The sequence below is a fragment of the Bufo bufo genome, chromosome 8 (assembly GCF_905171765.1).
Source record: "Bufo bufo chromosome 8, aBufBuf1.1, whole genome shotgun sequence".
In the NCBI taxonomy this organism is placed as follows: domain Eukaryota; kingdom Metazoa; phylum Chordata; class Amphibia; order Anura; family Bufonidae; genus Bufo; species Bufo bufo.
Window position 1 is genome coordinate 193,826,140 of NC_053396.1, and position 72,089 is coordinate 193,898,228.

At 44.6% G+C, this 72,089-nt stretch overlaps 1 protein-coding gene across 2 annotated transcripts; it reads left to right on the forward strand.

Moving 5' to 3' along the window:
• The first annotated feature begins 8,790 nt into the window (after nucleotides 1–8,790).
• On the forward strand, nucleotides 8,791–38,128 carry SAMD4B (sterile alpha motif domain containing 4B). Of its 2 annotated transcripts, none has more exons than XM_040442835.1 (13): nucleotides 8,791–8,881; nucleotides 12,474–12,809; nucleotides 23,194–23,649; nucleotides 23,746–23,985; nucleotides 24,103–24,212; nucleotides 30,309–30,395; nucleotides 31,026–31,323; nucleotides 31,405–31,490; nucleotides 33,247–33,371; nucleotides 34,739–34,937; nucleotides 35,018–35,141; nucleotides 36,612–36,695; nucleotides 37,028–38,128. In XM_040442835.1, exons 2-13 carry the CDS (start codon nucleotides 12,614–12,616, stop codon nucleotides 37,054–37,056), a joined length of 2,034 nt encoding a protein of 677 aa, XP_040298769.1. In that variant the 5' UTR covers nucleotides 8,791–8,881; nucleotides 12,474–12,613; the 3' UTR covers nucleotides 37,057–38,128. The 2 variants fall into 2 exon arrangements, with proteins under 2 accessions (XP_040298769.1, XP_040298770.1); XM_040442836.1 differs by having other exon boundaries at nucleotides 33,247–33,347.
• The last annotated feature ends 33,961 nt before the right edge of the window (nucleotides 38,129–72,089 follow it).

Genomic DNA, 72,089 nt, shown 5'->3' on the forward strand with positions numbered 1-72,089 from the left:
TCAGAATGCATGGGGATAAAACTGATCAGTTCTTTTCCGGTATAGAGCCCCTGTGACGGCACTCTATGCCGGAAAAGAAAAACACTAGTGTGAAAGTACGCTAGTGACTAAAAATGTATCTAAGGGTACTTTCACACTAGCGTTTTTCTTTTCCGGCGCTGAGTTCCGTCCTAGGGGCTCAAATCCGGAAAATAACTGATCAGTTTTATCCTAATGCATTCTGAATGGAGAGTCCGTCCTCCAGGATGCATCAGGATGTCTTCAGTTCAGTCTTTTTGACTGATCAGGCTTTTCAGAAAACCGTAGCATGCTGTATTTTTACCTCCGGACAAAAATCCTGAACACTTTGACTGAACGCCGAATCTGGTCTTTTTCCTATTGACTTGCATTAACGCCGGATCCGGCGCTGTGTGTTCCGTCAAACCGGATCCGGCTTTTGCATGTTAAACCCGAAAAATGTGAAAAAAAGGTTAAAGTCCATAAATCGCGGATCCGTTTTTTCCAATGCTTTTTTTAATTGTGATCAAAATCCTGATCAGGATTCAAATGTAATCTGTTTTCACACGTTTTTCCGGATCCGGCGGGCAGTTCCGGTGTCGGAATTGAATTCCGGATTTAAACAACGCTAGTGTGAAAGTAGCCTAAGACATACCTGTATCACAGGGATAATAAACACAGTGATATCACAGTACAGGGATAATATACACAGTGATGTCACAGTACAGAGATAATAAACACTGTGATGTCACAGTACAAGAATAATAAACACAGTGATGTCACAGTACAGGAATAATAAACAGTGATGTCACAGTACAGAGATAATAAACACAGTGATGTCACAGTACAGGGATAATAAACACAGTGATATCACAGTACAGGGATAATAAACACAGTGATGTCACAGTACAGATATAGTAGACACAGTGATGTCACAGTACAGAGATAATAAACACAGTGATGTCACAGTACAGACATAATGAACACAGTGATGTCACAGTACAGGGATAATAAACACAGTGATGTCACAGTACGGGGATAATAAACACAGTGATGTCACAGTACAGGGATAATAAACACAGTGATGTCACAGTACAGAGATAATAAACACAGTGATGTCACAGTACAGGGATAATAAACACAGTGATGTCACAGTACAGGGATAATAATCACAGTGATGTCACAGTACAGAGACAATAAACACAGTGATGTCACAGTACAGGGATAATAAACACAGTGATGTCACAGTACAGAGATAATAAACACAGTGATGTCACAGTACAGGGATAATAATCACAGTGATGTCACAGTACAGAGATAATAAACACAGTGATGTCACAGTACAGGGATAATAAACACAGTGATGTCACAGTACAGGGATAATAATCACAGTGATGTCACAGTACAGAGACAATAAACACAGTGATGTCACAGTACAGGGATAATAAACACAGTGATGTCACAGTACAGGAATAATAAACACAGTGATGTCACAGTACAGGGATAATAAACACAGTGATGTCACAGTACAGGGATAATAAACACAGTGATGTCACAGTACAGAGATAATAAACACAATGATGTCACAGTACAGATATAGTAGACACAGTGATGTCACAGTACAGGGATAATAAACACAGTGATGTCACAGTACAGAGATAATAAACACAGTGATGTCACAGTACAGAGATAATAAACACAGTGATGTCACAGTACAGAGATAATGAACACAGTGATGTCACAGTACAGAGATAATAAACACAGTGATGTCACAGTACAGAGATAATGAACACAGTGATGTCACAGTACAGGGATACTAAACATAGTGATGTCACAGTACAGAGATAATAAACACTGTGATGTCACAGTACAGGGATAATAAACACAGTGATGTCACAGTACAGGAATAATAAACACAGTGATGTCACAGTACAGGGATAATAAACACAGTGATGTCACAGTACAGAGATAATAAACACAGTGATGTCACAGTACAGGGATAATAAACACAGTGATGTCACAGTATAGAGATAATAAACACAGTGATGTCACAGTACAGGGATAATAAACACAGTGATGTCACAGTACAGAGATAATAAACACAGTGATGTCACAGTACAGGGATAATAAACACAGTGATGTCACAGTACAGGGATAATAATCACAGTGATGTCACAGTACAGGGATAATAATCACAGTGATGTCACAGTACAGGGATAATAAACACAGTGATGTCACAGTACAGAGATAATAAACACAGTGATGTCACAGTACAGGGATAATAAACACAGTGATGTCACACTACAGGGATAATAAACACAGTGATGTCACAGTACAGGGATAATAAACACAGTGATGTCACAATACAGGGATAATAAACATAGTGATGTCACAGTACAGAGGTAATAAACACAGTGATGTCACAGTATAGGGATAATAAACACAGTGATGTCACAGGACAGGGATAATAAACACAGTGATGTCACAGTACAGGGATAATAAACACAGTGATGTCACAGTACAGAGATAATAAACACAGTGATGTCACAGTACAGGGATAATAAACACAGTGATGTCACAGTACAGAGATAATAAACACAGTGATGTCACAGTACAGGGAAAATAAACACAGTGATGTCACAGTACAGATATAATAGACACAGTGATGTCACAGTACAGGGAAAATAAACACAGTGATGTCACAGTACAGGGATAATAAACACAGTGATGTCACAGTGCAGGGATAATAAACACAGTGATGTCACAGTACAGAGATAATAAACACAGTGATGTCACAGTACAGAGGTAATAAACACAGTGATGTCACAGTACAGGGATAATAAACACAGTGATGTCACAGTACAGAGGTAATAAACACAGTGATGTCACAGTACAGGGATAATAAACACAGTGATGTCACAGAACAGGGATAATAAACACAGTGATGTCACAGTACAGAGATAATAAACACAGTGATGTCACAGTACAGAGATAATAAACACAGTGATGTCACAGTACAGGGATAATAAACACAGTGATGTCACAGTACAGGGATAATAAACACAGTGATGTCACAGTACAGGGATAATAAACAAAGTGATGTCACAGTACAGGGATAATAAACACAGTGATGTCACAGTACAGAGATAATAAACACAGTGATGTCACAGTACAGGGATAATAAACACAGTGATGTCACAGTACAGGGATAATAAACACAGTGATGTCACAGTACAGAGACAATAAACACAGTGATGTCACAGTACAGGGATAATAAACACAGTGATGTCACAGTACAGAGGTAATAAACACAGTGATGTCACAGTACAGGGATAATAAACACAGTGATGTCACAGTACAGGGATAATAAACAAAGTGATGTCACAGTACAGGGATAATAAACACAGTGATGTCACAGTACAGAGACAATAAACACAGTGATGTCACAGTACAGAGACAATAAACACAGTGATGTCACAGTACAGGGATAATAAACACAGTGATGTCACAGTACAGAGGTAATAAACACAGTGATGTCACAGTACAGGGATAATAAACACAGTGATGTCACAGTACAGAGATAATAAACACAGTGATGTCACAGTACAGGGATAATAAACACAGTGATGTCACAGTACAGAGATAATAAACACAGTGATGTCACAGTACAGAGATAATAAACACAGTGATGTCACAGTACAGGGATAATAAACACAGTGATGTCACAGTACAGAGATAATATACACAGTGATGTCACAGTACAGGGAAAATAAACACAGTGATGTCACAGTACAGAGATAATAAACACAGTGATGTCACAGTGCAGGGATAATAAACACAGTGATGTCACAGTACAGAGATAATAAACACAGTGATGTCACAGTACAGAGATAATAAACACAGTGATGTCACAGTACAGAGGTAATAAACACAGTGATGTCACAGTACAGGGATAATAAACACAGTCATGTCACAGTATAGAGATAATAAACACAGTGATGTCACAGTACAGAGATAATGAACACAGTGATGTCACAGTACAGAGGTAATAAACACAGTGATGTCACAGTACAGAGATAATATACACAGTGATGTCACAGAACAGGGATAATAAACACAGTGATGTCACAGTACAGAGATAATAAACACAGTGATGTCACAGTACAGGAATAATAATCACAGTGATGTCACAGTACAGGGATAATATACACAGTGATGTCACAGTACAGAGATAATATACACAGTGATGTCACAGAACAGGAATAATAATCACAGTGGTGACACAGTACAGGGAAAATAAACACAGTGATGTCACAGTACAAGGATAATAAACACAGTGATGTCACAGTACAGAGATAATAAACACAGTGATGTCACAGTACAGGGATAATAAACACAGTGATGTCACAGTACAGGGATAATAAACACAGCGATGTCACAGTACAGAGATAATAAACACAGTGATGTCACAGTACAGGGATAATAAACACAGTGATGTCACAGTACAGGGATAATAAACACAGCGATGTCACAGTACAGGGATAATAAACACAGTGATGTCACAGTACAGAGATAATAAACACAGTGATGTCACAGTACAGGGATAATAAACACAGTGATGTCACAGTACAGAGATAATAAACACAGTGATGTCACAGTACAGAGATAATAAACACAGTGATGTCACAGTACAGGGATAATAAACACAGTGATGTCACAGTACAGAGATAATAAACACAGTGATGTCACAGTACAGAGATAATAAACACAGTGATGTCACAGTACAGAGATAATAAACACAGTGATGTCACAGTACAGAGATAATAAAAACAGTGATGTCACAGTGCAGGGATAATAAACACAGTGATGTCACAGTACAGAGATAATAAACACTGTGATGTCACAGTACAGTGATAATAAACACAGCGATGTCACAGTACAGAGACAATAAACACAGTGATATCACAGTACAGGGATAATAAACACAGTGATGTCACAGTACAGAGGTAATAAACACAGTGATGTCACAGTACAGGGATAATAAACACAGTGATGTCACAGTACAGAGATAATAAACACAGTGATGTCACAGTACAGAGATAATAAACACAGTGATGTCACAGTACAGAGATAATAAACACAGTGATGTCACAGTACAGGGAAAATAAACACAGTGATGTCACAGTACAGAGATAATAAACACAGTGATGTCACAGTGCAGGGATAATAAACACAGTGATGTCACAGTACAGAGGTAATAAACACAGTGATGTCACAGTACAGGGATAATAAACACAGTGATGTCACAGTACAGGGATAATAAACACAGTGATGTCACAGTACAGAGATAATAAACACAGTGATGTCACAGTACAGGGATAATACACACAGTGATGTCACAGTACAGGGATAATACACAGTGATGTCACAGTACAGGGATAATAATCACAGTGATGTCACAGTACAGGGATAATAAACACAGTGATGTCACAGTACAGGGATAATAAAGACAGTGATGTCACAGTACAGGGATAATAAACACAGTGATGTAACAGTACAGGGATAATAAACACAGTGATGTCACAGTACAGAGATAATAAACACAGTGATGTCACAGTACAGATATAATAGACACAGTGATGTCACAGTACAGATATAATAAACACAGTGATGTCACAGTACAGGGATAATACACACAGTGATGTCACAGTACAGGGATAATACACAGTGATGTCACAGTACAGGGATAATAATCACAGTGATGTCACAGTACAGGGATAATAAACACAGTGATGTCACAGTGCAGGGATAATAAACACAGTGATGTCACAGTACAGAGATAATAAACACAGTGATGTCACAGTACAGGGATAATAAACACAGTGATGTCACAGTACAGAGATAATAAACACAGTGATGTCACAGTACAGGGATAATACACACAGTGATGTCACAGTACAGGGATAATACACAGTGATGTCACAGTACAGGGATAATAATCACAGTGATGTCACAGTACAGGGATAATAAACACAGTGATGTCACAGTACAGGGATAATAAACACAGTGATGTCACAGTACAGGGATAATACACAGTGATGTCACAGTACAGGGATAATAATCACAGTGATGTCACAGTACAGGGATAATAAACACAGTGATGTCACAGTACAGGGATAATAAACACAGTGATGTCACAGTACAGAGATAATAAAGACAGTGATGTCACAGTACAGGGATAATAAAGACAGTGATGTCACAGTACAGGGATAATAAAGACAGTGATGTCACAGTACAGAGATAATAAACACAGTGATGTCACAGTGCAGGGATAATAAACACAGTGATGTCACAGTACAGGGGTAATAAACCCAGTGATGTCACAGTACAGAGATAATAAACACAGTGATGTCACAGTACAGGGATAATAATCACAGTGATGTCACAGTACAGGGAAAATAAACACAGTGATGTCACAGTACAGAGATAATAAACACAGTGATGTCACAGTACAGAGATAATAAACACAGTGATGTCACAGTACAGAGATAATAAACACAGTGATGTCACAGTACAGGAATAATAAACACAGTGATGTCACAGTACAGGGATAATACACACAGTGATGTCACAGTATAGGGATAATAAACACAGTGATATCACAGTACAGGGATAATAAACACAGTGATGTCACAGTGCAGAGATAATAAACACAGTGATGTCACAGTACAGGGATAATAAAGACAGTGATGTCACACTACAGAGATAATAAACACAGTGATGTCACAGTACAGGGATAATAAACACAGTGATGTCACAGTACAGGGATAATAAACACAGTGATGTCACAGTACAGTGATAATAAACACAGTGATGTCACAGTACAGAGATAATAAACACAGTGATGTCACACTACAGAGATAATAAACACAGTGATGTCACACTACAGAGATAATAAACACAGTGATGTCACAGTACAGGGATAATAAACACAGTGATGTCACAGTACAGGGGTAATAAACCCGGTGATGTCACAGTACAGAGATAATAAACACAGTGATGTCACAGTACAGGGATAATAATCACAGTGATGTCACAGTACAGGGAAAATAAACACAGTGATGTCACAGTACAGAGATAATAAACACAGTGATGTCACAGTACAGAGATAATAAACACAGTGATGTCACAGTACAGGGATAATAAACACTGTGATGTCACAGTACAGGGATAATAAACACAGTGATGTCACAGAAAGCAAGCGGAATGGCTTTTAAAGCTTCCGTTTTGCTTTCTGTCTGGTCATTCCGTTAACCATGTTATAACGGAAAGCCTTAACGGAATCCCTAACACTACTGTGAACCCACCTTTAGTTGCCCAGAGCAGCCAATCAGATTCCACCTTTCATTTTCCAAAGGAGCTGTAAAAATAAAAAAGGAAGAATCTGATTGGTTGCTATGGTCAACTAAACCCGTTCTACTTTACACCAGTCTGATAAATGTAATTATGTGAATGCATTGGAGTCCATCAGAAAAGCAATCTGATGATTGTTTGTTCAAATTCCTTATGGGAACTATTAAAAAGCAAAATAAATGTTTTTAAAAATATAAAAAGAAAAAAAAATATTAAAATTCAAATATATAAGTGCGTAAAATGAATAAATAAACAATAAAAAATAAACCTCATGGGCATCGCTGTGTATGAAATCGCCCGTGCTATTAAAATATAAAAACATTCATCCCATACGGTGAACAGCGAAACAGAAAAAAAGTCTAAATGGCCGATTCGCTGTTTTTTGTCACTTCACCTCCCACAAAAGATATGAATAAAAAGTGATACGCAGCCCAAAATGATATCAGTGAAATGTATAGATCGTCCTGCAAAAAATAAGCCCTCAAACAGCTCCGTGCACAAAACTACGAAAAATGTACAGGGGTCAGAATATGGCGATGCCAAATTCATTTTTTTCAAGTTTTTTTTTTTTTTTCCAGTATTAAAACGCAAGCAAATCTCTATCAATGTGTTATCGCCATAACCGTACTAACCTGAAGAATAAAAGTAACAGGTCAGTTTTACCGTATAGGGAACGCCGTCAAAATAAAAACCATAAAACTGTGGCGGAACTGTGTGTGTGTTTGTTTTGTATAATTCCACCACATTTGGATTTTTTCCCCCCTTTTTCCCACTACACTGTCTGCAATAGAAAGTACAGAAGTATTTTTTGTTTTATTTGTTTTAAAAAACTTTAATAAAAAGAATTTTACAAGAAAGTACAGCTTGTCCTGCAAAAGACATACAGTGTTTGTCAAATGAAAAATAAAAAAGTTATGGCTTCAGTAAGGCGGGGGGCGGGGGGTGAAAAACAAAAACGTAAAAATGGCAAATGGTCCCGAATGGGTTAATGTCATGGGAGGAGAAGGTCGCACACAAGCCAGCATTGTGGTTCCCATCACTTGCATACTGGTAAGTGTCGCCGAGTGTTTGCACAGTTTGTCGCACACAGGTGTAGCACCCGCGGCCACCAATCAGACATGTCAGCCGCACGCACCGCGGGGATGACACTGATCACACACAGCTCGGTGACATTTCTCTCCCCGCAGTCACTCGCAGGCCACGCCCTCCTGCATTGTTCTTCTCCCGTCAGTCAAACTGCGTCCAGCCAATGAAAACCAAGCACTTCGGCTAGGGGCGTGTCACGTGGGAGGGGCTACCATCGAAGCCATCAATCACTTGACTCAGCCAGCCAATCCGCTGGTGCGGGTGGGTTCTGAGCCTCACTGCATGCGTAGTGACGTCGTGTCCACGCAGAGCGTAACGTGCGACGTGCTGGCGGCGGTGGTTGCCTGTGTGGCTCCCCGGGGGAGTGAGGAGGCCTGAGCTAGCGGTGAGTGAGCATTGTGACGGCTCGTACTCGGGTTATGTCCGGGTGGAACGTCTGAGGAGATTATTACGCTGCTGTGAACGCGGGTTCAGGTAGAAGAGGGGGAGGTGTTTGTAGTCGGCCCCCTATCCCTAACTCATCTCCATAGCAACCGGCTGGGGGCTGTTAAGTGAGGGGGGTATCAGTGAGGGGTATGAATGGGGAATGTGGGAACCTGGTTGTGGAAGACGGGCCTCTGGTGTCAGTCCTGGTCCTGAGCCTACCCCTCCCATTGATCCCATGCCTGAGGCTGGAGATATATAGATATAGACTGTATGTACAAACTGTATGTGTGTGTGTATATATAGACTGTATGTATAGTATGTGTGTGTGTATAGACTGTATGTGTGTGTGTATAGACTGTATGTGTGTGTGTATAGACTGTATGTGTGTGTGTATAGACTGTATGTGTGTGTGTATATATAGACTGTATGTATAGTGTGTGTGTGTATATATAGACTGTATGTATAGTGTGTGTATATAGACTGTATGTATAGTGTGTGTGTGTATATATAGACTGTATGTATAGTGTGTGTATATATAGACTGTATGTATAGTGTGTGTATATATAGACTGTATGTATAGTGTGTGTGTGTATATATAGACTGTATGTATAGTATGTGTGTATAGACTGTATGTATGTGTGTATAGACTGTATGTGTGTGTGTATAGACTGTATGTGTGTATAGACTGTATGTGTGTGTGTATAGACTGTATGTGTGTATAGACTGTATGTGTGTGTGTATAGACTGTATGTGTGTGTGTATAGACTGTATGTATGTGTGTATAGACTGTATGTGTGTGTGTATAGACTGTATGTGTGTGTGTATAGACTGTATGTGTGTGTGTATATATAGACTGTATGTATGTGTGTGTGTATATATAGACTGTATGTATAGTGTGTGTGTGTATATAGACTGTATGTATAGTGTGTGTGTGTGTGTGTGTGTATATAGACTGTATGTATAGTGTGTGTGTATATAGACTGTATGTATAGTGTGTGTGTATATAGACTGTATGTATAGTGTGTGTGTGTGTGTATATATAGACTGTATGTATAGTGTGTGTGTGTGTGTATATATAGACTGTATGTATAGTGTGTGTGTGTGTGTATATATAGACTGTATGTATAGTGTGTGTGTGTGTGTATATATAGACTGTATGTATAGTGTGTGTGTGTGTGTATATATAGACTGTATGTATAGTGTGTGTGTGTGTATATATATAGACTGTATGTATAGTGTGTGTGTATATATAGACTGTATGTATAGTGTGTGTGTGTGTGTGTGTGTGTATATATAGACTGTATGTATAGTGTGTGTGTATATAGACTGTATGTATAGTGTGTGTGTGTATATATATAGACTGTATGTATAGTGTGTGTGTGTGTGTGTATATATAGACTGTATGTATATAGTGTGTGTGTATATAGACTGTATGTATAGTGTGTGTGTATATAGACTGTATGTATAGTGTGTGTGTGTATATAGACTGTATGTATAGTGTGTGTGTATATAGACTGTATGTATATAGTGTGTGTGTGTATATATAGACTGTATGTATAGTGTGTGTATATATAGACTATGTATAGTGTGTGTGTGTGTATATATAGACTATGTATAGTGTGTGTGTGTATATATAGACTGTATGTATAGTGTGTGTGTGTATATAGACTGTATGTATAGTGTGTGTGTGTGTGTGTGTGTATATAGACTGTATGTATAGTGTGTGTGTGTGTGTGTATATATAGACTGTATGTATAGTGTGTGTGTGTGTGTGTATATATAGACTGTATGTATAGTGTGTGTGTGTATATATAGACTGTATGTATAGTGTGTGTGTGTATATATAGACTGTATGTATAGTGTGTGTGTGTGTATATATAGACTGTATGTATAGTGTGTGTGTGTATATAGACTGTATGTATAGTGTGTGTGTGTATATATAGACTGTATGTATAGTGTGTGTGTGTGTGTGTATATATAGACTGTATGTATAGTGTGTGTGTGTATATAGACTGTATGTATAGTGTGTGTGTGTATATATAGACTGTATGTATAGTGTGTGTGTGTGTGTGTATATATAGACTGTATGTATAGTGTGTGTGTGTGTGTGTATATATAGACTGTATGTATAGTGTGTGTGTGTATATATAGACTGTATGTATAGTGTGTGTGTGTATATATAGACTGTATGTATAGTGTGTGTGTGTATATAGACTGTATGTATAGTGTGTGTGTGTGTGTGTATATAGACTGTATGTATAGTGTGTGTGTGTATATAGACTGTATGTATAGTGTGTGTGTGTATATAGACTGTATGTATAGTGTGTGTGTGTATATAGACTGTATGTATAGTGTGTGTGTATATATAGACTGTATGTATAGTGTGTGTGTGTGTGTGTGTATATATAGACTGTATGTATAGTGTGTGTGTGTGTGTATATATAGACTGTATGTATAGTGTGTGTGTGTATATATAGACTGTATGTATAGTGTGTGTGTGTGTGTATATATAGACTGTATGTATAGTGTGTGTGTGTGTGTATATATAGACTGTATGTATAGTGTGTGTGTGTGTGTATATATAGACTGTATGTATAGTGTGTGTGTGTGTGTATACTGTATATCCGTACACTACTCCTCCTGCTCTATCTGTATATACTGCTCTTCCTCCTGGATATTCCATCACACGGGGCCTTTTTATGTTCCTCCATGTCCACACTTCAGGACTATCCTCCCCTCTATCGGTTACGGGGCGGCTCACTATGTTCTGCTGCAGGAGTCGAGGCTTTGACCTGTTAGGTTGTTTCCACAGAGATAAGCGGCAGTAGAGGTGTCCGGCAGCCACTTAACATCACCCAGCATAGTAATAGGAGGTCTGTACAGGGCGTCAGGTGAGGTGTATGTTACGTCTGAATATGGAAAGACCCTCGTTTTTAAAACCAGGGTGCTGCGGGTTTTCATACACAGCAGAATGAATGCGTTTGTTGACATGCAGCAGAGTCAGACCGGCGGTGTGGGTTGCAGATCTGCAGAATGGGAATTTGTAGCAGATTTTATCGAATGCAAAGAATGACATTTGCGGCTCTTCACTTCCACTATTGCAAATTGAAAACTGTGTACAGAGCATTACAGGAGCTCTCCGAGACTGCCCCCCCGGCTTCCCTTTCATATGGTATAAGGTAAAGTGGTGGCAACTTGTCGCCGGCGCTCCATTTCCAGAACTAAGCTCCTTCGCTCCTGTTTTTCACTGGGCCGGAGTGCGACGTTCCTTCTGCACACGGGTCACTGCCGCCAGCCAGTCAGGCCTCAGTACCGTGCCTGCCCGTTCAGTATTACAGATGAATGGACAAGCAGATAATACCTCGTCGGGGCGGCCGCTTCTCTTTCCTCCTGTCCAGAAGGGCTCTGGGCACGTCCTAATAGGACACATGGGTCAGGGGTGCTGACTTGGGGCGGCCTCTTTAATAGGAACTGCCTATCGAGATCAGATTTAGCTTTGTCTGAACGTCACACGCCGTTTGATGCTTTAACCTTTGTCGTCTTCGTTTTAGGTGTTTCCGGGTTATACCGCCTTGCGAGCTGTTTCTCCCTCATGCGCCATCCCGTGACCGGGCCACCCCTGTACGGAGGACTGTGCGCCATGTCATAGGAGCGCCCTCACCCTGTAGTTGTTGACTTTTTCACCTGCACAATGAAATTCCGAGACCAGGTGAGCACATTATCCGAGTGGTTTAAGGGCTGGAACGAGTGCGAGCAGACGGTGGCCCTTCTTTCGCTCCTGAAGAGGATTACCAGGACCCAGGCACGATTCCTACAGCTCTGCTTGGAGCACTCACTCTCGGACTGCTCTGAGATACACATCCTTGAGACGGAGGCCAACAGTGCTGGTAAGTGACACGGGACACCAAACGCCTCTCAGTCACTATAGTGTCGTTAGCAGAGCTGGACAGACAGGTCAGCGAGGCCAGGAAGTCAACTCTGGAACCTTAAAGGGGTTGGCAGAGTTAAAGGCTACTTTTTTTTTTTTTTTTGTGCATTGTACTCATGAGCTAAAAATCATTTTTTCAATTGGTCTTTATTAAAAATATGGAGTCCTTTTCTTTGTACAGAGCTGAGATGCTCTAATCTGCTCAGTCAGACAGCTAGCAGACGGGCTCCTTATCTCTGCTCTCATACCTTATAAACACTCATGGCTCAATCGTTATCTTACTGATAAGAATGTGGCTTAAATTACTGTTTATGACCTCTTAAGGCCCCTTTACATGGGACGATATTACAGCAGGTTGTCAGGAAGAAAGCGTTTTTTCCCGACAATCTGCTGATCGCTGGTGGAGGAGACTACTGCATTTATATGTAGCGATCTCCTCCAGAGTATGGTGAGGAGCGTTCGCTAATGCCATCACTCTTCCCCATAAGGACTGGTTGTTTGCCAGCAGGAGATCGTGTTTACACGGTACGATCCGCTGACGGTAAACCATCATGTTTGCGTGCGTGCACTTACACCGCCATATCATCACTGACGAGCGTTCGGGTTCCTTCACATGCGGCAGATTTTGTGGCAGAAAATTCTGCGACTGAAAATCGGTTCCGTTCATTTGAATGGGGCAGCAGTAGATATATGGCACGAGGCAGAAAGTGAAAGTAGGATGCACACAGAAAAAAACGCTTTGTGACAGAACTGCTCAATATTTTTAATAAAGACCAAAAAAAATAAAGATTTTTTTGCCCCAAATGAGTAAAATGCTGGAATCCGCCCATGACTTGACCTGCTGTGCGGCTTCTAAATTTGCAGCATGCCAAGTTATGGTGTAAATTTCCTCCTTTGCGCAGTCAAATCCACAGCCGGTTTTGCAACCCATAGATTACAACTCATTGCAGCAGCGAGACCTCATGTATTTGTTGTTCAAAAAAATGACCCCCTTTCTTCATACTACAGTAAAATCCTGAGATTTCCTTCCAGATACGTTCACTTTTTGCAAATGGCGAGCATCCGGACTATACACACACACCCATTGATTTCAATGGCCGTATGCACATGAGCGTTGTTGATCACTGATCATCTGTCCGTTCAAGAAAAATCATCTGGTCTTCATCTGTTTTTCACACAGGACTGGTCTATTCAAGCCAGTGGGTCAGCGAAAGAAAGCTGACGGGGACGCACATGGCATCTCTAAAGTGATGATTACTAGGAGATGCTGTGTGATATTCTTCAGTTTTCACTGAACAAACCCTGACGCATTCTGTTTTGCTCATGTGAAAGCTCAACTGTGTGTCCCACGAGGCATTCGGTATCACGGATGCAGACCCATTCACTTCAATGGGTCCGCAAATCCAGAGAGGCGGTGTGGAACGGAAGCACTACAGTGCCCTATGTTTTTGCGGAACGGACGGACAGCGGACCCCATTCAAGTGAATGGGGTCGCGATCCGCACGCAGCTGGCCCACGGTCGGTGCCCGTGCAATTTGCGGTCCACAGCACGGGCAGCCTAAGGCCTTCTTTCACAGAAGCGTGTCCCTTGCGGGAATCCTGCTCCGTGTGAGAGATGGATCGTGCGGTCTGGACTACAGAGATGCGCGGCATTATCATGATTGATGCTGTGTGCCTCTGCCTGCCCTTTCTGTTCCGGAATCGTACTGACAGCTTTGTGAATTTTCTGCTCCTGTGTAATTCCATGTCATACTGGAGAAGCCGGATTATCACACTGATCTGGTGCCCACTTAAAGGACTGTCTATATATATATATATATATATAATATATATATATATATATATATATATATATATATATATATATATATATATATATATATATTTTACACTTTATCAATTCTGCATTTTATTTTTTATGCCAAACCGTGATTTCATCAGATGGGTGTGGCTTGGCCGCACCGCCTGGTCTCTTCTAATGGTGCATATACGTGGTGCTCCTGACTGCAGAATCCACATGTGGATTGCTCCTAAGGCGCGACTTATTGATCTTGACTACAGCTGCAGTCCACAGGATTGCGTTCATTTGTATTGCAGCTGTAGTTAATCTCAATCAGTCGCAGTGTAGCCCAGGCCTAATAGCTGTGTCAGACAATAGCCACGACAGGCAACCCACCTGCAGCTGCTGCGCAGTGTCCCAGCACCCAAAGGCCTCATGCACACAAACGTATTTTCTTTCCGTGTACGTTCCATTATTTTTTTTTTTTGCGGACCGTATGCGGAACCGTTCATTTCAATGGGTCCACAAAAATAAAAAAAAGTAAGTTACTCCGTGTGCATTCCCTTTCCGTATGTTCGTATTTCCGTTCTGCAAAACAATAGAACATGTCCTGTTATTGTCCGCATTACGGACAAGGATAGGACTGGTCTATTAGGGGCCAGCAAAATACGGAATGCACACGGACGTCATCCATATTTTTTGTGGATCCTTTTTTTTGTGGACCACAAAATACATACGGTCGTGTGCATGAGCCCAAAGGGTGCTGGCGTACATCGCAGTTACTGCATCCACAAACGCGCTTTAACAACACCGTTTTTTTAATGTAGTCGGTTAAGACCTTTAGATCATTGCTGCTATGCAGAAGACCAGGGGTTAATTAGGTGCTAAACCGGCTACACTCTAGAACTGCGTTGTGAATGTGTGTTTGACGCAGTAGCTGCGCGCAGTCATATACAAGCAGTATTCAACTGCATCCCAACTGCGCTGTGTGCCAGCACCCAAAGGGTTCAGTACACTTCGGACAGGCATTCAGGATGCAGTTTTCCATTTAGCCAGTTCAGCAGCCTCGTATTAACCCCTGGTATACTGCATAGTGGGAATGATTTAATTTCGGCTAGCTACAATAAAAAAAAAAAAACTGCATCCTGAATGCATGTCAGAACTGTACCGTGCGCCGCCAGCACCCAAAAGCTGTGCTGCATCTTGGAACCGTATGCGGGCTTCACAAGTTATGGTGGGTTTTCTTCCGGCATGGGAAAACACACAGCAGATGTGACTTACTTTTAGGGTACTTTCACACTTGCGGCAGAGGATTCCGGCAGGCAGTTCCATCGCCGGAACTGCCTGCCGGATCCGTCAAAACGTATGCAAACTGATGGCATTTGTCAGACGCATCAGGATCCTGATTTGTATGACAAATGCATTGAAATATCGGATCCATCTCTCCGGTGTCTTCCGGAAAAACGGATCTGGCATTTATTTTTTTTCAAATTTTTTGCAGTCGGAGCATGCGCAGACCGCAATGTCGGATCCATTTTGCCGGAAGTGTTCCAGAATTTTGAACAGAGATGAAACCGCAGCATGCTGCGGTATTATCTCCGTCCTGAACAGTCAAAAAGACTGAACTGAAGACATCCTGATGCATCCTGGACGGATTACTCTCCATTCAGAATGCATGGGGATAGAACTGATCAGTTCTTTTCCGGTATTGAGCCCCTAGGATGGAACTCTATGCCGGAAAGGGCCTCATGCACACGGCTGTTTTGGTCCGCATCCGAGCCGCAGTTTTGGCGGCTTGGATGCGGACCCATTCACTTCAATGGGGCTGCAAAAGATGCAGACAGCACTCCGTGTACTGTCCACATCCGTTGCTCCGTTCCGTGGTCCGCAAAAAAATAATTTGTTTTGCGGACAAGAATAGGCAGTTATACTAAAGGCTGTTCCTGCCGTTCCGCAAATTGCGGAGCGGACGCCATCTGTGTTTTGCGGATCCACGATTTGCGGACCGCAAAACGCACAACGGTCGTGTGCATGAGGCCAAAGAATAAGCGTTCTGTACCTTTTTCTTACCGATGAGCTATACTCATTATAAGGGCTCATGCACACGACCGTATGTATTTTGCGGTCCAAAAAAAATATACAGATGCTAATAAGACGTTCTATTTTTTTGCGGTACTGACATAATGCACATGAAGTAACTTGCGTTTGTTTGTTTTTGCGGACCCATTGAAATGAATGGTTCCATGTTCGGTCAGCAAAAAAAAGGAAGGAACACATTTGTTTGCGTGAGCCATAAGTCATCAGTATCTGATCGGTGGGGGTCTGACACTCGGGACCTCCGCCAATCAGCTGTTTGAGAAGGCAGCGGCGCTCGCAGCAGCTCTACAGCCTTCTCTCAGCTTTGCCTAGGCCGTGCGACATCGCGTTCATTGGTCACATGGCCTGGGTGCGGCTCAGCCCCATTGAAGTGAAGGCCAGTGACATAGCCATGATGCGGGAAGCTAAGGCTATGGCGCTACTGTGAGTGCTGGGACCTTGTCAAACAGCTGATTGGCGGGGGTCCCGGGTGTCAGACCTCACTAATCACATACTGATCACCTATCCAAAGAAACTCTATTTTGTAATTAATGGGGCTCAGTTTTGCTGGGTGCGATTGGCTTTTTTCCCTTTGGTGCTTTTCTCTTCGCACCATAATTGGAGGACAAAATGCAGCGCCATTGTGACGTGTGGCAGCACCCGAAGGTGCATATTTGCAGTGCGTATTTGGAATGTGGGCCCCTTTGCCCACCTAGGCTGCAAAAAAGTGTCACACATCTGGTATCTGGGGTGTCATTTTACATATACCCATGCTGGGTGAGAGAAATATCTCGGCAAAAGACAACTTTTCCAATTTTTTTATACAAAGTTGGCATTTGACCGAGATATTTCTCTCACCCAGCATGGGTATATGTAAAAAGACACCCCAAAACACATTCCCCAACTTCTCCTGAGTACGGAGATACCAGATGTGTGACACTTTTTTGCAGCCTAGGTGGGCAAAGGGGCCCACATTCCAAAGAGCACCTTTCGGATTTCACAGTCCGGATTTTACATCCTGGAATCTGCTGCTAATGTTAATAAATAGAGCTGTTCACATGGACGTATATTTTTCCGTCAGTATTTGAAATCCGCGGCATGTCCGAGTTTTGTGCGGATTGTTTCCACATACGCACATTACAGTCTGTGCAGAAATTATGAAGGAAGGAAGAAACACACATGTAAATCCTGACCCAATAGCGATGGTTTATCATCTGGATCCTCAGCCACAATACTGACGGATCGCTCGTCTGATCGTGTTCAGCTGATACAGGGGCCCGACGTGTGGGGTTTGTATCTCTGTCAGGTGGACTTGATCAGGATAGGCCTCTCTATATTACAAGCAGTGTTTCCATGTACTGACAGCAAGCAGAGGAATTGATGCACAAAGCATACAAGACATCTTTTTATGTTTATGCTTTATTTTGACCCATACGCGTTTTATATTCTTTTCTATGACAGTCTGATAATCCAGAATGTGATGTCATATTAAAGGGGTTATCTCACAAAAAGTATTACTGTGTAATTCATAGAGCATATCAAGTGAATTATTATTACAGTATACATCCAATAGAAGTTCTGTTCATATATATAGTATATATAACAGCGCCCCCTGCTGTTTATGCATCTGGTCCACCTTCTCCTGTGTTCAGAGGTGGACGGACATTCTCAGTATCTTGCTGGTATAGTGATCTCATGGCGAAGCAGACCCAGACATCCTTCCGTCATTCATTTATCCCTAGATCTAAATACATAGACCTGTGTAGACAGTGGAGAAGGACATTATGGGGGCATCACCTGCCATATGTACAGCCAGGTCCATAAGTATTGGGACATGGACACAATTCTAACATGTTTGGCTCTATACACCACCACAATGGATTTGAAATGAAACAAACAAGATGTGCTTTAACTGCAGACTGTCAGCTTTAATTTGAGGGTATTTACATCCAAATCAGGTGAACGGTGCAGGAATTACAGCAATTTGCATATGTGCCTCCCACTTGTTAAGGGACCGAAAGTAATGGGACATAATAATAATCACAAATCAAACTTTCACTTTTTAATACTTGGTGCAAATCCTTTGCAGTCCATTACAGCCTGAAGTCTGGAACGCATAGACATCACCAGACGCTGGGTTTCATCCCTGGTGATGCTCTGCCAGGCCTCTACTGCAACTGTCTTCAGTTCCTGCTTGTTCTTGGGGCATTTTCCCTTCAGTTTTGTCTTCACCAAGTGAAATGCATGCTCAATCGGATTCAGGTCAGGTGATTGACTCGGCCATTGCATAACATTCCACTTCTTTCCCTTAAAAAACTCTTTGGTTGCTTTTGCAGTATGCTTTGGGTCATTGTCCATCTGCACTGTGAAGCGCCGTCCAATGAGTTCTGAAGCATTTGGCTGAATATGAGCAGATAATATGTCCCGAAACACTTCAGAATTTATCCTGCTGCTTTTGTCAGCAGTCACATCATCAATAAATACAAGAGAACCAGTTCCATTGGCAGCCATACATGCCCACGCCATGACACTACCACCACCATGCTTCACTGATGAGGTGGTATGCTTAGGATCATGAGCAGTTCCTTTCCTTCTCCATACTCTTCTCTTCCCATCACTCTGGTACAAGTTGATCTTGGTCTCATCTGTCCATAGGATGTTGTTCCAGAACTGTGAAGGCTTTTTTAGATGTCGTTTGGCAAACTCTAATCTGGCCTTCCTGTTTTTGAGGCTCCCCAATGGTTTACATCTTGTGGTGAACCCTCTGTATTCACTCTGGTGAAGTCTTCTCTTGATTGTTGACTTTGACACACATACACCTACCTCCTGGAGAGTGTTCTTGATCTGGCCAACTGTTGTGAAGGGTGTTTTCTTCACCAGGGAAATAATTCTTTGGTCATCCACCACAGTTGTTTTCCATGGTCTTCCGGGTCTTTTGGTGTTGCTGAGCTCACCGGTGCGTTCCTTCTTTTTAACCCCTTAGGGACACAGCCTTATTTCATTTTTTGCAAATCTGACCAGTGTCACTTTAAGTGGTGATAACTTTAAAACGCTTTGACTTATCCAGGCCAATCTGAGATTGTTTTTTCGTCACATATTGTACTTCATGACACTGGTAAAATGAAGTCAAAAAAATTATTTCTTTTGCGTAAAAAAAAATACCTAATTTACCAAAAATTTGGAAAAATTTGTAAATTTCAAAGTTCTCTACTTCTGTAATACATAGTAATACCCCTAAAAATTGTGATGACTTTATTTTATTTTTTGGGGACGTTACAAGGCTTAGAAGTTTAGAAGTAAATCTTGAAATTTCTCAGAAATTTTCAAAAAACAACTTTTTAGGGACCAGTTCAGGTCTGAAGTCACTTTGCGAGGCTTACATAATAGAAACCACCCCAAAATGACCCCATTCTATAAACTACACCCCTCAAGGTATTCAAAACTGATTTTACAAACTTCCTTAACCCTTTAGGTGTTGCACAAGAGTTATTGGCAAATGGGGATGAAATTTGAGAATTTCATTTTTTTGCCTAATTTTCCATTTTAACCCATTTTTTTCCACTAACAAAGCAAGGGTTAACAGCCAAACAAGACACTATCTTTATTGCCCTGACTCTGCCATTTACAGAAACACCCCATATGTGGCCGTAAACTACTGTACGGGCACACAGCGGGGCGTAGAGGGAAAGGTGCGCCGTTTGGTTTTTGGAAGGCAGGTTTTGTTGGACTGTTTTTTTTAAACCATGTCCCATTTGAAGCCCCCCTGATGCACCCCTAAAGTAGAAACTCCATAAAAGTGATCCCATCTAAGAAACTACACCCCTCAAGGTATTCAAAACTGATTTTACAAACTTTGTTAAAGGGCTTCTGTCACCCCACTAAAGTCATATATTTTTTTTTTTGGGGCTAGTTAAATTACTTATATTGCGATATATGAAAATATAATGGTCTTACTTACTTTGATTCAGCAGTTTCTTCTAAAAACGAAGTTTTATAATATGTAAATTGGGTCTCTACCAGCAAGTAGCCGCCCTACTTGCAGCTGCAGAAAACCCCCTCGTCGTGTTGATTGACAGGGCCAGCCGTGATCTCCTCCTCCGGCCAGCCCTGTCGGCATTTCAAAAATCGCGCGCCTGTGTTCATTCGGCGCAGGCGCTCTGAGATGAGGCTTGCCTCCTCAGCACTCCGTCAGTGCGCCTGCGCCGATGACGTCTTCTATTTCGGTGATGTCATCGGCGCAGGCGCACTGAGGGAGTTCTGAGGGGGCGAGCCTCCTCATCTCAGAGCGCCTGCGCCGAATGAACACAGGCGCGCGATTTTTGAAATGCCGACAGGGCTGGCCGGAGGAGGAGATCACGGCTGGCCCTGTCAATCAACAAGAGGAGGGGGCGGATTTCTGCAGCTGCTACCAGCAAGTAGCCGCCCTACTTGCTGGTAGAGACCCAATTTACATATTATAAAACTTTGTTTTTAGAAGAAACTGCTGAATCAAAGTAAGTAAGACCATTATATTTTCATATATCGCAATATAAGTAATTTAACTAGCCCCAAAAAAAAAATATGACTTTAGTGGGGTGACAGAAGCCATTTAACCCTTTAGGTGTTGCACAAGATTTAATGGAAAATAGAGATACAATTTCAAAATTTCACTTTTTTGGCAGATTTTCCATTTTATAATTTTTTTTCCAGTTACAAAGCAAGGGTTAACAGCCAAACAAAACTCATTATTTATGGCCCTGATTCAGTAATTTACAGAAACACCCCATATGTAGTCGTAAACAGCTGTATGGGCACACGGCAGGGCGCAGAAGGAAAGGAATGCCATACGGTTTTTGGAAGGCAGATTTTGCTGGATTGTTTTTTTTGACACCATGTCCCATTTGAAGCCCCCCTGATGCACCCCTAGAGTAGAAACTCCAAAAAAGTGACCCCATTTTAGAAACTACGGGATAGGGTGGCAGTTTTGTTGGTACTAGTTTAGGGTACGTATGATTTTTGGTTGCTCTATATTACACTTTTTGTGCGGCAAGGTAACAAGAAATAGCTTTTTTGGCACCGTTTTTTTTTTTGTTATTTACAACAATTATCTGACAGGTTAGATCATGTGGTAATTTTATAGAGCAGGTTGTCACGGACGCGGCGATACCCAATATGTATACTTTTTTTATTTTTTTTTTTATTTATGTAAGTTTTACACAATGATTTCATTTTTAAAGCAAAAAAAAGTTTGTGTCTCCATAGTCTGAGAGCCATAGTTTTTTCAGTTTTTGGGCGATTATCTTAAGTAGGGTCTCATTTTTTGCGGGATGAGATGACGGTTTGATTGGCACTATTTTGGTGTACATTTTTATTTGATCACTTTTATTACCTTTTTTGGTAAGTAAGGTGGGCAAAATTTCAATTTCATCATAGTTTTTTATTTTTAATTTTTATGGCGTTCACCGTTCGGGTAAAGTAACATGACCGTTTTATAGATCAGGTTGTTACGGACGCGGCAATACCAAACATGTGTAGGGAATTTTTTATTTTATTATTTTTAATCAGTGATAAATGTGTGTTTTTGTTTTTTTTTGGTTTTTTTTTTTCACTTTTTTTTGGACCCAGACCCACTTGGTTCTTGAAGATCCAGTGGGTCTGATGTCTGTACACTATATAGTGTTTTGTACTGTATTTTACTTACACTTTGTCTGAACAGATCTATGCCTTTAGCACAGATCTGTTCAGCACTATGGACGGCAGGATGCCTGAGAAGGCGTCCTGTTGCCATGGGAACCTTCCCGTCTGCTCAGTAGTGGCCAGAACTGCGCAGACTGGGAAGGGTAAGGAGGTGGGCTGTCTGGGGGCTCTCTCCCTCTCCATTGGGGGGCTGCAAAGGCACAGCAGCCCCCCGATGGGAGAGGGAGGGAGCTCCCTGAGCTGTTAACCTTTTCCATACAGCGGTCCGTACGGACCGCGGTATGGAAAGGGTTAAACGGCTGACATCGCATCACAGATGTCAGCCGTTTATACCAGGGTGTCAGCAATGTGCTGGCACCCTGGTATACCTACTGGCCACCAACGATTATTCAAGAGAAGGCGGGCGGGGGATGGCGATCCCGCCTGCCGCACCTCCTGCACCACCCGCCGCCATAATATCATTCAGAGGTGCAGGGGGGGTGAAACATATATATATTTTGGGAATACTAAAGTTTCTGATCCGATCAGAAACTGCAGAAAGCGCAGCAAGCCGCAGGTCTGAATTGACCTGCGGTTTGTTGCGATCGCCGACATGTGCCTTATATGCAGGGCTCTCTGTATCCTCCATACCGCTGCCTTATATGCAGGGCTCTCTATATCCTCTATACTGCTCCCATATATGCAGGGCTCTCTGTATCCTCTATACCGCTGCCTTATATACAGTGTAGTTGGTAGTTTGGCTTTACCCTATATACAGTGTCCTAACCTGTTGAGTGATATTAATGTATACCTATCATGTCCTTGTCCCCAGCTCTGATCAGTCAGTGGCACCAGGAGTCTAATAAGAAGGTGATCTCGCTGCTGTTGTCCCACCTGCCTCTGCTGCAGCCCCGCAACTCGGAAGCCAAATGCGAGTACATGAAACTGCTGCAGAAAGTGCTGGCGTACACCACTGAGAGCAACCTGTACATCGAGGAGAGCCGGCAGCTCCTGTCCTATGCACTCATCCATCCGGCCACCACGCTGGACGATCGCAACTCTCTGGCTCTGTGGCTCAACCATCTGGAAGAGCGACTGTCCACAGGCTACAGCCGGCATGGCACACATCTGCGGCAGGGTTCTGATGAGTGGCAGGCCCCAGGGGAACCCAGCATGGGAGAGTCTGGGCATAGTTGGCACGAAAAGCCAATGCGAGAAAATGGACTTATGCCCTTCCCCTCTTCCAGTTCGGTGCCCTCAGCCATCCAGAATGTGGGTGGTAGCTCAGGTAGGAGTTATTTGGGGAAGGCTAAAACCACTAATGACATGGTCTCCACTGCAGAGGCCCCGTACTGGTCCTGACTCCTTCCGTTCCCTCTTGCAGTGCTCTCCTGCCAAATGCACCCAAGTCCCTTGAAACGCTCCATGTCCCTGATCCCCACCTCCCAGCAAACGTCTAACGAGTGGGGCGGGGCAGAGGAGGCTGCCGGGCGATCCGTCTTCCTCACCCCAGACCACGCTCCCCTCTCCCCGCAGAGCAGCGTGGCTTCATCGGGCAGTGAGCAGACAGAGGAGTATGGCTCTGGACGCAACACATTTTCGGAGGACGGCAGCGGGATGAAAGGTATGAAGCGCGCCAAATAACACCATGGTTCACTGTCACTACCCCTGCATCTTCGGGACCATTCATTCTTGTTTTTGGGATGTCTCCATCTATCATTCTATTTTTCTCCCTCTGCAGATGTCCCCACCTGGCTGAAAAGTTTACGTCTGCACAAATATGCATCGCTGTTCTCTCAGATGAGCTATGAAGAAATGATGATGCTGACGGAGCAGCACCTCGAATCACAAGTAAGCCGATGACCCCTATAGCCATATCTACAATGTACAGTGTGCTGTATTTTTATTTTACGCACTTATATAGCGCTGACATTCTGCAGCGCTTTACAGACATTATCATTCAATGTCCCGAGTGGACCTCACAATCTTGGGGTCCATTCACACGTCCGTAGTGTATTGCGGATCCACAATACACCCGGCCGGCACCCCCATAGAACTGCCTATTCTTGTCCACAATTGCGTAGAAGAATAGGACATGTTTATTTCTTTTCCGGAGCCGCAGACCAGAAGATCAGGGTCGCACTCCGGAAATGCAGACAGCACACTGTGTGCTGTCCGCATCCATTCCTGCCACATAGAGAATGAATGGGTCCGCACCCGTTCCGCAATTTGCGGAACGGATACGGACCCATTCTAGGGATGTGTGAATGGACCCCAAGTTACCCATCAGTATGTCTTTGGAGTGTGTGAGAAAACCGGAGTACCGGGAAGAAACCAACACAAACGCGGGAGAACATACAAACACCATGGAGATGTTCATGATATTTTATCTAATACCCATTTCTGATGGATATTTGTATCACATTTTACCATTTTAGGGGGGTTGAGTATTTTAGTACTGATGTCCCATTCTGTCATCAGTATCATTTACTTGAATGGGGCTGAGCTGCAATACCAAGCACAACCACTATACAATGGACGGTGCTGTGCTTGTTAAAACTCATTCAGATGGCCGTATGTTTTTGTGTTCAGTTCTAGGGCTGAAATGATTCATCGATGAAATTGAGGCAAAAAAATCCTCTATGCTGTTTCCCTGCATCGAGATTTGTTTAAATCACATGACCACGGAGCGTGAGTGAAGTGAAGCCTCTCGCTCAGCTCCGTGGCCTCCCGGCTCGGCACCGCGCTGCAATGGCCAGGGCCTTGCGTGCACTCAGCGGATGAAGGAGGCACCTGTGATTTGAAGGGGCTGATGGCGCTGGGGGACATGGATGATTATGGCAATGGCATGGAGGTGCTGATGGCGCTGGGGGAGTGGGGGGTAGCACGGGACATGGATGGCATAGAAGGGCTGATGGCGTTGGGTGGGACACATGGCATGGAGGATCTGATGGGAGTGGGGGACATGATGGCATGGAGGCACTGGGGGAGGGGGACACAATGGATGGCAACATGGCATGGAGGGGCAGATGGCACTGGGGGAGTGGGGGACATGGCATGGCGGTGCTGATCTGATGGCACTGGGGGAGTGGGAGACATGGCAATGGATCGGCATGGATGGGTTGATGATGGCACTGGTGTGGGCGAGTGGAGCTGAAGGCACTGGGGGTTTCTGATGCACTTGGGCTGATCGCACAGGGGGGAACGAAGGGTGTTGGGGACTGATGGCAGGGGGTCTGATGAGTTTTTATAAAGGAAAACAGTCTATTAATTCATTTTTTCTTATTAGAGTACTCAATTAATCTTAAAAATAATCGATAGAATACTCGATTTCTCAAATAATCGTTTACTGCAGCCCTAGTCAGTTCAGCATGTCCGCAAAAAAAAAAATTGCATTCTGCATTTTTGCGGTAACATAGACTTCAATGGGGCCACGTCCCGATTTTCACTGACAAGTATAGGACGTGTTTTATTTCCATTACGCCCCATGACCGCACCTGTGAGAGATCCTCCCCCTTCTGGACAGGAAACAGGAACTTCCCAGATCTTTAAATTGGTCCACTGCCTTCCACCACTCAGTTCTTTCCTGTTTCCTGTCCAGAGACAGGAGGATTTCTTCTCAGGTCTATCTTTTGGGCTGCAGGACCTCTAGGGTTAAAAGGATGGAAACCTAGTGGAGGTACCTGTCGGCGTAAGTCTCCACTAGGAGCCGCTGAGAAGCCTGGCGTTTTCTTCCCTTCTTCAGAGCCATGGGGGGGATGCCTGTAGCTGCCTCGTTGTCCCTGCCTAGCCGGCGAAGTTCGGCGTGAGGGGGAGGTGGATCTTCTCCTCTCATTGCGGCAGGCCGAGTCTGGACGCGCGCGTCGCACCGGAAGTGACGCGAGCGTTCCACCGGCCGGAAGGGGAGGAGCTTAAACATGGCGGGCGTTGTGCGGCCCATTTGAAAAAGGGAACGCCAGCCAGCATGGAGGGAGCAGCAGCAAGCAGATACCGGTCCGGACGGCCAGATCTTCCCTCCATTGCCCCCCTTGAAGCAGCATCATCATGCAGGAAGAAGGGGAAGTTCAACTGCGCACTGACAGAGAGGAGCAGCTTTCTGAATGGTACTCCTGGGGGTAAGAGGGGTTAACCCCCACCATCTCCCTTTGGGGAGTTAATATTGTGGTCAGAATTAGACTGATTAGGGCTGTTTTATTAAATGCAGGTTAAAGAAGCCCCAAGAAAAGCTACCCACAAAACAAGAGCTAAGGAGTGTGGAATTAGCAAGCGTATATTGGGCCCGTCCTACCCCAAAACATGTTGCTAACCATGTCTGGATAAGTTAGTAGCAGATAAGTCGCCATCTTTATTACAAAGCATCCAGGAGTTAGTTAAAAAGGAAGTTCGTTCTTCTGTGGAAGATCTTAAAAAAATCCCTGCCTAGCTCATCCAGACATAAGAAGGCTCAGACGATAGTGGAGGATACTACGGATTCTGAGTCTGAGGAGGAGCGCGCCATTGCAAGCTCAGATTCCTCTTCTGAGGATTTGACATGGAAGCCGTTATTCAGAGCGGAGGATACAGATCTACTATTAAAAGCGGTTAGATCCACGATGGAGCTGGAGGAGGAAAAGGAGTCCAGGTCTAGGCCAGCACTGATGTTTGAAAGCCTAAAGCCAAAAAAGTCTAGGGTGTTCCCCATTCAGGACTGTATCAAAGACCTGATTAAACGTGAATGGGAGAAGCCCGACAAAAAATTCTTTATCCCTAGAGCGGTCAAGAGAAAGTACCCCTTTGATGATCAAGAAGTATCAGCTTGGCAGGAGAGACCGAGGGTAGATGCCCCCGTAGCTAAGATAAATAAAAAATCAGCTCTCCCGTTTGAGGATTTAGGGTCCATTAAAGATCCCATGGACAAAAGGGCAGATGCCTACTTGAGAAAGAATTGGGAGGCATCCACTTCTGCCTTTAAACCGAATATAGCGACTACTTCGGTGGCAAGGTCATTAAAAGTCTGGTTGTAGGAACTAGAGTCTCATATAGAGAACAAGACTCCTAGGGATCAGCTTCTGGAAGCTATACCAACCATGTCCAGAGCAGTGGACTTTATTTCTGATGCCTCCGCTGATGCATTGAGGCTTTCCGCTAGAGCGGCCGCACTGTCCAATTCAGCCAGAAGGTTCTTATGGTTGAAGGGGTGGAAGGGCGATGTGGCTTCAAAGTCTAAGCTGTGAGTCTAAGCTATGTGCCCTTCCTTGTCAAGGAAATTTTTTGTTTGGGTCTTCCTTGGAAGATATTTTAGATAAGGCATCTGATGAGAGAAAAAAGGATTTCCAGCACCGTCCTTTCCTAGACAGGGGAAGCCATTTCGGTGTAATGAGAGAAGGAAAGGTTTTGGGGGTCAGAAGAAAAGAAGGGAATGGAGATCGGATAAATCAAAAAGCGTGGTGTTTAAATCCAGACCTCAGACTTCGAGTTCCTCTCAACAATGACGCCAGGCCCCAGGTAGGCGGTCGTCTTTCTTCGTTTTCTCCTGCCTGGCGAAATATTACCGCAAGCGCCTGGGTAAGGAGTATTATAGAGGAAGGCTACCGCCTAGACTTCAAAAGGCTACCGCCCAGAACATTAAAAATTACTTCCATAAACCAACATTCTCCAAAACAGGCGGCACTTACAGAGGAAATAAACAACCTCCTGGACAAGGCAGTCCTTGTACCAGTCCCAAAGAACGAATAAGGAGAGGGTTTTTATTCTGTGCCATAAAAAATTTAATAAAAAAAATTATGGCGATGCAAAGTCTACGGAGCTGTGTGAGAGCAAATTTTTTGGGGAGCGATCTGTAGTTCGTACTGGTACCATTGGAGTGTGTATGACTTTTCAATCCCTTTTTATAAATCTTTTGTGGGGAGTTGAAGCGACAAAAAAAAAAAATGCAAATCAGGCATTTAGATTTTTTAAAATTTATTTATTTATTACGGAGTTCAACTTACGGCATAAATACATTTTATATTTTAATAGTTCAGGCGTTTTGGGATTCAGCCGTGCAAATGAGCTTTAGTTTTTTTTTTTATTATGGGGAAAGGGGGATGATTAGAATTTTTATATTTTGTATTATATTTTTAAAACTTTTTATTTTATTTTTTGAATATGAGATCTTCAGATTGCTTCTCCCTTACATTGCAATGAAATAGTCCTGCAGTTTATGGCAGATTTGGTATTTTGTTATGGAGCCCTGCCACTCGCAGGCAGTCATAGCCTGGAACTCTTCAGAGAGAACGAACAGCTTCCCCGATCTCTGTGTGGGGGAAGTGTTTTTGTGGTTCCAGAGCGCAGCCCTCCAGGGGAAAGCCTCACAATTGACCACGGCCTCTGAGGGCTGAAATGTCTGCAATCGGTGTTATTGCCAATCTGTAATTAGCTGCGGCATTGTGAAAGAGCTAGTGCCAACTCCATCTTTTAAGAGACCACGTGCTCCAGGTAGGGTTGGGCGATATACCGCATCACGATATACCGCGGTATTAAAAAAACGGCGATATCGCTGTTTCCTAAATACCGCAGTATTTTGTGACGTCATAGAAGCGGTCATGTGCGCTGACCGCTTCTAAATCTGCGGCCGCCCGCCCCAGCATGAACAGATACTGGACATTTGCAGAGTACTTGTACTCGTGCAAATGTCCCCGATACCTGCTGGCCACTTGCGGCGGCGGCGCTCTTAGCAGTTCGGCCGACGTGGGGGAAGGAATTCTGTGACTCGCATTCCCGGCACCCGACCTCTGAGAGGACGCTGTGATCCGCGCAGATAACCCCTCAGGTGTGGGCGGATCACAGTGTCCTCTCAGAGGTCGGGTGCCGGGAATGTTCTTCAGTCTCTGCATTGGTGGCAGTGGGCAGTGCGCCCCCCTCCCTCCCCAGTATTAATCATTGGTGGCAGTGGGCAGTTCCGATCGGAGTCCCAGCAGTGTAATGCTGGGGCTCCGATCAGTTACCATGGCAGCCAGGAGTCACGCTACTGAAGTCCTGGCTGCCATGGTATGTTAGTGAGCAGCATTATACTCGTGGCCGCCGGGCGCTCCTTCTTCTCATAGGTCTGTGCGGCGCATTGCTAATGCTATAAGACAGAAGAAGGAGCGACCGGCGGCCACGGCGCATGTGAGTATAATGCTGCTCACTAACATACCATTGGAGAGGGGGCGCACTGCCGCCAATGATGGGGGGGAGGGGGACCCTGTGGCCACTGCCACCAATGATTAATACTAGGGGGGGGGGGGGGGGGGGGGAAGGGTTGAGTTACCAGAGGGGGCTGATAAGAGGGAGAGGCTGGGGGACTCATGAGAGGCTGGGGGGCTGATCAGAGGGGGGCACATGAGAGGCTGGGGGGGCACATGAGAGGCTGGGGGCTGTTTTTTGGACTTTTGGTTGGTCAGTGGTCACAAAATAAATGTTATTTATTTAATTGTTATAATTGGTATCGGTGAGTACTTAAATAAGAGTATCGGTACTCTTACTCGGTCTAAAAAAAAAATGGTATCGGGACATCCCTACTATAAACCACTCGTTCTGGTACAGAATTAACCCTGTAATGTTCTTGTTGTTACTAGAAGTCAATCGACTAGTTACAGATACCCGAAATGGTGAAAAATGACATATAAAAGTATAACAATTAACGTCTCCTTGTGGCTGTCCCCATGCAGTATAACGTCTCCCTGTGGCCCCCATACAGTGTAACGTCTCCTTGTGGCCCCAAGTGTTTTTTTCTTCTAAATAGGCATTTATCGCGATATATTTCTTAATATGGTTATCGTGGGAATATTTTTGATAACGTCCAACCCTAGCTCCAGGCATGTACGATTTATGTCATCAAGGGGTTAATTAAACATCCTGGTGTACTTTTTTCTTTTTCTAATGTCTTGGCCTAATACTGAGCCCCACATGCACTTCATTTTTTTTTTTTTGCTTTCTTTTTACTAGAATGTTACTAAAGGGGCACGGCATAAAATTGCATTGAGCATCCAGAAGTTACGCGAGAGACAGATCGTGCTCCGTTCACTAGAGAAGGTAAGATGTCCTCGTTAAGCAATGATACTGCTTGTCAGAACTTCTGTAATGAACTGAGTTCTATCCACAGCGTCAGAAGGAACCTCGATAACGGGGTTCCCCCACCGTTACACGTCACACTCATTCTGTAGATCATGAATAATGAAGCATTGTGGCCAATTACATGCTATAACCAAAACGATCCAGTGAACAGTTATGACATTACGTAGTATGGCGCCATCTGGTGGTCAGAGTGTATAGCACTGTGCATGTACATCCACTGCAATGGAGTGCTGGTGGACACACATGCTCAGTCTCTCTCCCCCACAGCCAGGTCTGTGCATAGTGATCCTCTGTTCACTGCAGGGCCGCCAATAGAAATGGCTTACCCGGGAAGTAGTGGAGCTTCTGCAGTAGCAGAGTACTATAGCTGAGAAGACTCCTTTGGCCAGGGAAGTAAGAAAGGATTAAAGTGCTCGGCTGCCAGGGGGAGAAGGTGGCTGATTTTGTTCAGAGGCAGCCCTCAGCAGCACCAAGGGAAGCAGAAAATGATGAGAGAAGGTTCCTCCTGAAACCTTTTAAGTTACAATATCTTGGCTTCTAATTTGAGATTTTCCAGATGCCACTAACTCCCGGACTTCTTTTAAATAGGATATTCTAGATGGCGGAAATGTGCGCAACGCTCTGCAGGAGCTTCAGCAGATCATTATCACACCTATCAAATACTACCGCCCCAATCAGACGGAATCAGTAGGCAGCGAGCAGACGTCCCAACACAGGCCCAATCAGGATTCTGCCAGCAAGGGCTCCAATGAGAATGAGCCGCCCACAGGTCTGACAGCGGATGGCTTCCAGCAGCAGAGTACCCCGACTGGTGACCTAGAGACTTCTGTGCCGCCTATAGCAGATGGCGACATCCCCGGACAACTTACCAGAGTGCTGGGTAAAGGTGAGTGTGTCAGAACATTGCCCCTGTCTACGTTCCCCGGCCGCTCTTTCTCTGATCTGACACTCTCTTCTCTGTGAACAGTCTGCACTCAGTTGTTGGTCTCCCGGCCGGATGAGGAGAATATAACCTGTTACCTGCAGCTACTAGAAAAGTGCCTGACACATGAGGTAAGTGGCATTTGGGCCCTGCAAGCGCCGATCAGACGCTGATGATAGATCACCAGTTTACAAGAACTCTTGACATGACAATAACTTCTTACTCATATTTTGATCTATAAAAGTTCTGCAACCAATCCCCCCCCCCCCCAATTAGTAAATGGGTTGCAGAAGAACAAAAATAGCTATAAATATCTCCTTAACCCTTTCAACCCCGGAGGTTTTTTGTTTTTGGGTTTCGTTTTGCGCTCACTGCCTTGCCAGAGCCATACCCTTTTTTTTTTTTTTCTGTTCACATAGCCTTATGAGGGCTTGTTTTTTGCGGGAGAAATTGTACTTGCCACCATTTAAAATTGCATATGATGAAGCGGGAAAAAAATTCAAATAAGGTGAAATTGCAAAAAAAAAAAAAAGGCAATTCTGCCACAGTTTTACGTTTTTTTTATTTACGACGTTCGATGTGCGATAAAAATGACCAGTAACTTTCATTCTACAGGTCAGTACGAATCCGTCGATACCTTTTTATATGTATAGTTTTTCTTGAGTTTTGATAGTGATAAAATAATTAAAAAAAATAACTGTTTTATTTTTTTTCGTCACCATATTTTTATCCCTATAACTTTTTTGTAATTATGTGTACGGAGCTGTATGGGGGCTCATATTTTGCGGGGCGATCTGAACTTTTCATTGATACCCTTCTGTATTTAATTTTTTTGTAGAAAGCGACCAAAAAAGGCGAATCGGCCATTTTGACCTTGTTTTCCATTTGGCTGTATGTGGAAGATATTTTTATATTTTTATACCATGGGTGTTTTCGCACATGTCAATATTCATGATGTTTATTTTTTTATTTTGGGGAAAGGGGGTGATTTAGAATTTTTTTGTTTTTTACACTTTTTTATAGTTCCCATAGAGAACTATAACAAGCAATCATTAGATTGCTATTCTCATAGACCCCAATGTATTAGCATTGGAGTCTATGAGAAAATTGCTAGTATCCTATGGAGCCCTATTACAGGCAAGGGCTCCATAGGGAATACCATGCAGCAGCCTCCTGTCATTCACAAAGACTGACTGCTGCACACAAGCTCCAGCTCCTCCGATCACCGCACGGGAGAGCCGGAGCATCATCGGAAGCGAGTGCTCAGATGCCGTGGCCAGGATAGACCACGGCATCTGAGGGGTTAGATGTCCGCGATCGGCATTACCGCCGGTTGCGGACATTAACCGCGGGTGTCTGCTATAAGAAACAGCAGGCCACCCGCCGCTATGGCGCTCGTTCTGCTCATCTTTAAAGACCCGGCCAGCGCCGCCCTAGTACGGCGCTGGTCGGGAAGGGGTTAAAGCAGGAGCTCCGTACAGTATTAGAACAAAGTTTTATGCGAATCGACTTCGGATGTTTCATCCTAAATAGATTCGCTCATCCCTAGTTATGACCACTCTGTAATCCAGCAGTGGCGGTCGTGCTTGCACACGATAGGAAAAAGCGGCGGTCTCTCTGATGGCCAGGGCTGCGGGAGCGCACATAGGCATGCACTTCGTCCTACCGTGTGCAAACACGGCCCCCGCTTCTGGATTACAGGGTGGTCATAATGAAAACAAGCTGTGTATAATGTGATCCAGCCAGCAAAGGAGGCAATATGGACAATCGCAACACATTAGGAAGTGCCTTATATTAACTGTGTCTACATGGTAAATGCAATTTGCTGAAGTCAGACAAACCCCTTTAATTGTCCATCTCATTTACTCCTGACCGTTCTTCCAACAGGCATTTACCGAGACGCAGAAAAAAAGAATCCTCTCCTGGAAACAGCAAGTCCTGAAGCTGCTGCGAACATTTCCTCGCAAGGCTTTACTGGAAATGCAGGGGTACAGACAACAGAAGGGGTGCAGGTGGGCTGTGTATGGGAGCCATAGGGAGCAGGAAAGAGGTTGGAATAGTGAAGAATACTAGTTTCACATTCGTAATCCGTTTGCAGAGGGTAGGTCTACTTGGGTGCAAACAGCAATTATGTGTGAGAGTTAAGTTTGTTGCACGGCTTGCCAAATGAAGCGTCCAACATAGCTTTGGCGCTTCCTGCAGAGGAACATGAGACAGACGTGGAAAACACCAGTCTTAATAAATGCCCCCCCCCCCAGTGTTTCATTAGTGTTGGAATAGATTGTAATAGTGGAGAGCGTTGCCAGATGGCTTTTCTGCAGTCTGAACACTAGGTGGCAGCACAGTTAAATCGAGTTAAAGAGGACCTTTCATGGACCTTTCGTTCTCAGTGGGCGTCTCCTTCTCCCTGGCTGTGATTGGATCGCAGCACAGCCAAGGGGGGAGAAGGAGACGCCCATTGAGAAACCCTGGCGTCACCTCCTCCCTGTACCGATGCCCAGTATTAGCATACTGAGCGGGAAAACTGCAGGGGAGGCGTAGGGGCGATGTTTGAAAAAAAACAGGCAGGGTGGCAGCAAATAAAGAAAGGAAAGGTCCTCTTTAAACTTTTGAGTTTGGAAACATCGGTAAGATTTTTAACCCCTTAGTGAACGGCCTGTTTTGTGCCTTAGCAACCAAGCCATTTTTTCCCATTGCAAGAGCCCTACCTCCTTTATCTTGGATGGAGTGCACCTAACTCATTGATTACTTTAATGAACTCTTCGGCACAATAAAGCCCTTTAGTAAGTGCACCCTAAGACAGCCGTAACTATTTTATTATATATATATATATTATTTTTCTACGTAGCTGTGTGAGGACTTGAATTTTGCAATCAGACTTGTAGGTTTTCCTGGTACCATTTTAGGGAACATGGGGCATTTCGATGTCTTTTATTCCCTTTTGAGCGGTGGATAAACACTGTTATTTATCCTATACTTTACCATGATGATTGTGTAGTCCAGGGGATGGAGCAATACCAGTTGAGGGGGTTTTATATATACTTGGAGATCTTTAAATATAAGTTTATAGAATTATTATTAATCCCACAGGAGGATTTTATAAGATTTGATCACTTACATAATAGATTGCACTACTTTCAGGCAATCTGTTAGGCCGTGCCTCTCCCTCATTGGCCCCCCGCAATTGGTGACTAGACAAGCCTTTAAGCCTACGCTGAACCTCCGGCTCTGTCGTCACCATGTGTGTTGTATTCATCTGTATACCACATACCTATACTGCAGGTGTCCCCATAGGTTTCTGAGGGTACGATATATGCCAAAAGATTTGTCATTGAAGTAGCTGTGTGTCCTCTAATTACCAATGTTCTTCTCTTTACAGCTGGGCATTTGCTTCAAATTCCCTCCCCATAGCTGGATCTGTGGGGCCATCATTAGTTCGAAGAGGGCAGCGCCCATTTCAGATGCCCCCAAGGGCTGTACCGCCTTCCCGCATTGGTGTCATGAGCCCTGGGTCAATTGGGGGCGTCTCTCCAAGACACGCACTTACCAGCCAAAGCACTGGGAGCCAGGGTCGACAGGTGAGGAGCTGGGACTTGTGAACACAGTGGGAAGAGGGTTCAGGAGTAGATCAGAAGGTGCAGCTTTTTATTTCTTCTAGAACCTGTGGTTCGCCAATCCTGGAGGAAGTAATAGCATGCCATGCCAGAGTCACAGCTCCGTGCAGCGCACCCACTCGTTACCCGTGCACACTTCGCCACAGAGTATCCTCAAGTTTCCTCCTGGTAAGTTATTGAGGGATCTCTGATTTGACCTCTTACTGACCAGATACACTGGGATACACCTTTTACTGACGTCATGAAGAGTCTATATTCTACAGCACTGCCCTGGAGTAGATGCTTAGCTGCCTAGCCTAGTCTAGCTCCTGCTCTTTAACCCTTTGATTGCCGCAGTAAAGGGTCAGAGGGCTTCCCCATTTTTAATGAGGTCTCTGAATTTCCTGGTGACACAATCGGGGATTGGGGAACCTTTGTGCAGTCAGTACTGGGAACCTAAACAGTATCCCAAGGCTGTGTGTACACTTGGTAAGCCTGCTGTTAGGACGCTCAAAGTGGTGTCCTAAAGACCTCCAATGTCATGGTGGCGCAGGTCATAATTTATTATACAGGAGTATTAGAAGTGCAAAATAGCAGTCCCTTAAAGGGAACCTGTCACCTGGATTTTGTGTATAGAGCTGAGGACATGGGTTGCTAGATCACCGCTAGCACATCCGCAATATCCAGTCCCCATAGCTCTGTGTGCTTTTATTGTGTAAAAAAAAGCCGATTTGATACATATGCAAATTAACATAAAAGAGTCATATCTTACTTGTGTGACCAGAGAAGAGTCATATTTTCAAGCTCTGACTCATCTCAGGTTAATTTGCATATGTATCAAATTGGTTTTTTGACACAATAAAAGCACACAGCGCTCTGGGGACTGGGTATTGCGGATGTGCTAGCGGTGATCTAGCAACCCATGTCCTCAGCTCTATAGACAAAATCCCGGTGACAGGTTTCCTTTAATAGGATTAACATGTAATAAAGGGAAAAAAAATTCACCCGGAAAAAATTACAAAAATGTGATTAAGTATAAAGTCCATTATTACATTCAGACAAAAAAAGAACTACACGCCTGCGGTAAAGCTATTGGCCTAGCCGTTCACTGCCAGACCCTTCTTCCTGTAATGAGATCTGGCCCCTCTCCGGCATGAGCGCCAGGCAGACAAGAACTGGTGCGTGCCAACTGGCTGGATTCACACTGGATTCCATTATAGTCAATGGGGTCTGGCAGTGAACGACCGTATTCGGCTAGGCCAGATCCGGGGAACTACGGAACAGCCTGCCGGATAGCTTTACTGGAGGCGTGGAACTAGCCTTATTGGTTAATGAGATGCGTTTTTACCTGTATTAGTGCAGTGAAGAAATGTATACAGATTACACAAGTAATTTAGATGTAACCCACCCCAAATGCAAAAAATACAATTTCTTCTGCATAAAACAAGACCTTATACAGCCACTTCAGTTTAGAAAAAAAAAAATTATAATAATGCAGAGAGAAAAATAAATTTAGTGGATGATTAGAGCCTAAATAGGCCTGGTCATTATGGGGCTAACAAGTAGTAAATTAATTGCTGAACAGACATTAAACCCTTTTCAATGTAGTGTAAGCTTTGTCCGTGAACTCCATTTTTAATGGCATCTCATTCTTCGTAGATTGCCAGGTTCCTGGGGCGGATCTGGAGATTAATCCCCGGCTGGAGTCTTTATGCCTGAGTATGACGGAGCATGCGCTGGAGGGTAAGACCGCATCAGGCACGAGACACAGAACCATTGTATCTGACATTACTATAGTCGGCCTCACCCTTTTCCCAAAGCTCTTTGCACTTGGGGGCTGCTCTTGTTTCCACAACGTAAAGCAGTGGTCTTCAACCTTAGATTTTCCACCAAAACCCTCAGCATGCCATGGCTGCTCCTTGGAGCAGGTTGGAGACCACTGGTCTAATTGATTGCAAGGTGGTCTTATTTGGTGACCCCTCTGACTTCTGCTCTCAGAGGGGAAGAGCTTTCTGGGAAATGGTGGGCGCATTTAGATGAATTAGTTTAATAAACTTCCTTCTCCTTTCTCACAGAGGGTACAGACAAGACATCGACAATCTGACGAGGTGCTCATTGAACCCTTCTCTACGAGGGATTGCTTATCCGATACCTTTCCCTGTCCTCGGCCAGGGAAGTGACGAAGCTTTCCCACGATACGCCCTGAGGCCATCACTACATCATCCACCCACTGCGTTCTAATACTCGTTTCCGCTATTGTAACTTTTTAACTTTGGTTTAATATCCAAACACACACACAGCACCGCTAAGCGTTCGTGATGAGGAAGGAGCTTTTTCTGTCTAGACATGATTACCATGACGTGGTAACATTGGGGGGGGCGGGGGGGAGGGGAGCTTAATGAAGAGTCTTTACTGGTGCACACACTTACACCCGCCATGCACTTGGAAGGGTCCCAGTGGCAGAGAGCTTGGTTGCGGGGAGAAAGAAGGAGCATGACTTTGCCAAGGCATGCAAAAGCTGGGCAGGCGAGGCTTGCTAATCCGTTTTGGAGCCAGGAGCTCCAGGGAAGGAACCTCTGCCAGGCAAACACACTAAGCTAAGGAACAGTAAATGTTCCCACTACAAGGACTGGCACCTGTCAGACAGGATGCTGCTCTGTGCAGCCGATCAGGCGGGGGGCGGGGGGACACCGCAGCGGTCGTGTTCGCCTTAAGGACAGTCCGGCTATGCTCAGAGCATGACATTCGAAGAACAAGGGGGGGGGGGGGGGGGAGGTTAGACGTCTACCCCCTTTTTATTAACAAACGACACAACCTACTGTTATCCTCCCGGGTCCGCAGCTCACACCTTTTACGAATAATCCTTTGCGAACGCCCGTCTTATCTGATCCACATCGCCTCCCTCCTCCTGTAGCGGTGGACTTGAAGCCGGCCCCCATGCCACACGCGGAGCGTGGAGGTAAAAAGCTGGGCAACGCTGCCAAGACTGCCTGTGGCCACCTTCTCCAAAGTATTTTCAGAATAGCGCTAACTATTTATTTCTAACATAGAAACACGGCTCCTTTTCTGATAGAAGACAAAATTGTTATTTTAGATACATTTTATTATGGATAACTTTTGTTATGACTATGGCTGGTAACCATGAGTACAAATTATTAAAAGAAAATCTAAAAATACTGCCGCTGCGTGCCGTCCGTGTCTGATCGCTTGGTGTATGCTGCCGTGGGTCCTCCACCTGTTAACACACTCCGCAGGCTACTGTGCCCAAACATATTAGAATAAATTAAAATTAAACCTTTATTATACAATTCATTAAAAAGTAGTGATAGTGAAAGATTAAAAATAGCAAGCCTAGATGCGTATTCTTGGATTGTGCCGCTAGGGATAGACGGCGTGCACAACCCGTATAACCAGATTATCAAGTAACTAACATCAGATTGACACCTAAAATCTAACGACTGCCCCCCAACATGTTTCGCCAGCTAGACTGGCTTGATCAGGGGTAAGAGGAGCAGCAGGATGACAAGAAAGGTATGTCTACTCTTTTAGGATGTAGTTTTGTACTGTAGCTCTGTGTGCGTAATGACCCTGCTGTCTACTTTCTTGTCCGAATGCTGGAATACCCCTTTAATTTGTTAATATACCTTTTATAGCATTTGGGGCTGAGCTGCAGTACCCTGGCACAGTCCCCACTCAGTGGATGGAGCTTCCGGCCCTGCCCTTGTATTTCCTACACCGACTAGGGAGTCAGTCCCCATAACTTTGGAGATCCATCGCCAGCTATAGGGCCTTATTAAGACCGGCGTCTAAAGCCTTGGTCTTAATAAATGTGCCCCTATGTTTTTCTCTCTAGTCACATTCAGAGCAGTGTTCTTCTTCTTCTTCTTCTTCTTCTTCAGCACTAGCCAGCACATTTCAAAATGAGTATCGGGACGTGAATACAGAATGTAATAAGCGGGTCTCCAGGGAGGCTTTCACGTTCTTAGGCCGCATGGTAGAATTTGGTTTATTTGTAGAGGGCACGCGGCCAAAAACCGTCTTGGGGCACTTTCACACTAGCGGTTTTCTTTTCCGGCACTGAGTTCCATCCTAGGGGCTCTATACCGGAAAAGAACTGATCAGTTTCATCCCCGTGCATTCTGAAGGGAGAGAAATCCGTTCAGGATGTCTTCAGTTGAGTCACTGAACGGCGTTTTGGACGGAGGAAATACAGCAGCATGATGCAGTATTCTCTCCTTCCAGAATTCCGGATCTGGCATTAATTTACATTGAAATGTATGATCCGGCATTAACAATACAGATAGTCCATGCGCAGACCGGTAAAAATGTGGAAAAAAAAATAGAAACGGATCAGTTTGTCCGCATGACAAATGGAGAGACGGATCTGTTCTTGCAATGCATTTGTGATCCGGATCCGTCTACAAATGCTCTCCGTTTCTATGCAGATTGCCAGATCACTCTGCCGCAAGTGTGAAAGTAGCCTTAAAAAATTACTTTGAAACGCGTGTTTTAATCCGTAAAATCAGATCAATAAAATGACAATAGTCTACAGCGTATCCCTGTGCCCTGTGTATCGCAGAAGTCTAGAGTAAGGTCTGGGAAAGCTGAGCCCCAATGGCGGTGATATAAATACCGTACACAGGTTACTTCATAGTCAGAAGCTGACGGGTGCAGTCGGCTTTTTTTTTCCCTCTGTAGTTGTTAGATTACAAAGCCTCAGATGCAGTGATCCGGCAGACGAGTCATTAGCAGCGGTGCCTCGTTTAGGACTCCTCAGACCTGGACACGATGACATCAGTGTGACAGTAAACGGTAGGAGTGTGGAGACTGGCGGTGCTCTGCCGCACTTAACCATTGAGGTTAATGTCGCCGAGGAAGAGGTTCTTCTGATTAGAAGTCGGCTGCAGGGAAGAGCCCATTAGTGTATTTTGTAACGGAGCATCGTCACATACAATTATATAATTGCACAGGGCAGAACGATTTGCTCATTGCGGGTCTGTTATCTACTGGAGAAAAAGGTGAGAGCCTGGAGAATACTGATAGGATGGTAATGACATGGCACAGGAACGGGTGCCCTCCCCACACCGTGTACCTGGGGGATATGCTGCATTTAGACAATCACATGCAGCTTGTCATGTTATCCCCCTGATTTCAGCCTTTACAACGCCGCAAAACCTGGAGTGTTCCTTCCAGAGGGGGCCACGGCCCCCCCTACATCAAGCTGTGCCCCCAACTAAAATGTCCCCCATTCATTTTGGTACTAGTTGGTCTGTGCTGCGCACTGCGTGGGCACTAGGCAGCCCTACCGGACATCTTCACATCTGAGGATCTAATCTGACTGAGTCTCGGACTCGGTGCCGTTGCGGTCTCACTCTCTAGTCTCCACCCGACGCGCCGGGTCCCCAGCCCCAGGACCTGACCAGTTGAGTCAGACTCAGTGGCAGTGCTGTGCATAAATCAACACGCCGCTAGTAGAGACTAGCTGATTCTGATTCATTCAACTACTGGCAGCAGCTGCTTAAAGGGCTTCTGTCACCCCACTAAAGTCAGATTTATTTATTTTTGGGCAACTTAAATTCCTTATACTGCGATATATCAATATATAATGCTCTTACTCATTTTGGTTGGGCAGTTTCTTCAAAAAAACAGACTTTTATAATATGTAAATGAGCTCTCTACCAGCAAGTAGGGCGCCCCCTCCTCATGTTGATTGACAGGGCCAGCGAACGCGCTCATCCTCTGGCTGGCCCTGTCTGCGTTCAAAATCTGGCGCCTGCGCCGACTGAAGACAGGTACTGCGCAGGCGCCAGATTTTGAACGCAGACAGGGCCAGCCAGAGGATGAGCGCGTTCGCTGGCCCTGTCAATCAACATGAGGAGGGGGCGCCTTTATGAGAGGAGGATGCGGCTGCTACCAGCAAGTAACCGCCCTACTTGCTGGTAGAGAGCTCATTTACATACTTAAAAAAACTGACTTTTATAATAACTGCCCAACCAAAATGAGTAAGAGCATTATATATTGATATATCGCAGTATAAGGAATTTAAGTTGCCCAAAAAAAAAAATATGACTTTAGTGGGGTGACAGAAGCCCTTTAAGCCAGCCAGGCCCAGACTAGAGACTGAGACAGACAGTGTGTGGCGTGGCCCTACCCTACCGATACCGAACAGACTGGACTGAGCCTGACCTAGTGGTGACGGTGTAGCAGGTTAACTTAATAATAATAAGGTACAACTTACAAGTAGTGACTGAGTGGACTGACTAAGTCTCTTTGTATTCTAACTAGAGAGATTAGATCTGACTCTGACTGAGTCTGAGAGGAGAGCTGGCTGGCCGCTGCCCCTGAATCTTCCTGATTTAAAAGTTAAAGGGGAACTGCACTTTAATTTAACTGATGATCTATACTCTGGATAGATCATCAGCTTCTGTTCGGTGGGGGTCCCGGGTCAGACACCCGGGACCCCCGCCGATCAGCTGCTTGAGAAGGCACCGGCGCTCCAGTAGCGCCGCGGCCTTCTCACTGTTTACCGCCAGTTAAATGAAGTGCAGAACCCCTTTAAAGTTAATGTCAGTGCAGCCTGGATGATTACAGTGTCCGTTTAGAGAAGACACTGTTATAGGGGGGGATCTGTGCCACTCTGGATGACACTGTTAGGCTCCATTCAGACGTCCGTAACAGCGGCAATGTGCGGGAACGTCGTGCTGCCCTATAGAAATGAATGGGTCTGCAATTCCGTTATGCAAATTTCGGATGTGTGAATGGGGCCTTATAGGGAGAGGGATCCCGGTATGACACTGATATGGGGTGGATCTGTGGATGACACCTAGCATAAGATGTTATAAACGGTATGTGTCATCCACAGATCCCCAGGCAGCTAGGACATGTTGAAATCTGAGTGATTGGGGTTTTTCTTCCCCATTGCGGTTTTAGGTATTGGGTAAAGTATCGCAGCATTTCTAAGCATACTTGTGTAAATGTATCGTTGTTATAGCTGCCCCCCTACTTTTGTCCTGGCCCCCAGTGTGCCCCCCCAAAATTTGAAAGCTAGAGACGCCACTGTTGATTACTGCTCCATTTGGTTGGGATTTTGCTGCTGCAGTATTCTAGCAGATACCAGGTCGACCCACCGTAAAACTGCGCTGTGTGGCCTCACCCTTAGGGATGAAAGGAAGCCACTGCCGCTTCTTTAGGGCTCATGCCCCGCAGTGTGCACACCGCATCACGGATGCAGACCCATTCACTTGAACATGTTCTATACTTTTGCGGTGTGGACTGATCACGGACCCATTCAAGTTGAATGCACGGAGCAGCCGACCAACAGCCGTGTGCATGAGCCCTTAGTATGGAGAAGCAGAGGGAAAATACCTTCATGCACTTAGAGTCCAGTGGAGGGTTGCCATGTTCCCATGGAGTGGTCTGTGTATAGATGGGACGGGTCCTCCAAACATTGTGTAGCTGCTTTGGTTAAATGGGTTTTCTTGCCCTTAAAGGGAACCTGTCACCGGGATTTGATGTATAGACCTGAGGACATGGGTTGCTAGGTGGTCGCTAGGACATCCGCAATATCCAGTCCCCATAGCTCTGTGTGCTTTTATTGTGGGAAAAAAACGATTTGATCCATGTGCAAATTACCCTGATAGGTGTCCTGTCCCCGGAGATGAGTCCAACGTGAAGGAGCACCGCCCCGCATCCTCAGAATCTCCTCCTTGCTCCCTGACGTCAGACAGCCAGAGCGCCGTAATCTTGCGATGCGTGAGCTAGCGCATGCGCAGTTCCTTCCCTGAGGCTGATGCCAACACAGGGAAGGAACACTGAGGACACTGCGCATGCGCTAGCTCGCGCATCGCGAGATTACTGCACTCTGGGTGTCTGACATCAGAAGGAGATTCTGAGGATTCGGGGCGGTGCTGGGCTCCTTCATGCTGGACTCCTCTCCGGAGACAGGACACATATCAGGTCATTTGCATATGGATCAAATGTTTTTTTTTACACAATAAAAGCACACAGAGCTATGGGGACTGGATATTGCGGATGTTCTAGCGGTGATCTAGCAACCCATGTCCTCAGCTCTATACACAAAATCCCGGTGACAGGTTCCCTTTCAAAGGGGTTGTGCAGTAATTGCTGTAAAAATGACAGACCTCATATAGTACATGGCAATCTCTAGCAAAGCTAGAACCAGGATCCAGAGATCTCTTTATTCATTGCTTCAATTTCTCTGCAAGATTGATTTCAAGCTGGCAGCTCAGTAGGCATGTCCTTTCTGCTGCAGCTCTCTCCCTGTCACAGGTAAGGGTGTGTGTCCTTACTGCTGCCGTTCTCTCCCTAGGACATCTCAGGGGCAAGACCTTTCTGCTGCAGCTGTCTCCCTGCCACGTCTCAGGGGGTGTGTCCTTTCTGCTGCAGCTGTCTCCCTGCCACGTCTCAGGGGGTGTGTCCTTTCTGCTGCAGCTGTCTCCCTGCCACGTCTCAGGGTGTGTGTCCTTTCTGCTGCAGCGGTCTACCTATCACGTCTCAGGGTGTGTGTGTCTTACTGCTGCAGTTCTCTCCCTATGACATCCCAGGGGCAAGACCTTTCTGCTGCAGCTTTCTCCCTGTAATTGGCACAGCTTCTAACAGTAGATTGGGCTAGTGGCAGTGGATCAATGGAACTGAGCGTGTGCGACCATACTCATACACATTACTACACAAGTTAAACACTGGGTGGCGCCATTATAATGAGGTAAAGAGACTATCTCACAACTGGAGCATAAGTTGCTATAGTAATTAGTTTTTCAGGCTGAATTAAATAAAAATAACACTTCATGATGACACAGCCCCCTTTAAATATTGATGACTTATTCTCCCCTCCCCCCTCAGTCTGTGACGTGGCCTTTCTGCAGCTCAATCCAATTATTGAGACTGAGCTGCAATACTAAGCACGGCCACTATACAATGTACGGCGCTGTGCTGGCAGGCCACCACCGACCTGATACTGATGGCCTAGTAAGCTTGATGACAGGTCATTAATATAATTTCCAGGATTGAACATCTGGTATGTAATGAGCTACAATTTCCTGGGACAAGGCTGAAGACAAGGCTATAATTTACTCCGGGAACAGTCAGTTTACGCCAATGTTCCCAGCGAGTACAAGGTGTAAATCTTCCAGTCTGCGGCCGAGAAGGATGTTACATAATAGCTGCACAGGTACAGTACATGGGAGGCGTGATATCATGTGGGCGCGTGCTCCGACACGTGTGTACCAGGGCGCGCCCAACTACCGGGGAGTCCTGGAAGAACAGAAATGTTTGTGTGTAGGGTTGAGGCGCTGCCAAGATGGACCACACGTCCTCCTGATGCCAGGATGTCAGAATGTTCTATTCACATCTGTCACGTTGCGTTAGTAAATGCAGGAACCGGTGTGACTACATTGCTCAGTAATGAAAGCGTTTTATTAATGGCCGTCATGTCTGCATCACGGCGTGGCGTCTGGAGCTCAGGAACGGCCGGAATCTGGTCCTACATTACTTACTTCACAGTCAGCAACAGTTGTTTTAGTTCCATGGAAATAAAGGTCAGAGCATCAAAAAGTTCCAATTCTTCGCCGTTTTTCAAGACCTGTGCTCGATGTCAGTGAATCGAAACCTTGTCCTCATTGCTGCGCTGGTTTCTTTTTTTCAGCCTTTGGATATAAATCGGAATTGTTTCTATTCTCTGACAGTTAGCAGAGATCATAGAGTGGTGAGGCATCTAAGCACTGAAGGGGGAATTTATGAAAAGCCGGGTGCCAAAATTGTAGTATAAAAAGGTTGTAACTTTCTATGCAAGTTAAGTGACTTTTTTTTTTTTGTGGGTGTGGCTTATCAGGAGGGGCGGGAACATCCCCGGTTTGACACATTTACTATTTGAAATTATAACGGAAATCCTATAGATTTCAGTTTGCGGTGCACTGATGGACCAAAGGTGCACCAAATTTATTACGAGGCCCGCTCCTCAATTAAGCGCATCTTACTCCGGCATCCTTCACATCAAGACCAGCGTATAAAACACCATTCCCTCCCCCACCCCCAAATATACATATTTAAAGGAGTGTCAGGTCAGTAATAAAAAAATAAAATAAAAGTCATACTCATGTCACCGATTTCCCGTTCGTTCCAACACTTTACAGGATCTCTGCCGGTCTTTACTTCTAGGTCCCTCTTGACACAGGAAGTTCAACCAACCAGCCAATCACTGGCCACAGAGGTGACCCGCCTCAGCCAGTGATTGGCAGAGCAGTCGCATTTCCTGTGTCAAGAAGGAAGAGGAAGTGTGGAGCATTTTGAACAGGAAGGGGAGGGGGGAATCGATGAGGTAAGTATACATTTCTTTTTTTTTTTTTTACTTTTTTCACAAAAATATGGATTTTTTTTAAATATATATATATATATATATATATATACACAGTGCTGCCCATAATTATTCATACCCCTGGCAAATTTTGACTTAAAGTTACTTTTATTCAACCAGCAAAAAAAATTTTGGATGGGAAATGACATAGGTGTCTCCCAAAAGATAATAAGACGATGTACAAGAGGCATTATTGTGGAAAAAAAAAACATTTCTCAGCTTTTATTTACATTTGAACAAAAAATACAAGATGTTTCGCACTGTGGAAAATCTCAGAGGACGTGGTAGGAAGCCAAAAGTGACACCTGTGCTGCCAGGAGGATAGTTAGAGAGGTGACAAAGAATCCAAAGATCACCACCAAGGCCATCCTGGTGAATCTGGGCTCTGCTGGTGGCAATGTCTCAAGGCAGACAATCCAACGGACACTGCACACTGCTGGGTTCCACTTCTCCAGATAAGGCACACAAAAGCTCACTTGGCCCTTGCAAAAGCTCATCTGGACAAAGAAGACGACTTCTGGTCTTCTGTGTTATGGTCAGATGAAACGAAAATTGAATAGTTTGGTCACCATGATGTTTCCTTCATTTGGCGTAAAAAAGGAGAAGCCTTCAACCCAAAGAACACCATCCCCACTGTCAAACATGGTGGTGGGAACCTAATGCTTTGGGGGTGTTTTTCAGCCAATAGACCAGGGAACCTAATCACAGTAAACGGCACCATGAAAAAAGAGAAATACATGAGGATTTCTCAACGACAACATCAGGCAGTCTGCAGAGAAACTTGGCCTTGGGCACCAGTGGACATTTCAGCATGACAATGACCCAAAACACACAACAACAGTGGTGAAGAAATGGTTAGCAGACAACAACATTAACGTTTTGGAGTGGCCCAGCCAGAGTCCAGACTTGAATCCAATTGAGAATCTGTGGAGGGAGCTAAAGATCAGGGTGATGGCAAGAAGACCCTCCAACCTGAAAGATTTGGAGCTCATTGCTAAAGATGAATGGGCAAAAATACCTGTGGAGACCTGAAAGAAGCTGGTCTGCAATTATAGGAAGCGTTTGATTGCTGTAATAGCCAATAAAGGCTTTTCTATTGATTATTGAGAAGGGTATGAATAATTTTGGACTGGACACTTTTTACTTAAATGTAAATAAAAGCTGAGAAATGTTTTTTTTCCCCCACAATAATGCCTCTTGTACATCGTCTTATTATCTTTTAGGAGACACCTATGTCATTTCCCTTCAAAAAATTACTTGCTAGTTGAATAAAAGCAACTTTAAGTAAAAATTTGCCAGGGGTATGAATAATTATGGGCAGCACTGTATATATTAACCCATTTAAAACAGGAACAACCCTTCATTTATTTATTTTTTAAATACTTTGGGGGAGATTTATCAAAACTGGTGCAAAGTTAAACTGGCTTAGTTGCCCATAGCAACCAATCAGAGTCCACCTTTTAGTTTCCTGAGCTCCTTTGAAAAATGTAAGATGAAATCTGATTTGTTGCTATGGGTTCTACTTCATACCAGTTTTGATAATCTCCCCCATTATGTTTTCTAAGAAGTAGGCCATAAACTATGAGATCGCATGTTGTGCGGCAGATATTAGCTGCCAGGGGTGCACCTAGTCTTTCTGCTGCCTAAGGCGAAAACTGAAATGGCACCCTCCCTCCCCAATGCCAATTTATTAACCTAACCCCTGTCCTCCAGCCCCTGGCCTCAGTGGTGGTGCACCCCTGTTTGCTGCGCTAGGACCCCAAATATCTAAAGTGACCACAGAGAAGTAGTCTTCACCCTGCCACTCCCCAGCTTCTGAAGAACAGCAGCCTGTGTTTAGCAAGGCATGCTGAGAGTTGTAGTTGTGCAACAGCTGGAGAGTCACATGTTGGAGATCACTGCCCTAGAAGAAGACCAAAAGTCCAGATGGAGATCTTACAGCTCCAACATCTTTGCGTTTCACCACAGAATTCAGCCACCACCCAGTCTTAGTGTTGTTACTTGGTGGAAACTATCTTTTAAAAAACCCTCCTCCTTTGACCTATGACTCTTATCAATATTAGCAGAGTTCTTCAGCTGACGGAAATGTCTCGGTGTAGTGGTACTCCCACAGGTAACTCTTCATAGGTCTTGGTATGGGAAGTTGCCCAATTCTCTCGTGTGGGATGGCAGCATTGATGGTTGCCCGGCAAAGTTCTTGGAGACTTATGGGGTTGGGGCGTTGCAAGGGCATGGACAAGAGTGGCTCGAAAAACGTGCAAGATCTGGGGTCACTGTAATGCTCCAGCAGGTATTGGATGGAAGGTGAACTGAAGCTGCCCCAGTGGAAGCTGAAATGTTGGCCCCGATACTGGACACGGGCATGACGTGTACGTCTTTGTCGGCGGAAAGTGACAGCAAATGCGCAACCATCCTGGGACGAGTTCCGGAGGAGAAATGTCCCATCGGGGCGGCCCATTAACAAGATATCTGCCTGGTTCTTATTCAGGTCTCCCCAGTAATACGGCAACCCAGTAGCGGTCAAGAGATCTGGTATGGTGGGACATATTAGATGGCTCTCAACGCACGTGTAGAAGCCATCTTCTTCTCCATCCTTCTCTTCATGCTCAATTGCTGCTGGGGGAGACATTCTAGTAAGACTCTGCTATCACTCAAGGTTGGTTCCTTGCCAAATCTTCATCCTTTGACAGACCTGCAGTCAATCAAATCACATGTTAGATCCTCAGTTCAGCCAAGCACAGGTCAACCAATGTGTTCTAGGTGGTAGTCTCACCCTCGGGACACCCACAATAAGCAGAACAAAGAGAGAGCATCACTCACCGGAAAATCTAAGCGGTGACACTCTCATCCATGTGGCCGTGTCTGGTACTACACATCAGAACTGCCTTCTTTAAAGGGGTGCCCCGAGAGTTTCATATTAAAGGCCTATCCTTAGGATAGGTCATCAACATGAGATTGACAGGGGTCCGACTCCCGGCATGACCACTGATCCAGTGTTTTGAGACTGGAGCGCCATACATTGTATATTGGTTGTGCTTGGTATTGCAGCTCACTTGAATGGTGCATAGGTCACGTGACCGATAAACGTGACGTCACATGGTCTAGGACAGGCATCCTCCAACTGTTGTAAAACTACAACTCCCACAATGCCCTGCTGTAGGCTGATACCTGTAAGCTGTTCGGGCATGCTGGGAGGGAGTTGTAGCTTTGCAACAGCTGGAGGGCCGCAGTTTGAGGATGCCTGGTCTAGGACGAGGCTGCAGCACTCACTGAGCACTGTGCCCTCTTCATACAGTGGAACGGTGGGGTTACCGGGAGGTGGACCCCCACCAGTCTGATATTGATGACCTAAGCTAAGGTAGGCCATCAAAATTCTGGAGAACCCCTTTAAGAAGGTTGGGCCGTGGAAAAAAAAAAAAATAGATGTATGATTCCACCACTGGGACCCCCATCAGTCACGAGAACAGGGGGCCAGCGTTCCCTGTGTAGAATTGTGGTCTACTTCTCCATTCAGTCCCTATGGGTCAGCTGTCCCCATCAATCCCATAGACTTGGAGCGGTACTGCACATGTGTGACCACCGCTTCATTCAAATGGAGGACACGCTACCAACATACAGTGGTCAGACCCCGAGCAGTCATACGTTTATCACCTAGTTGGTGGTTGTGTGTTTTTCGGGGGTTGAGAAAAGGTCTTCAAACCTTTTCTGTTTCAATTCTTCGCCAATTTGAAGATCCCTGCTTGCTGTTAGTGAATGGCTGAACCTCTATACAAATCTAGTTATGAACAGTAAGTAGTCTGGAGGGCACTCAATTATCTAGTGTTTCATGGAAACTTGGAAACATATATTTCATTTATTAAAAATAAAAATGTAAAGAATGTTTAGATATATAGATGTGATATTATTGATAGTTGATTATATCCCAATATACAGTATCCATAAATTACGGTATTTAGAAAAGCATAATTGTTACTATTAATAATCATATATATATAAAAAAAATAAAGAATCAATATACCATGATTGTCACATTTATAATCACCATAATGCACATTTCATAGGTCACAAAATTCATAAATAATAATATATATGGTTACTGATAATTCATAATAAATAATATATAAGATGCATGATTATAATAGAATTTAAAAATATATGAAATGTGAATGATGGTTATCAATGAATATTTTGCACGCATATATAGCTGCAATTATCCGTTTTAGGGCTCATGCACACGACCGCAAAAATTACGGATGACATCCGTGTGCATTACGTATTTTGCGGGACTGAACATCTGGCCCCTGATAGAACAGTCCTATCCTTGTCCGTAATGCGGACAATAATAGGACATGTTCTATTTTTTTGCGGAACGGAAATACGGAAACGGAATGCACACGGAGTAACTTCCGTTTTTTTTTTGCTGACCCATTGAAGTGAGTGGTTCCGCATACGGTCCGCAAAAAAAAAACGGAACGGACACGGAAAGAAAATACGTTTGTGTGCCTGAGCCCTTACCAGAAAGAGTGGTATAAAACTGATCTCCTTTTACCCAGTCTGCAACCAGGTTTGTATTAGTAATAGACCGTCAGTAATACGGTAATAAGTGCGGGTCTTGTATCCAGCTCAGATGGTATTATAGAGGTTATTTGGGTAAATATATGTACATCCCTCAGATATATTGTGGTTAACCAATTAATACCATATATAATTCATCATAAGAGGCCTCATTATGTGATAAAAATGATTAAAAAGTTATTGACGTCAGCGCATTAATTTATGCAATAGCGGCTATCTTTATACTACATCCGGGATATCCTTGCGGGGTGATTAATAATAGTCCATATGTTCAGTATATCTATGTTACGTTACCACTTCCAAAGTTCATCGAGGACGGTTCAGCTACGAGGTATAGTCTCTGAGTTGCGTCCGCTAAGATCTGCGGACACAGGTCTTTCGGCGTCCCACGTGCTGGGAGATGGATAGTCCCGTAGACCGAAGTTCATAAGCCCTCTTGCTGTTAGGAAGTGGGTGAGAATAGATCCAGAACCGCCATCCCGTCTGTCCTATTTGATCGTTAGTGTTAAAATCTTTAAGGACCCTCAACGGATGTCTTTAATAGATGCCACTAATATATTCACTGTTATGAGTAACCAAACGCGTTTCGGAGTTACATACTCCTTCCTCAGTGGTTAACAGTGAACTGACGTATATATCATTTTATAGGTAGCCCTTTGATTAGGGAAAGGTGCTTGATTAAGTCCAGGTACATACAAAAAAGCTGGACTGGATCGGTACATTTATAAATATCAAATACCGCCTCTATATATAAGTTACCTAAAGGGCACATAATCTCCAAAATGTTGGTACCAATATTTTTCTTTAGATATGGATAGTAATTATGAAGGAAATGTTGATACAATCTAAAAGGCTGTATCGTCTTGATTTAGTGTATAGCATATAAGTGTCCTCAGTACATTTTCTGTGCGGTTTTATTATTTGGCTGCTATAATCATTAAATATTTTTGTATATACAGTACAGACCAAAAGTTTGGACACACCTTCTTATTCAAAGAGTTTTCTGTATTTTCATGACTATGAAGGCATCAAAACTATGAATTAACACATGTGGAATTATATACATAACAAACAAGTGTGAAACAACTGAAAATATGTCATATTCTAGGTTCTTCAAAGTAGCCACCTTTTGCTTTGATTACTGCTTTGCACACTCTTGGCATTCTCTTGATGAGCTTCAAGAGGTAGTCCCCTGAAATGGTCTTCCAACAGTCTTGTAGGAGTTCCCAGAGATGCTTAGCACTTGTTGGCCCTTTTGCCTTCACTCTGCGGTCCAGCTCACCCCAAACCATCTCGATTGGGTTCAGGTCCGGTGACTGTGGAGGCCAGGTCATCTGGCGCAGCACCCCATCACTCTCCTTCATGGTCAAATAGCCCTTACTTTCAAAGTTTTCCCAATTTTTCTGACTGACCTTCATTTCTTAAAGTAATGATGGCCACTCGTTTTTCTTTACTTAGCTGCTTTTTTCTTGCCATAATACAAATTCTAACAGTCTATTCAGTAGGACTATCAGCTGTGTATCCACCTGACTTCTCCTCAACGTAACTGATGGTCCCAACCCCATTTATAAGGCAAGAAATCCCACTTATTAAACCTGACAGGGCACACCTGTGAAGTGAAGACCATTTCAGGGGACTACCTCTTGAAGCTCATCAAGAGAATGCCAAGAGTGTGCAAAGCAGTAATCAAAGCAAAAGGTGGCTACTTTGAAGAACCTAGAATATGACATATTTTCAGTTGTTTCACACTTGTTTGTTATGTATATAATTCCACATGTGTTAATTTATAGTTTTGATGCCTTCATAGTCATGAAAATAAAGAAAACTCTTTGAATGAGAAGGTGTGTCCAAACTTTTGGTCTGTACTGTATATATATGTGTGTCTGGCATAACTCTAAATATTTCCTCCACTTTTTTACCTACTGCTAAATCTCATAAATATAAAGACTATTATAAAAATAAAATAAAGCAAAAGTGGATGCTGACTTTGTAGAGACACATAAATCCATACTAAATAGATCAAATATAAAAATATTATACTCAACAGAAAAAACGCATATGCGTACAGTACAATATTCATAACTCAAGTGTCTATAATTCGTCTAGAACTTGTTAATGTATATCCGCACTTAAATACAGTAGTTTTTGTGACGTGTCTATTGTATTATATTTTGTATATTGCTTTTTATATTGTCTTTTTGTATTGTTCAACTGTATTGGCTCTTCTATCATCTCTTTTTGTATTTTCCAGATGAAGACTCTTGATTCGTGCAGTATATGAGAGGGATGGGGGCTTCCCAGGGAGGGGAGATATGGAGGAAATATTTAGAGTTATGCCAGACACACTCAAACATATATACAAAAATTATTTAATGATTATAGCAGCCAAATAATAAAACCGCATGGAAAATGTACTGAGGACACTTATATGCTATAGACTAAATCAAGACGATACAGCCTTTTAGATTGTATCAACATTTCCTTCATAATTACTATCCATATCTAAAGAAAAATATTGGTACCAACATTTTGGAGATTATGTGCCCTTTAGGTAAATTATATATAGAGGCGGTATTTGATATTTATAAATGTACCGATCCAGTCCAGCTTTTTGTATGTACCTGGACTCAATCAAGCACCTTTCCCTAATCAAAGGGCTACCTATAAAATGATCTATACGTCAGTTCACTGTTAACCACTGAGGAAGGAGTATGTAACTCCGAAACGCGTTTGGTTACTCATAACCAGGGGCGTAACTACCATAGTGCGACTGCTATGGGGCGCAGGGCAAGAGGGGGCCCAGTCTTAGTTGGGATCATCTCCTCTTCTACTGTGGGGTGAAAACTTGGTCAGGACTCTACCCTCTAAAAGGAACAACTTTTAGCAAATGAGGCAGTGGAAAAATGGCCCAAGGGTCATTTGAAAGGGGTTTAGGCGGGAAACCCTTCTGTCCTGTGTGGGGGGCCTGGTTTGATCCTTGCTATGGGGGCCCTTACTTCTCTAGGTACGCCACTGCTCATAACAGTGAATATATTAGCGGCATAATCAAAGGGCTACCTATAAAATGATCTATACGTCAGTTCACTGTTAACCACTGAGGAAGGAGTATGTAACTCCGAAACGCGTTTGGTTACTCATAACAGTGAATATATTAGCGGCATCTATTAAAGACATCCGTTGAGGGTCCTTAAAGATTTCAACACTAACGATCCAATAGGACAGATGGGATGGCGGTTCTGGATCTATTCTCACCCCCTTCCTAACAGCAAGAGGGCTTATGAACTTCGGTCTACGGGACTATCCATCTCCCAGCACGTGGGACGCCGAAAGACCTGTGTCCGCAGATCTTAGCGGACGCAACTCAGAGACTATACCTCGTAGCTGAACCGTCCTCGATGAACTTTGGAAGTGGTAACGTAACAAAAGATATACTGAACATATGGACTATTATTAATCACCCCGCAAGGATATACCGGATGTAGTATAAAGATAGCCGCTATTGCATAAATTAATGCGCTGATGTCAATTAATCATTTTTATCACATAATGATGAATTATATATGGTATTGTTTATTAATTGGTTAACTACAATATATCTGAGGGATGTACATATTTCTTTTTCGTCCTACAGCAGCACAGAAGGGATATTTCCCGTCCCCGTCACTCTATCATAGGACCGCCCACCTAGAAAAATCTAACAATTAAACAATTAACAGAATTGGCAATACCGTAGGCACTCTATATAAGACGTCAAGGCACTGCATCCATTGTGTTTTTTCTAGTCCTTACTCTAGCAGGTGATTGCTCTCACCTTGCTGCCCACCTGGAATGGACTTGAGCCTTGCGTTGTTCAGGCTCCGTCGGTCTGGCTAGTGGGTTCCTAGCCCAGACCTACTATAGTGTATGGTGGCTGTTGCCTACCAGTGCGTTTGCCTGGTAATACCTGTAGTAGGTCGCCGGTCTGTGTCCAGCGCGTTTGCCTGGCTGACCTGGTTCCCGGTTTTCAGACGGTTACAGCCGGGTAAGTATTAGGCTGTCTGCCGGCGTTGCCTGGCTCATGTCTGATGTATGAACACTCCGGGTGAGTTCAAGAAGGGTTAATTACCTCTTCTATGCGCTGCGGTCTCTGTGGTATAGGCGCGCGCGCACACACACCTCCCCTTATGCCTAGCCCTCGTTCCTCTGGTCCTGTGACGTCATCACGTTGGGGCGTGTCTAGGCGTTGGGGGCGTGTCTAGGCGTTGGGGGCGTGTCTAGGGCGGCAAATTCAAACTTGGTTCCTATTTAGAGACTCAGAAGCTGTGTGCACTTTCCTGCTCTGCGAGGCAGCTGAGTTCTGAGTCTCTAAAGGTATTATTAAGGTGTTGCTGCCCTGTCTGCCTCCCTTATGCATTATAGATGTGCATCTAATAAATTCATTTTTTTTTAGATGTCGAGCCGGAAGAGCCATAAAAAGATAAAGCCACGTGTTTGTGCAGGTTGTAGATTGCCGCTTCCAGATGATTTACATGATGACATCTGTGATCTCTGTGCAGAGAAGTTACGCACGCCTGTTCCGCAGCCCGCAAGATCTAAGCTATGCATCACTTGTCTACAGCCCTTATCACCAGAAGCGACATCCAATATCTGTATGGATTGTACCCCACAGGACCCGTTAGCAGAAGAAGCAAATAAATTTTTTTCCTGGTTCAGAGAAAATATGCAGAATTTGGCTTCTACTTCTGGCAGCAAAAAGGAAAAAAGCCATCATCATCATCATCATTCAGATGACATGTCTCAATCATCAGCTATTGTCTCTCAATCTGACCTATCTTCGGATTCAGATACAGGTAGTGAAGAATTTTTCCTATTGAAAAAGGATTCAGCAGAAAAGCTCGTCAGACGCGTAAAGCGTTGTCTGGAAACTAATGAGGAAGAAGATTTGGTACAGGATAAGGGTAACCTGTATTACTTCCCTAAGAAGAAATCCAGAGTTCTCCCTGCGCATCCGGTTTTAAAAACCATCATGGAAAGGGAATGGAAAAGGCCCGATAAACGCCTGGACTTAGGACCTCGCTTCAAGTCTCTATACAAGTTAGACCCGGCTGCATCAGAGGAATGGGAATTACCATCTAAAGTTGACCCAGCCATTGCACGTCTGTCCAAAAGATCTTTTTTTCCATCAGACGATTCGTCTCTGTTAAAAAGATCCTATGGATCGGAAAGCTGACACCTTCCTAAAGAGATCTCATTGCAACCTGGCTTCTCTGCAGAAGGCAGCTATGTCCTCAGTGCCTGTGGCAAGAGCGTTAAGAGTCTGGCTCAGCGAACTAACCAGAGACATCCAAGAGGGGGTACCAAGGCATGAACTGCTGGATCAAGTATCGACTCTTAAGACGGCTGCGGAATTCCTTTGTGATTTTCCGCTTGATGTCATAAAGATCTCAGCCAAGAACATGGCTTTAGTGAATTCCACAAGAAGATCGATCTGGTTAAATCCTTGGACGGGAGACTCTTCCTCTAAATCCAACTTTTGCGCTCTCCCATTTGAACCGGGAAAATTAATAGGATCCCAGTTGGATAAGATCCTGGAAGAAAATAAAAAGGAGAAGACTTTAGCTTTTCCGCAAACTTTCAGGCCCAGGTCTACCAGATTTCGTACGCAGAGGGGAAGATCTTCCTTTCAGGGTCGTAATAGACAGGAGCAAGGGAGGAAGTTTCGCCCCCGCTACCAGGACAAGGGAAAGAAGAACCCTCTGAAGCCCCTGCCTCCAATTCAAAGTTCTGACGTCAAGCCTGCCCTCACTGTAGGCGCAAGGTTAAGAAGCTTTTATTTGAAATGGGAGAGTGTCACTTCAGACAACTGGGTTCGGAATATCATCAAGAACGGTTATTCACTCGAGTTCATTCATCTTCCAAGGGAAAGGTTCCTGTTAAACAACACAGAGGATCCAAGAATCATGCCTCTTCTTCAGGAGTTCCTACAGACGAATGCTCTGGAGAGAGTTCCAGAGGAGGTAGTATATTCAGGGGTCTATTCAAGAGTGTTTCCCGTTCCGAAACCAGACGGCAGGTGGCGCCTCATCATAGATTTAAGGTTTCTAAACAACCATTTAAAGAAGGTAAAATTCAAGATGGACAACATAAGATCTGTCCTGAGCATCCTGCAACCTGGGGAGGTTATGGCATCCATAGATCTGAAAGATGCATACCTTCATATACCTATCCACAAAGAATCGAGGAGATTTCTCAGGGTGGCGGTCAAGACTCTAGGTCAGATTTGGCACTATCAGTTCAGGGCTCTTCCCTTCGGGCTATCTCCGGCACCTCGTATCTTTACGAAGGTGGTGGTCGTCCTTATTGCAGCTCTGAGGGTTCAAGGTCTAAGGATAGTGCCATATCTGGACGACTGGTTGCTTATTGCAGCTTCCAAGGAGGCTCTGAGATCGGATCTTCACACTGCTCTGAAATCTACTTCAGCAAGTCGGGTTCATTGTCAACCAAAAGAAGTCGCAGCTGGTCCCCACTACGAGAATCCAGTTCCTGGGTCTTTTGTTAGACTCAGAAGTAATGAAGGTATTTCTTCCTCCTCTCAAAGTGGCTCAGATCGTTCACAGAATTCAGTTGTTGATCTCTACAACGAAGATATCCATCCGTTCGGCGATGAGTACCCTCGAGTTATTGACAGCTGCTATAGAGGCGGTGCCATGGGCGAAGGCTCATATGAGAGACCTGCAAAGAGAGATTCTCCACTGTTGGGACAAGAATCCCAAATCCCTAACCACTATGATGAAAATATCATATGCAACACGCAGAGGGCTGCTTTGGTGGACAAGAGAAGAAAATCTGGAAAAAGGAAGAGATTTCCGAGTCGTTCAAAGAGTAGTGATAACCACAGATGCTTCCCGCATAGGTTGGGGTGCGCACATGGGAGATCGGTGGATTCAAGGGGAATGGCCCTCAACCATAATGAGGCAATCCTCAAACTTCAGGGAATTGAAAGCCATTCAGCTAGCCCTGCAGCATTTCGAACCTTATCTCTACCACAGAGCAGTTCTCCTGCAGACAGACAACGCAACAGCGGCATATTATGTAAACAAACAGGGGGGAACGCGTTGTCTCTCTCTACAGTCCATTTGCGACAGGATAATGTCTTGGGCAGAGCCAGTCCTACACAGCCTAGTGGCAGTTCACATCAAGGGCTCCGAGAATATCAGAGCAGATCGACTCAGTCGACAGAAGGTGTGCCCAGGAGAATGGGAATTGAACCCGAAATATTTCGCCCAAGTAGTGGAGAAATGGGGTCGTCCGGAATGGGATCTGTTTGCAACGAGGAAGAACAAGAAAGCCCTGAAGTTTTGTTCTCTCAGGAGAGCGGACAGACCCGACTGTCTGGATGCCTTCTCTCTGAATTGGAGCCACAAGTTTGTCTACCTGTTTCCTCCCATACCAATATTACCTCAGATCATACCGAAACTCCTCTCAGAAGCACCGGAAGCAATACTAATAGCTCCCTATTGGCCCCGCAGGGCTTGGTTTTCTGTCGTATCTCAACTTTCGAAAAACGATCACTGGACTTTGCCTCTGTACCTGGATCTTCTTCTACAAGAAGACCTTTACCATCCTCAACTGAACAAGTTGCATTTAACCGTTTGGCACCTAAAAGGGAAAGATTAAAAGAGAAAGGCCTTTCAGATGAGGTCATTTCTACTTTACTGTCCTCCAGAAAGCAGTCTACTATTGCAGTTTATAACAGATTATGGAGAAAGTTTTCTTCCTGGTTGCAGGAAAAAGAGTTACTAGTCTCTACCAACTCCATTTTGCAATTCCTGCAAGAGGGGCACGAAAAGGGCCTAAAGCCTAATACATTAAGAGTCCACATGACAGCCATTAATGCTTGGACAGATGGACAATATGCAGGTGACGCTTTAATAGCCAGGTATTTCAGAGCGTTGAAAAAGTTGAGGCCTTCTGTGAGACCACCTATGCCCATCTGGGAATTATCACTGGTTCTAAATAGACTTACAGGTCCTCCCTTTGAACCTATTGCCGAAGTGGATCTTAGCTGGTTATCCTATAAAATCCTTTTTCTCATTGCCATTACTTGCGCAAAGAGGCTAGGGGAGTTGCAGGCTTTGTCCTCCAGAGAGCCATATTTGAAAATTTTGCCGAATGGTGTCAGACTAAGAACCATGCCTTCATTTAGACCAAAGATTGTGTCTTCAACTAACATCAATAGAGAATCTGTTCTTCCAGTATTCTATCCTGATCCTAAGTCAGATGAGGAAATGAGACTCCATACTCTGGACATTCGTAGAGCATAAATTTGCTATCTTGAAAGGCTGAGAGATTTCCAGAAGGAAGAAAATTTATTCATTTTATTCTCTGGTCCGAGGAAGGGTATGAAAGCCTTAAAAGACACTCTGGGTCGTTGGATTAAAACAACCATCTCGGAGGCCTACATTTTGGATGGTAAAGAACCGCCTCGGCCGTTGAGGGCTCACTCCACGAGAGCAACTTCTACATCTTGGGCCGAAAGACAGCAGGTTGATCTCCTAGACATCTGCAATGCAGCTTCCTGGACTTCATCCTCTACGTTTGTTCATCACTACAGGCTCAGCAATGGACTCGAGAACTCAGCCTTCAGCACAGCAGTTTTGTCAGCAGTAAAAGAAAGCTTTCCCCCCCTTTAATTTCTATGTTATATCCCTTCTGTGCTGCTGTAGGACGAAGAAGAAAGTTGGAATTTTACTTACGTAATTATACTTTCTTCGAGTCCGAAGGCAGCACACTAACCCTCCCAATAAATTTTACTTGCATGAGTTGGTCTACGTTATTACACAATGGATGCAGTGCCTTGACATCTTATATAGAGTGCCTACGGTATTGCCAATTCTGTTAATTGTTTAATTGTTAGATTTTTCTAGGTGGGCGGTCCTATGATAGAGTGACGGGGACGGGAAATATCCCTTCTGTGCTGCCTTCGGACTCGAAGAAAGTATAATTACGTAAGTAAAATTCCAACTATTTACCCAAATAACCACTATAATACCATCTGAGCTGGATACAAGACCCGCACTTATGACCGTATTACTGACGGTCTGTTACTAATACAAACCTGGTCGCAGACTGGGTAAAAGTAGATCAGTTTTCTAACACTCTTTCTGGTAAAACGGACGATTGCAGCTATATATGAGTGCAATAATATTCATTGATAAATATTGGAGATGAGCGAATTTCATATCTTGAAATTTGTTCACGCTTTGTTGGTAAAAGCAGAATTGTGTTACAGATTCCGTTACCACGGACCATAACGCAATTCTATGACGGAATGCATAACTGTATGTTTTTAGAGGCATTCCGTTATTCATTCCATCATAATAGAAGTCTATGGCCTGCATAATGGATTCGTCCCGTTTCCATTATGCAGAGGAGTTCTCTCCCGCATAACGGAAACGGGACGGATCCATTATGCAGGCCATAGACTTCTATTATGATGGAATGAATAACGGAATGCCTCAGAAAACATTCCGTTATGCATTCCGTCACACAATTGCGTTATGGTCCGTGGTAACGGAATCCGTAACGCAATTCTGCTTTTATCACAAAACGAAGTTCATAACATGATATTCGCTCATCTCTAATAACCATCATTCGCATTTCATATATTTTAAAATTCTATTATAATCATGCATCTTATATATTATTTATTATGAATTATCAGTAACCATATATATTATTATTTATGAATTTTGTGACCTATGAAATATGCATTATGGTAAATATAAATGTGACAATCATGGTATATTGATTCTTTATTCAGCTTCAGTTTTATATATAATTATTAATAGTTACAATTATGCTTTTCTAATTAATTTATGGATACTGTATATTGGGATATAATCAACTATCAATAATATCACATCTATATATCTAAACATTCTTTACATTCTATTTTTTGCCTTTACTAAATGAAATCTATGTATCTATTCAAGTTGTATTTGTTTCCATGCAACACCAGATAATTGAGTGCCCTCCAGACTACTTACTGTTCATTGCATAGATTTATCCGGCATTGGGTGTGCCGTGGAGACTGCACCGGGACCATTTGTTCAGTGTGGTAGAGCCACTGTATATACTTATTGTTTTCTATGATCGAAGCATCATCAGCAGAAATCTCTTCCCTGTCCTAATGATTTTGCGCTAATGTGTCAGTCTGGCATGCAAGAGCATTGCCTGTACCAGAAGCAATTGTAGCAAACTACCAGCTGGAAGAAGAGCATCTGTATGTTCCTATTCACTGACAGTAAACAGAGATCTTCAAAGTAGGGAGAAATAGAAACAAAAACAAAAGTAGATTAAAAAGGTAAATGTACAGTCAGGTCCATAAATATTGGGACATGGACACAATTCTAAAATTTTTGGCTCTATACACCACCACAATGAAACGAACAAGATGTGCTTTACCTGCAGACTGTCAGCTTTAGGCCTCCTGCACACGAACGTATTTTTTTGCGGTCCGCAAAAACGGGTCCCGTTTTTCCGTGATCCGTGACCGTTTTTTCATCCATGGGTCTTCCTTGATTTTTGGAGGATCCACGGACATGAAAAAAAAGTCGTTTTGGTGTCCGCCTGGCCGTGCGGAGCCAAACGGATCCGTCCTGAATTACAATGCAAGTCAATGGGGACGGATCCGTTTGACGTTGACACAATATGGTGCCATTTCAAACGGATCCGTCCCTATTGACTTTCAATGTAAAGTCTGGAGTCCCTTTTATACCATCGGATCAGAGTTTTCTCCAATCCGATGGTATATTTTAACTTGAAGCGTCCCCATCACCATGGGAACGCCCCTATGTTAGAATATACTGTCGGATATGAGTTAGATCGTGAAACCTCATTTCCGACAGTATATTTTAACACAGAGGCGTTCCCATGGTGATGGGGACGCTTCTAGTTAGAATATACTACAAACTGTGTACATGATTGCCCCCTGCTGCCTGGCAGCACCCGATCTCTTACAGGGGGCCGTGATCAGCACAATTAACCCCTCAAGTGCCGCACCTGAAGGGGTTAATTGTACTATCATATCCCCCTGTAAGAGATCAGGGCTGCCAGGCAGCAGGGGGCAGACCCCCCCCCCCCCCCCCCTCCCCAGTTTGAATATCATTGGTGGCCAGTGCGCCCCCCCCCCCTTCCTCCCTCTATTGTAATAAATCGTTGGTGGCACAGTGTGCGCCCCCCCGCCCCCCCCCCCTTCCTCCCTCTATTGTAATAAATTGTTGGTGGCACAGTGTGCGCCCCCCCCGCCCCCCCCCTTCCTCCCTCTATTGTAATAAATCGTTGGTGGCACAGTGTGCGCCCCCCATCGGCCCCCCCTCCCTCTATAGCATTAACAACATTGGTGGCCAGTGTGCGGCCTCCCATCTCCCCCCCGATCATTGGTGGCAGCGGGTTACTAGCAAAAGTACAATGATTCATACTTACCTGGGAGCTGCGATGTTCATGTCCGGCCGGGAGCTCCTCCTACTGGTAAGTGACAGTTCATTTAGCAATGCGCCGCACAGACCTGAGGCTGTCACTTACCAGTAGGTGGAGCTCCCGGCCGGACACGAACATCGCAGCAGCCGATAAGTATGAATCTTCTACTACTGTACTATTGCTATGTAACCATGGCAACCAGGACTGTAGTAGCGTCCTGGTTGCCATGGTTACCGATCGGAGCCCCAGCGATTAAACTGGGACTCCGATCGGAACTCCGCTGCCACCAATGAGGGGGGGGGAGATGGGAGGCCGCACACTGGCCACCAATGTTGTTAATGCTATAGAGGGAGGGGGGGCCGATGGGGGGCGCACACTGTGCCACCAACGAATTATTACAATAGAGGGAGGGAGGGGGGGCGCACACTGTGCCACCAACGAATAATTACAATAGAGGGGGGGGGAAGCCGCACTGGCCATCAATGATATTCAAACTGGGGAGGGGGGGAGGGTCTGCCCCCTGCTGCCTGGCAGCCCTGATCTCTTACAGGGGAATATGATAGTACAATTAACCCTTTCAGGTGCCGCACCTGAAGGGGTTAATTGTGCTGATCACGGCCCCCTGTAAGAGATCGGGTGCTGCCAGGCAGCAGGGGGCAGTCTTGTACACAGTTTGTAGTGTATTCTAACTAGAAGCGTCCCCATCACCATGGGAACGCTTCTGTGTTAGAATATACTGTCGGTTCTGAGTTTTCACGAAGTGAAAACTCAGCTTTGAAAAAGCTTTATGCAGACGGATCTTCGGATCCGTCTGTATAAAAACTAACCTACGGCCACGGATCACGGACACGGATGCCAATCTTGTGTGCATCCGTGTTCTTTCACGGACCCATTGACTTGAATGGGTCCATGAACCGTTGGCCGTGAAAAAAATAGGACAGGTCATATTTTTTTCACGGCCATGAAACACGGATCACGGATGCGGCTGCAAAACGGTGCATTTTCCGTTTTTTCCACGGACCCATTGAAAGTCAATGGGTCTGCGAAAAAAAATGGAAAACGGCACAACGGCCACGGGTGCACACAACGGTCGTGTGCAGGAGGCCTTAATTTGAGGGTATTTACATCTAAATCAGGTGAACGGTGTAGGAATTACAACAGTTTGCATATGTGCCTCCCACTTGTTAAGGGGCCAAAAGTAATTGGACAGAATAATAATCATAAATCAAACTTTTACTTTTTAATACTTGGTTGCAAATTCTTTGCAGTCAATTACAGCCTGAAGTCTGGAACGCATAGACATCACCAGACGCTGGGTTTCATCCCTGATGATGCTCTGCCAGGCCTCTACTGCAACTGTCTTCAGTTCCTGCTTGTTCTTGGGGCATTTTCCCTTCAGTTTTGTCTTCAGCAAGTGAAATGCATGCTCAATCGGATTCAGGTCCGGTGATTGACTTGGCCATTGCAGAACATTCCACTTCTTTCCCTTTAAAATACTCTTTGGTTGCTTTTGCAGTATGCTTTGGGTCATTGTCCATCTGCACTGTGAAGCGCCGTCCAATGAGTTCTGAAGCATTTGGCTGAATATGAGCAGATAATATTGCCCGAAACACTTCAGAATTTATCCTGCTGGTTTTGTCAGCAGTCACATCATCAATAACTACAAGAGAACCAGTTCCATTGGCAGCCATACATGCCCACGCCATGACACTACCACCACCATGCTTCACTGATGAGGTGATATGCTTAGGATCATGAGCAGTTCCTTTCCTTCTCCATACTCTTCTCTTCCCATCACTCTGGTACAAGTTGATCTTGGTCTCATCTGTCCATAGGATGTTGTTCCAGAACTGTGAAGGCTTTTTAGATGTCGTTTGGCAAACTCTAATCTGGCCTTCCTGTTTTTGAGGCTCCCCAATGGTTTACATCTTGTGGTGAACCCTCTGTATTCACTCTGGTGAAGTCTTCTCTTGATTGTTGACTTTGACACACATACACCTACCTCCTGGAGAATGTTCTTGTTCTGGCCAAATATTGTGAAGGGTGTTTTCTTCACCAGGGAAAGAATTCTTCGGTCATCCACCACAGTTGTTTTCCGTGGTCTTCCGGGTCTTTTGGTGTTGCTGAGATCACCGGTGCGTTCCTTCTTTTTAAGAATGCTCCAAACAGTTGTTTTAGCCACGCCTAATGTTTTTGCTATCTCTCTGATGTTTTTTTTGTGTTTTTTAAGCCTAATGATGGCTTGCTTCACTGATAGTGACAGCTCTTTGGATCTCATCTTGAGAGTTGACAGCAACAGATTCCAAATGCAAATAGCACACTGGAAATGACCTCTGGACCTTTTATCTGCTCATTGTAATTGGGATAATGAGGGAATAACACACACCTGGCCATGGAACAGCTGAGAAGCCAATTGTCCCATTACTTTTGGCCCCTTAACAAGTGGGAGGCACATATGCAAACTGTTGTAATTCCTGCACCGTTCACCTGATTTGGATGTAAATACCTCAAATTAAAGCTGACAGTCTGCAGTTAAAGCACATCCTGTTCGTTTCATTTCAAATCCATTGTGGTGGTGTATAGAGCCAGAAATGTTACACTTGTGTCGATGTCCCAATATTTATGGACCTGGCTGTACTTAAGACAGGCGCTCAAAATCTGAAACCATTCAGAGGGAATATGTCCTAAACGAAGAATATTTCCCCACTTTCCTCTGTTTTCTATGACACAATCTGGCACAATAGAAAACGGATTCGTCCTCCATTGACTTTCAATAGTGTTCAAGACGGATCCGTTCTAAACGAATGCACCAAACGCGAGTGTGAAAGTAGCCGTAGATGGTTGAATAAGTATAACAACAGTTCAGTGCGGATGCGGTGCGATTTTCACGCACGGTTGCTAGGAGACGATCTGGATGGGGACCTGATCTTAATTATTTTTCCTTATAACATGGTTATTAGGGAAAATAATAGCATTCTTAATACAGAATGCATAGTACAATAGGGCTGGAGGGGTTAAAAATAATAATCAAATTTAACTCACCCCATCCACTTGATCGCGTAGCGGATCTCCTCTTCTTTCTACTTTCTTCAGGACCTGGCTAAGGCTACTTTCACACTACCGTTCAGAACGGTACCGTCTGCATTATATTTCACAAAAAAAGTTAGTCAGACGGATCCGTCCAGACTTTGCATTGAAAGTCAATGGGGGACGGATCCGTTTGAAAATTGCACCATACTGTGTCATCTTCAAACGGATCCGTCCCCATTGACTTACATTGTAAGTCTGGACGGATCAGTTTGTCTTCGCACGGCCAGGCGGACACCCGAACGCTGCAAGCTGCGTTTGGGTGTCCGCCTGCTGAGCGGAACGGAGGTCAAACGGTGCCAGACTGATGCATTCTGAGCGGATCCGCATCCACTCAGAATGCATTGGGGCAGTACGGATGCGTTCGGGGCCGCTTGTGAGAGCCTTCAAACGGAGCTCACAAGCGGAACACCGAACGCAAGTGTGAAAGTAGCCTAAAGGACCTTTGATGACGTCACTGTGCTCATCACATGGTCCATCGCATGGATCCAGTATTTTATTTTTTTCCTCATTTTTAAAGGTCTGCGCATGCGCTGACCGCAAAACCGGATCCGTTTTGCCAGAACAGCGCCGTTCAACAGATTCGCCGCGCCTGCGCACTTCATTCCCCATTATGGGCAGAGGCACAAGGCCGGCTAGATCGGGATGTACGGGCCGGCACGTGTGTATTAAACGCTCTTGTGCCTCTGCCCATAATGGGGAATGAAGTGCGCAGGTGCGGCGAATCTGTTGAACGGCGCTGGCGCTGGATTTCTCACTAAGAGGAGGACATAATCAGAAGAACCTAGGGCGGGCCAGAGGGGTGAAAGGGGAGGGGTTTCGTATGAAAAGCGCCGAGGGGCCTGGGCAACGACCGCATGAATACCGCCCCTGGGCACCTTCAGAAGCTAATTAACATATTGAATAAAAGTGTTTTTCTGAGAAAATCGGCGATGGACAGGAATATGGAAGGTAGCATTCTAATATGGGGAATGGAATGTCAGGGTTCTATAATGGTGATTTTCGGTGAAAGACTCCCTCGTGTCATAATAAATGTCTATATAAAGAGATACCTAAATGCAGAGCGTTTGCCCCAGCTATATATAGCTAATTTCCGTATTGGAAGTGGCGAGTCAACTTGACAGAAGGACCAAACTGACAAGAGGGTGAACTGTTGTTATACTTATATTTAGGCCTCATGCACACGACCGTGCTGTTTTTTGCGGTCCGCAAACCGCGGATCCGGAAAAAAAAAAACGGAAGCCGTCCGTGTGCCTTCTGCAATTTGCAGAACGGAATGGGCGGCCCATTGTAAACATGCCTATTCTCGTCCGCAACGGGGACACAGAACGGTGCAATGGATGCGGACGGCACACGGAGTGCTGTCCGCATCTTTTGTGGGCCCCTTGAAGTGAATGGATCCGCACCAGAGCCGCAAAAACTGCGGCTCGGATGCGGACACGTAAAACGGTCGTGTGCATGAGGCCTTGCTTTAACCATTGATGTCTTCATTGTGTTTATGAACTGGTTCCATCTATTATGAGTGTAGTGGGGACATATTCCCTCTGATGGTTTCAGATGTTGAGCGCCTGTCTTACATTTAGTTAATTGAATATTTTGACGGGGCGAGTCAAATTGACAAAAGCACCATAATCCAGAGTACCAAGAGGGTGAGCCGCCGTTCTTCTTTTGGTTTACATTAAAAAGTTGCAGAACCTGTTATCCAGCACCAATTAAGGCCTCATGCACCCGAACGTATTTTGTTTCTGTGTCCGTTCCGTTTCTTTTTGCGGATAGGATGCGGACCAATTCATTTTAATGGGTCCGCAAAAAATGCGGACAGTACACCATGTGCTGTCCGCATCAGTATGTCCGTTCTGTAGCCCCGCCCAAAAAATAGAACATGTCCTATTCTTGTCCGTTTTAGGCATTGTTACAATGGATCCGCAAAAAAACGGATGGCATACAAATGTCATCCGTTTTTTTGGGGCGGATCCGCAATTTGCGGACCGCAAAACACATACGGTCGTGTGCATGTAGCCTAACAGGATTTTCCAGTTTCCTGTCACTAATGCCTAAAGGGGTTGTCAGATAATTAAAGGGATTTTCCAGTTTCTTGCAAATAACACTTAAAGTGGTTGTCAGACACACAAAAAAAAATGATTGGGGGGCTGAACAATGAAAAAAGAAGAACACTATTCCGCTCACAGTTTCCCAGCTGCAGCGCCCCCTTGTTTGGTTTCCAGTGCCCAGTGTACTGGAAGTAATAGACCCCAATCATCTCCCCCCACCCCGTAATATATATATATATATATATATATTTATTTTTTTGTCGGACAGCCCCTTTAAAAATTGTATATTTTAAATGTTCTACGACTTCCTAATATACTATGGGGGAGACTGGTGTAAAGGAAAGCTGGCTTAGTTGCCCATAGCAACCAATCAGATTCCTCCTTTCATTTTTCACAGCTCCTTTGGAAAATGAAAGGTGGAATCTGATTGGTTGCTATGGGTAAACTTTACACCAGTTTTGATAAATCTCCTCCTTTCTGTTTAATACCTCACAATTTGCAAGACCTCTGTTTGCCGTCAGTGAATGAGAACACTCTTGCGTACATCCAGTACACATAGCCAGTCTAGTTGTTTCCTGCCTAGAAAATGGGATCTAAACATCCTGGACCTCAGCCTGATACACTGAAGCAAACCCCCAGAGAGATTCTGACAGCAGAGTCTTTAGCCCATTTATGATAATTGGTCTTATAGCAACCAATCACAGCCCAGCTTTCATTTTATCGAGAGTACAATAAGAAACGAAAGATTTATCAAAACTGGTGTAAAGTAGAACTGGCTTAGCAACCAATCAGTTTCCACCTTTCATTTTCCAAAGGAGCTCTGAAAAATGAAAGGTAGAATCTGATTGGTTGCTATGGGCGACTAGGCCTGTTTAGCTTTACACCAGTTTTGTCGAAATCTCCCCCATAGTTTTTCTTTCATAGCTCTCATGTTGGCTCATGTACACCGACCACGGTGGGGATCCGACTCCCAGTTTCCATGATCAACTGTTGGAAGGTGCCAGTAGTGCAGCCTCGTCCTCTGACGTCAGAGACTGGGCTGCAATGCCAAGCACAGCCACTATACAATACATGCAGCTGTGCTTGCCAGAACTCCCACCAATGTGATATCCCGAGTCCCCTTCTTAAAGGGGTTGTCCACGATCAGAAGAAACACCTCATCTGTAGATAGGTTGTGTCTGGTATAGCAGGTTACCTCCATTGAAGTCAACTGCAGTTCCACACACAAACTGTGGACAGGGGTGGCGCCATTCCTGGGAGAAAGCAGCCATGTTTGGATACTCCTGGACAACCCCTTTAACAAGTCCCACCCCCCTGTATCTCTTATTAGAGCTACACACGCCTGGGACTGGTTGTTCTACCATGTTGGGAGTTGTAGTTGTACAGCAGCCTGGAGGAATCGGGTTGCTAGCCTCTGATCAGTGCGTCGATACCTGACCGACTCTGCTGCGCAGTGATATCTGTACCTTAAGTTTATGGCTGCACTAAAGTCTGCACTTTTGCCCCCTTGACATGAACTGTGAGTCCATCGCTCAGTGCGCTCTTCCCAAACCAGTGACAGCCTAAGGGCTCATGCACACGAACGTTTTTTGCGTTCCGTATACGGACCGTATTTTGATTTTGTATACGGTCCGTATACGGAACCATTCATTTCAATGGGTCCGCAAAAGATGCGGACAGCACTCTGTGTGCTGATGAAAATGATGATCAGCCGGCACTCCGTAACAATGGCGTGGTGCTCGCGTCCGAGATCACAATCTCATCTGTGTGCTGTCCGCATCCGTTGCTCCGTTCCGTGACCCTGCAAAATTTATGAGACATGTCCTATTCTTGTCCGTTTTGCGGACAAGAATAGGCATCTCTATAATGGGCCTCCTGTTCCGTTCCGCAAATTGTGGAATGCACACAGGCGGCATCCGTTTTTTGCGGATCCGCAATTTGCGAACCGCAAAAAACGGCACGGTCGTGTGCATGAGCCCTAAGGGGCCTCTTCTAACCTGGGGCTGCCATGATGTCACCGATGGATCAGAGATGGCAGCGGGCACCAGCATGCCCACCCACCAGGACAAATGCCACTTCCCGCTGCCTCCAATGAACCTCGGGCTGAAGGCAATTTTTTGGGGGAGTCAAGGGGGGGGGGGGGGTCTCCCCTTTTTTCAGAAGTCCCCCAGGGGGAGGACAGGTATGAATTGCTCTATTTGCCATTCAAACTTTATAACCTTGGGATTTATCCCCCAAAGGCTCTGTCCACATCTGTGCTGGTAAATCCAGTCACACAAGCAAAATTACAAAACTGATGGCAGCGCCAGACGGATCTGACACCGACGACGCTGATGGGCCCCTTTGGCTATAACGAGGACCATCAGTTTGCTGGAAACAACATGAAAAGCAACAGAAGACACAACCAAGTGACAAACCCAGCAGCGCTGCACCTTTAAACTCAACCCTGCAGCATCTGTCTGTAACCTCAACCTCATAGATCGGACAAGCGCCTCATCTCAGCTCCTGCGCCCCCAAGGTGCAGAGGAGTCCCAGGTGAGGCAGATGTACTCACCGGCAGCCATGGAGCAGAGGACGCCCGAGCTGCTGACAGTCCTCCCCAGGAATGAACCGGTTCAGCTCTGCGCTCGGCTTGTGGTGCAGTAATTATTGTTATTATGACTAAACCGTGTGCGTGAGAGGGCGTGAACCAGCGGCGTACCTGCCGCTACCTAGAACAGGACTCTCTGTATCTTACTCACATGGAAGGAGTCGGAATCCATCATCCTGGGCAGCTGCTGGAGGACGTTGTTCTCCTACGACACGTGGAGCATGCACTGTGCCTGTTAATTTACTATCAAGCTTAACCCCTTCACGACCAGGTCATGTTTGTCTTTTAGAGCCATAGAAAGCGTTTAGTTTTTTTTTTTAGTATTTATTATTTTGCATCAATGTAGCAATTTAAAAAAAAAAACTTTTTTAATGTTTAATTTTCAAGCAAACCTGAAAAAAATCAATATTTTTTTTAAACCCTAGACATACCACTGTCATGCCCTAACAGGTGCCTGTGCATATGTCTTAACAGCAGTGGGGTACCGGCCATGGAGGCCGATTTGTGTGACTGCTGGGTGGCCCGAGGGAAGGGGGGCCCAGCACTGAACTGCTTCTCCTGTTCACAACATAGACTCACTGCATTTTCCTGCAGCTGCCACAAGGGGGAGCTCAGCGCAAAGCAATAATTCACAGCTACCACTGCATTCAACTGCAACTGTGTAAAATACTGTGCCCTGAGCTCCCCCTAGTGGTGGCTGCAGGCAAGCTTTTTTTTTATATATTGTGTGAACGCCTTATTTATAAAGCACCCAGAAGTTGGTTAAAGTCAGTGATGCGGAGGGTCGCTTTTTTATTGCAATTTTTTATTAACAAATTTTTTCTGCTTAATAATAAAAAAAAAACATTTCCTGGACTTCACACGGCAGCACAGCTTTCGTGACTGTGCTGCCTACAGACTACGGGAAATTTTCAAGTAAATATCCGCTTTCCTGGACGTCCTGCAGGTTGTCCCCATAGTATTTCCCCCTCGACCCTCCATACCAGAATAAGATTTTGGCATGGTACTGAACACATTAACTGGCAGTTGTTTGGCTCGGGTTTGGCTGCTTCGTGACCATCATCTATCAGGAGAATCGGGTCACCTGACTCCTTTTGCAAAAGCAAGATGGCCTCCATCTGCAACAGCTTTAATGGACCTCCTTGATCTAGGGGTGAGGTTACAGGACTCTCTCTTAAGCCTCAAGTGCCTTAGCTTGGGTCTCTGTTTGCAGCTCAGCTCCACTGTATCTGGCTACTGTGGCAGTCATCATACTCTACCCATGCTTTTGAGTCAATAGGCTGCCTCTGAGACTGATGTACGAGACAGGGCATACGCTCCTTTATGACGAGCAGAACTGACTCTGCTGCCTCTTCTTTTCATGGACCTACTTCTCTCATCTGGCACTATGTGCGGGGGGGAGACTCTTCTCTTGCATGCTCTGCTCTATGCTCACCTGCCGCTGCAGCAGGTCATTCCTAGCACTTACCCCCAGCAGGGGCTGAGTGTACACCTGGCAACATGCACTGCTCTACTATGCAGAATGGTTTCCAATCCATCCAGCACTTATCCTCCCTATTTGGCTTGAGCAGGAGGTGCACTAGTCATGGCACCACTCATTTGGATTTAGACTTGGCAACTCCTTCTACAACTCAAGGAGGTCAGAGACGCTGTGCTGCTCTTCTTGGGTCGCAGCGGCGGTGGAGCAGTAGTGCCGCTCATCTTTTCTGGGGCAAATGGGCGCTTCTTTCACCCCTTACACTAAGACCTTTACTTTCAAGTTTAGTCCCTGAAGATCCCAGTCCATCAGACCATTCCAGGCTGCAATGTTCCTGCATTTGTTTTCTCTGGCCCTCGTAGCTGCTGCTGTTGACTATTCCGTATCTTGCACCGATGAGGACTAACATTCCTGAATTGCTTATACCTTTCCATCTCTGGTGGCCAATCTGTGATTCTGGAGGCATCATAGAAATCATGGTTAAAGTGGTTGTCCATGATTAGAAAAACTTGGCTGCTTTCTTCCAAAAACAACTCCACCCTTTTCCATGTGCTGTGTCTGGTATTACAAATCGACTCCATTGGAGCTGCAATAAGACACACAACCTGTGGCCAGGGGTGGTGCTGTTTTTGGAAGCAAGCCGCCATGTTTTTCTAATCCCAGACAACCCCGTTAAAATAAGATTTCAAGATTATGTCATGAACTTGATCTGTGGACAAGGACGCAGGAATTATCAAAGTGACTTTGATCTTCTTCCTTTTACGATGATGTCAGTCCTGCTCGTCGTTCACACCTCCTCCCTTCTCACAATGACTGATTCACGCACAGGAATCTTTACAAGACAGTGACAGGCGGTATAAATCCATCCATAACCAAGTTCACTGCCTATAAAAAATGTCATATTTCATCAGTCACTGCTCGAGATCGTCTGCTAGTGGTGATGCGGGGCCTCCGACATCTCCTGTCTGTGACTACAAACAGCTTGCTGCACACTCAGCGTACAATTTATGGGATCTACAATCTACTCTTATACTAAAGATGACTGCTTTCTTCCAGAAATAACGCCACCCCTGTCTATGGGTTGTGTATAATATCGCAGCATTTTTGAGAATGGGATTCAGCTGTAGTACCAGACACAGTCTATCCACTGCAGTGGCGCTGTATCGCCTTACTGTCGTACTGATGACTGATGTGCTGCCCCCTTGTGGATTAATGGCCAAGTTGCACACCTCCTAAAGTAAAGGTGCACCTCTTCCTCCGAACTGCACACGTCACTCGCATGACCTTGATTCCATGTGGGGTCGAGGACCTCATCGTCCTCCACATCATCTTCTGCCCAGTCTTCACCCCTGCCCTCCTTGCCGGTCTGCACACTGCAGAAAGACGCCGCAGTTGGCACCTGTGTTTTGTCATCATCAGAGACGTGCTGCGGTGGTCTTCCAATGTCCTCATCCTGAAACATAAGTGGTTGGGCATCGGTGCTCTCAATCTTCCACTTCTGGGGCAGGGCTAGGTGGACGGCCCGGGG

Coding starts and splice junctions, on each gene's coding strand:
- SAMD4B (XM_040442835.1), top strand. CDS start 12,614: ATGAAATTCCGAGACCAGGTGAGCACATTATCCGAGTGGTTTAAGGGC. Junction 12,810..23,193: donor GACGGAGGCCAACAGTGCTG/GTAAGTGACACG, acceptor CCTTGTCCCCAG/CTCTGATCAGTCAGTGGCAC. Junction 33,372..34,738: donor AGACAACAGAAGGGGTGCAG/GTGGGCTGTGTA, acceptor TTCTCTTTACAG/CTGGGCATTTGCTTCAAATT.